This window comes from Bufo bufo, chromosome 6 (assembly GCF_905171765.1).
Source record: "Bufo bufo chromosome 6, aBufBuf1.1, whole genome shotgun sequence".
In the NCBI taxonomy this organism is placed as follows: domain Eukaryota; kingdom Metazoa; phylum Chordata; class Amphibia; order Anura; family Bufonidae; genus Bufo; species Bufo bufo.
In genome coordinates, this window is record NC_053394.1 from 281,975,738 (window position 1) to 282,047,826 (window position 72,089).

Here is a 72,089-nt window from a genome sequence, read left to right on the forward strand (position 1 = left end):
TGATCGGTCGCCCACACGTGTGTTCACCCACGCCAACCCCGCCGCGGTGACAAAATTTTTGATTTTTTTTTGATCACTGCACAATCACTTTACAAGCGCTGCGGCGATAAAAAAAAATCAGTTTTGATATTTTTTTATCAATCACAGCGGCCTCCGGTACTTCGCTAGCCTCCCATTTGTAAGACAGGCTTGCTTTTTTTCTTGGGTAGTCTCAGGGAATACCCCTAAATTTAGTAGTCCAAATGTCAAACAGGGGGTATTCTTCTGAAGAGGCCTACAGGCTTCTGACCCAGTCGGATGAGGAATGGGAACCCTCATCTGACGAATCTAGCGGGTCAGAATATGAACCTGTAGAATGCAGTGGCAGTCTGACCCAAAGTTCGGATGAGGAGGTTGAGGTCCCTGATAGCACCAGGCGTACCCCGCCCCTTGTTGCTAGACCACAGGTTGTGCAGGATCCGCTTCAAGGGCAGCAGAGTGGGGTTGGCGCTGTCGGATTACGTGGTGAGGCATACACCAGCAGCGCAGCCCTCCCTGGACCTAGTACCAGCACTGCCGTACAATATGGTGAAGTGGCGAGCACCAGAAGGGCAGTTGAAGCTGGTACGGTGGCACGTGCAATAGTTACCCCGTCGCAGCCACCGCACAGACAGGCCCGTAGAGCCCCTAGAGTCCCTGAGGTGCTGGCAAACCCTGATTGGCAGTGCCCAACTTCAGCCGCACCTGTAGTTCCCCCTTTCACCGCCCAGTCTGGAGTTCGGGTTGGGACAGCTCAGATCGGTTCGGCACTGGGATTTTTTGAGCTGTTCTTGACTGCGGAGCTCTTGGACTTAGTCGTGGCAGAAACAAATCGGTATGCCACTCAATTTATAGCCGCCAACCCGGGAAGCTATTATGCCCAGCCTTTCCGGTGGAAACCAGTCCAAGTTTCCGAATGAAAAATTTTTCTGGGCCTTCTCCTCAACATGGGTCTAACCAAAAAGCATGAATTGCGGTCATATTGGTCCACGAACCCAAATAATCACATGCCCATGTTCTCTACTGCTATGTCCAGGGCACGATTTGAGGCCATCCTGCGTTTCTGCACTTTAGCGACAACACCACCTCCCGTCCCAGAGGCCACCCAGCTTTTGACCGGCTCCACAAAATTCGGCCCCTCATAGACCACTTCAACAACAAATTTGCAGATTTGTATACCCCTGAGCAAAACATCTGCGTAGACGAGTCCCTTATACATTTTACCGGGCGCCTTGGTTTCAAACAATACATCCCAAGCCTGGTATGGGGTCAAATTGTATAAGCTCTGTGAAAGGGCCACAGGCTATACCCACAAATTTCGGATCTATGAGGGTAAAGATCAGACCCTGGAGCCGGTCGGTTGCCCTGACTACCTGGGGAGCAGTGGGAAGACAGTCTGGGACTTGGTGTCACCCTTATTTGGCAAGGGGTACCATCTTTATGTGGACAATTTTTACACAAGTGTGCCCCTTTTCAGGCATTTGTTCCTAGAACAGATTGGCTGCTGTGGCACCGTGCGACCTAGTCGCCGGGGCTTCCCCCAACGGCTCGTTACCACCCGTCTTGCAAGGGGGGAGAGGGTTGCCTTGTGTAACGAAGAACTGCTCGCGGTGAAATGGAGAGACAAGCGTGACGTTTACATGCTCTCCTCCATTCACGCAGACACGACAATACAAATTGAACGGGCAACCAGTGTCATTGAAAAGCCCCTCTCAGTCCACGACTATAATGCGCTCATGGGAGGGGTGGACTTCAATGACCAGATGTTGGCTCCTTATTTAGTTTCCCGACGCACCAGACGCTGGTATAAGAAGGTGTCTGTATATTTGATTCAATTGGCGATGTACAATAGTTTTGTTCTCTACAGTAAGGCTGGGAGAACAGGATCCTTCCTCAAATTTCAGGAAGAGATCATCGCGAACCTCCTGTATCCAGGAGGTTCCGTGGCCCCAACCACCAGCGTAGTGAGCCGTCTACACGAGCGACATTTCCCCAGTGTCGTTGCTGGTACCTCAACCCACCGTCACCCCAAAAAAGATGTTGTGTCTGTAGCAGGAGTGGAATAAGGCGTGACACCCGCTATTTCTGTCCTGACTGCCCTGACCACCCTGCCCTATGCTTAGGGGAGTGTTTCCGGAAGTACCACACACAGGTACACTTAGCATAGGGATTGCATCTCACAGGACAGGCACACAGGGCTATTAGGGCCCTTTCACTCACAGCTGCTGCAAACCTCTCCTTTCACCTGGGACAAAGTGCATAATGTACTTCGCCACATCTTTGGGCGATTTGCGCTTTGCACATTGTCCCATGGGGAAGGAGAGGTTTGTCCTATAAAGGTAAAAAAATAAAAAAAATCACCGGTCAGCAAAAAAGTTAACGTTCTGTTCAAAAAGTTAAATAAAGTTTATATGTTCCATTCAAATGTTATTATAAAGTTAATAAATTTATTGCGTTGCGGCCTGGTTTTTTCTTTGTTTTGTTTTTTTTACCTTCCAGGTGGACCAACCGATCGACTAGCTGCAGCACTGATGTGCATTCTGACAGAAGCATTGCGCTGCTTTCAGATTACACAAAAGTCGGTGTATGCGGCGCTGCAAGACGAGATTTCTCCTCTGCAGTAAAAGATACGTTTGCCGAGGCATATGAGCTGAGGGGGCGGCGGTGTTCATATGCTTTGGCAAACACTTTGTATATAAAAAAAAAATAATAATAATCCCGGCAATGATTTATTCATCCACATCGATTGATGTGAATGGAGAAATCGGGTTTGCCAGGGCATACGGGCTAAGTGGGTATGGATGTTGGGCGGAGCTCCTATGTCCTGGCAGACGCCTTTCCCCTCCTTTTTGTTTTTTGGCAGAGATTTTTTTCATCCACATTGATCGATGCGAATGAAGAAATCTGTGCCGTTCATTTTTTCTTTCAGCCCAGAGGCTGAACGGAAAAAAAAAAATCTCATTACCCGTATGCTCAATATAAGGAGAATAGCAGAAACTCCTAATGCTGGCCATACATGTAATGATTGTGAGACCCTCAAATGCCAGGGCAGTGCAAACACCCCACAAATGACCCCATTTTGGAAAGAAGACACCCCAAGGTATTCGCTGAGGGGCATATTGAGTCCATGAAAGATTGAAATTTTTGTCCCAAGTTAGCGGAAAGGGAGACTTTGTGAGAAAAAAAAATAAAAAAATCAATTTCCGCTAACTTGTGGCAAAAAAAAAAAAATTTCTATGCACTCGCCATGCCCCTCATTGAATACCTTGGGGTGTCTTCTTTCCAAAATGGGGTCACATGTGGGGTATTTATACTGCCCTGGCTTTTTAGGGGCCCTAAAGCGTGAGAAGAAGTCTGGAATCCAAATGTCTAAAAATGCCCTCCTAAAAAGGAATGTGGGCCCCTTTGCGCATCCAGGCTGCAAAAAAGTGTCACACATGTGGTATCGCTGTACTCAGAAGAAGTTGGTGAATGTGTTTTGGGGTGTCATTTTACATATACCCATGCTGGGTGAGATAAATATCTTGGTCAAATGCCAACTTTGTATAAAAAAAAAATGGGAAAAGTTGTCTTTTGCCGAGATATTTCTCTCACCCAGCATGGGTATATGTAAAAAGACACCCCAAAACACATTGCCCAACTTCTCCTAAGTACGGCGATACCAGATGTGTGACACTTTTTTGCAGCCTAGGTGGGCAAATGGGCCCACATTCCAAAGAGCACCTTTCGGATTTCACAGGGCATTTTTATTTACACATTTTGATTTCAAACTTCTTCTCACACATTAGGGCCCCTAAAAGGCCAGGGTAGTATAACTACCCCTCAAGTGACCCCATTTTGGAAAGAAGACACCCCAAGGTATTTCTTGATGGGCATAGTGAGTTCATGGAAGTTTTTATTTTTTGTCATAAGTTAGTGGAATATGAGACTTTGTAAGAAAAAAAAAAAAAAAAAAATCCTTATTTTCCGCTAACTTGTGACAAAAAAGAAAAAGTTCTATGAACTCACTATGCCCATCAGCGAATACCTTAGGGTGTCTACTTTCCGAAATGGGGTCATTTGTGGGGTTTTTCTACTGTCTGGGCATTGTAGAACCTCAGGAAACATGACAGGTGCTCAGAAAGTCAGAGCTGCTTCAAAAAGTGGAAATTCACATTTTTGTACCATAGTTTGTAAACGCTATAACTTTTACCCAAACCATTTTTTTTTTTTTTACCCAAACATTTTTTTTTATCAAAGACATGTAGAACAATAAATTTAGAGAAAAATTTATATATGGATGTCAGTTTTTAAAAAAAAAAATTACAACTGAAAGTGAAAAATGACATTTTTTTGCAAAAAAAAAAAACGGTAAATTTCGATTAATAACAAAAAAAGTAAAAATGTCAGCAGCAATGGAATACCACCAAATGAAAGCTCTATTAGTGAGAAAAAAAGGAGGTAAAATTCATTTGGGTGGTAAGTTGCATGACCGAGCAATAAACGGTGAAAGTAGTGTAGTGCAGAAGTGTAAAAAGTGGCCTGGTCATTAAGCTAGGGGGGCTGAGGTGGTTAAAATGGAAAATCTGCCCAAAAAAGTGAAATTTTGAAATTTCATCTCTATTTTCCTTTAATTCTTGTGGAACACCTAAAGGGTTAACAGAGTTTGTAAAATCAGTTTTGAGTAACTTCAGGGGTGTAGTTTCTACAATGGGGTCATTTATGGGGCGTTTCCACTATGTAGGCCCCACAAAGTGACTTCAGACCTGAACTGGTCCTTAAAAAGTGGGTTTGGGAAATTTTCTTAAAAATGTTAAGAATTGCTTCTGAAATTCTAAGCTTTCTAATGTCCTAAAAAAATAAAATGACATTTACAAAATGATGCCAACATAAAGTAAACATATGGGGAATGTTAAGTAATAAATATTTGATGAGGTATCTGTAGTGACCGACGTCACGCACAGGGAGGAAAACAGGGAAAGCCCTGCCCAAGGGAGAGGGAAAGGTGGTGACCCCTAACTCACCTTGCGGCTGGCACCTGACTGCCCTGACGTCCCTAGACGGGTTCCTCACCCGTGCGGCGATCACGTGCCTAAACCCTGGCTTTCCCTAATATGAGCCCTAGATAGTGAACGGGCCGGTGGGATCGCTAGTCCGCACCACTATCACTAAGAGGGAAACACCAGGGAGAGGACAGACAAAACAGACAAACACATACACCCAGGTGGGCGACCACAATAGACCAAAAAGGTCCAACAGGGATCCGGAGGGTAGCGTTCTGGACCAACTACCAGAGAACGCAGCAACACAGCTCCAGAAGGTCAGAATAGATGTCCAGGCAGGAAGCTCTATCTCTGGCAACCAGAGAAGTGTGAGAGAGGAATATAAGGAGGTCTGGGAGTGCTGGACAAGGAACAGCTGAGGAGAAGGAGCTACGGATCCCAGAGTGAGCCAAAAGGGTTTGCAAAGCAAACCCAGAAAGCTACCATAAGGAAAACAGCCCTATCTTAAATAGAGCGTGCAGCCAACCGCTGCGACTTCCTGACCCCGGGTATAACAGAGTCAGGCGTGGTTCTCGATACCCTCGTGACAGTACCCCCCTCTCTACGAGGGACCTCCGGACACTCAGGACCAGGTCTCTCAGGATGAGAGGCATGAAAAACCCGAACTAACCTGTCGGCGTTTACCTCAGACGCAGGAACCCACATTCTTTCCTCGGGACCGTAACCTCTCCAATGCACCAGATATTGAAGAGAGCGGCGGACCCGACGAGAATTAACAATTTTGGATATCTGAAATTCTAGATTACCATCCACGACAACAGGAGGGGGTAGCAGCGGTGATGGTTCTAGAGGTGGAACATATTTTTTGAGTAACGACTTATGAAAAACATTATGAATTTTAAAAGTCTGAGGTAACTCCAGGCGAAAAGCCACGGGGTTGATGATGGCTACAATTTTGTAAGGGCCAATAAACCTAGGACCCAGTTTCCAAGAGGGAACCTTCAATTTAATATTCCTAGTAGACAACCACACAGTCATTCACTCCTAGGTCCGGACCTGGCGACCGTCTCTTATCAGCCATGCATTTGTATTTACCTCCCATATTTTTCAAGTTAGCTTGCACCTTCTGCCATACCGATGAAAGAGATGATGAAAACCGTTCCTCTTCGGGAACCCCAGAAGACCCCCCTCTCTTTGAAAGTACAGAATTGGGGATGAAAACCATATGCACCAAGAAATGGTGACTTGCCAGTGGATTCCTGACGACGATTATTTATGGCAAACTCAGCTAACGGTAAATATGATGACCACAACTCTTGGTTTTCAGACACAAAACATCTTAGATATGTCTCAAGGTTTTGGTTGGTACGCTCAGTCTGTCCATTCGACTGAGGATGGAAAGCTGAGGAAAAAGACAAGTGTACCCCCAAACGGGAACAAAAAGCTTTCCAAAATTTAGAAATAAACTGGGTACTCCGATCCGAAACAACATCGGAGGGGACCCCGTGAAGCTTCACGATTTCACTGACGAATACCTGAGCAAGAGTCTTAGCATTAGGTAGTGCGGGTAACGCAATGAAGTGTACCATTTTGCTAAACCTGTCCACTACTACCAAAATAACTGTTTTACCCGCAGACAAAGGTAAGTCAGTGATAAAATCCATTGACAGATGTGTCCACGGTCTATTGGGAATGACGAGTGGTAATAGAGACCCTGCAGGACGTGTATGTGAAACTTTTGCGCGCGCACAGGTAGAACAAGAAGACACAAAATCCAATACATCCTGACGCAACCTTGGCCACCAAAAACGACGAGACAATAGCTCCAAGGTTGCTTTACTACCCGGGTGCCCAGCAAGTGCCGAATTATGATGTTCCTTTAATCATTCGAAACGCAGGTTCAACGGTACAAACAATTTCTCTGAGGGGCAAGAGACCGGGGCGTCCCCCTGGGCCTCTAACACCTTCCCCTCCAGAACAGAGTGTACCGCAGAAACAACCACTCCTCTTTGAAGAATGGGCACCGGATCACTCACATTACCCCCTCCAGGGAAACAACGAGATAGTGCATCAGCCTTGGTATTCTTTGCCCCAGGATGATAGGTAATCACAAAGTTAAACCTGGTAAAAAATAGCGACCACCTAGCTTGTCTAGGGGTGAGACGCTTAGCTGATTCGAGGTACAGAAGATTTTTGTGGTCCGTAATCACAGTGACGGGGTGGACTGCCCCCTCTAAAAAGTGACGCCATTCTTCAAACGCTAGTTTAATAGCTAATAGTTCCCTATTGCCAATATCGTAGTTCTTTTCTGCTGCAGATAGTTTTTTTAGAAAAGAAAGCACAAGGACGCCATTTGCCAGGAGACGGACCCTGAGACAGCACCGCCCCCACTCCCACCTCTGACGCATCGACTTCAACAATAAAAGGCTGAGAGACATCAGGTTGGACCAGTACAGGTGCTGAGGTAAACCTCTCTTTTAGAGAGGAAAAAGCAACTTTAGCGGCGTCAGACCATTTAGAAAAATCAGTCTCCTTCCTAGTCATGTCAGTAAGCGGTTTTACAATAAGTGAATAATTTTTAATGAATTTCCTATAGAAATTTGCGAAGACCAAGAACCGTTGTAGTGCTTTGAGGTTCTCAGGAAGATCCCAATCTAAAATTGCCTGGACCTTCCTAGGATCCATACGGAAACCTGAAGCAGATAAAAAATAACCCAGGAATTGTATCTCCTGAACGGCGAAGACACATTTTTCAATTTTAGCATATAATTCATTCGTCCGTAGGACCTGCAGTACTTGTCTGACATGCACCTCATGTGTTTTCAGATCAGACGAATAAATTAAAATATCATCTAGGTATATTACCACAAACCTGCCGATTAGATGACTAAAAATGTCATTAACGAAATGTTGAAAGACGGCAGGAGCATTGGTCAGACCGAAAGGCATAACTAGATTTTCATAATGCCTCTCAGGGGTGTTAAACGCTGTCTTCCACTCATCCCCCTCCTTAATACGAATCAGATTGTAGGCCCCCCTAAGATCAAGTTTGGAGAACCACCTAGCACCCGCAATCTGATTAAACAGGTCAGGAATGAGAGGAAGAGGGTATGGGTCTCGGATGGTTATCCGATTTAATTCGCGAAAATCTAAGCAAGGGCGCAGGCCCCCATCTTTCTTTTTAACGAAGAAAAACCCTGCAGCCACGGGTGAAGAAGAGGGTCTGATGTGTCCCTTAGCCAAGCTCTCGGAGATATAATCTTTCATGGCTTGTCTCTCTGGACCTGAAAGATTATATAACCTGGTCTTGGGTAATTTTGCGCCGGGAATAAGGTTAACCGGGCAATCATAAGGACGATGAGGTGGTAACTTCTGACAACCCTTTTCAGAAAAAACATTCTCAAAATCCGAAATAAATGTAGGTAGGGTAGTTATGGAGGCGACTAAGCAATTGCTATTTAAGCAAATTTCTCTGCACTGCTCACTCCACTCCAATATCTCCCTGGCCTGCCAATCCACTACTGGATTGTGCGCTACCAACCAGGGAAGACCCAGCACTACCGGAGTGGGAAGCCCCTCCAGAACATAACCTGAAAGCATCTCGTTATGGTGGTCCCCTACCCGAAGGTGTAAATTATGAACAATGTGGGTGAGGTTTCTCTGAGACAGGGGAGCAGAATCAATAGCGAATATGGGAATGGGTCTCTGTAAAGTACAGAGAGACAAACCCAAAGTGCGGGCAAAATGGGCATCTATCAAATTTACCCCTGCTCCACTGTCTAGAAAGAAAGAAATAGTCTCCGTCTTATCACCAAAAATAATAACCGCTGGCAACACAAATTGCGATGTACGTATGGAGGAAACGTATACCCACCCGACTGACATCCTCCACACAGCCTGGGGTTAGTAGTTTTTCCGACGGTCTTTTGTTTCTGAGGAAAGAAGGACAGACATTAATGAAATGACCCCTCTCCCCACAAAAAAAACAAACCCCACGCCTACAGCGAGCCTCAGGAGGACGGACCTGACGAGTAGTTCCTCCTAGCTGCACAGGCTCGTCTAAGTCCGTACAGACTAACTGCTGCTTGGGAGGGGTTACCAATTGCTCTGGTTTTTTCAACCTGTCCCTAAGGCGTCTCTCTATACGGATAGAAAGGGACATAACCGCATCAAGGGAAAAGGGGGTCTCATATAATGCAAGCGCATCCTTAACCCTTTCGGATAACCCAGAGCAGAACTGACCCCCGAGAGCCGGGTCATTCCATTGGGTATCCGTAGCCCACCTACAGAATTCAGAGCAATACTCCTCTACCGGCCGCTCTCCTTGTAAGAGTCTCCGTAATCTTGATTCAGCCAGTGCGACTCGGTCAGGGTCGTCATATATGAGACCCAAGGCCCCGAAAAACTCATCCACTGACCGAAGAGCCTGGGAATCAGTAGGTAAAGAGAACGCCCAGGACTGCGGATCCCCCTGCAGCAGGGAAATAACAACCCCCACCCGCTGATCTTCATTACCAGAGGAGTAAGGGCGCAGTTTAAAATATAACTTACAGGCCTCACGGAATGTCAAAAACTTGTCCCTTCCCCCAGAAAATGTCAGGAAGAGCAACCTTGGGTTCCGCAACAACCTGGTTACCAGTAGCAACCGCTGGGCTTGCAGTCAGTTGCAATCGCTGCTGTTGCTGGAGAACCGACGCCTTCAATCCTACCACCTCCAAAGACAGGCCATGAAATTGTTTGGACAGAGCAGCAATTTGAGCCATACTGGATTCTAAGTAGGTAAAAATTATTATTATTTTTTTACCTACACAAAATAAGGGCCAGAGATAATATAATGACCGACGTCACGCACAGGGAGGAAAACAGGGAAAGCCCTGCCCAAGGGAGAGGGAAAGGTGGTGACCCCTAACTCACCTTGCAGCTGGCACCTGACGTCCCTAGACGGGTTCCTCACCCGTGCGGCGATCACGTGCCTAAACCCTGGCTTTCCCTAATATGAGCCCTAGATAGTGAACGGGCCGGTGGGATCGCTAGTCCGCACCACTATCACTAAGAGGGAAACACCAGGGAGAGGACAGACAAAACAGACAAACACATACACCCAGGTGGGCGACCACAATAGACCAAAAAGGTCCAACAGGGATCCGGAGGGTAGCGTTCTGGACCAACTACCAGAGAACGCAGCAACACAGCTCCAGAAGGTCAGAATAGATGTCCAGGCAGGAAGCTCTATCTCTGGCAACCAGAGAAGTGTGAGAGAGGAATATAAGGAGGTCTGGGAGTGCTGGACAAGGAACAGCTGAGGAGAAGGAGCTACGGATCCCTGAGTGAGCCAAAAGGGTTTGCAAAGCAAACCCAGAAAGCTACCATAAGGAAAACAGCCCTATCTTAAATAGAGCGTGCAGCCAACCCCTGCGACTTCCTGACCCCGGGTATAACGGAGTCAGGCGTGGTTCTCGATACCCTCGTGACAGTATCACTTTCTGTTTTAAAAGCAGAGAAATAAAAAAAATTGCGAATTTTTCATAATTTTGGGTAAATTTGTCATTTTTTCATAAATAAAGGCGAAATATATTGACTCAAATTTATGGCTGTACAATGTGTCATCAGAAAACAATATTCAGAATGGCTTGGATAAGTAAAAGCGTTCCAAAGTTATTACCACATATAGTGACATGTCAGATTTGCAAAAATGGCCTGGGCAGAAAGGTGAAAACTGGCCCGGGGTAGAAAGGGTTAAAGCCAGTTGTTTAGCTAAAATCCCCTTTGTTTACATCAGTAAAAAGGCGTATTAGTGGTCACTAAGGGGTTACATTTCTCCAAAAACTCCTCAGTAGAGGAGCTGTCTATTGTCAGAGCGTGTGTTTAGTGTACGGTTATTAGAAGGCGTGGGGGGAATATCCTTATGTAGCTCAATTTCTTTCTCTATATTCAAGGGGGCAGGGGGAATCACCCCATGTAGCTCATTTTCTTTCTCTATATTACACATGGGAAGATTATCCCTGGAATTTGTTTAGATTTTTTTGGTCTGGCTAATAATGTTTTCTGAACCAATAGCAGTGTCTGTGATGTTTGGGATTGGGTCAGTATTGGTCACGTGATTATTAATATTCCCTATGTTTAGATTTTTTTGTGGGTTCATTAGTCTTATTAGGTTTTTGATTATTGTTTTTTTTATACTGATGACTTTCGTGGAGAGCTCTTAAGGAGGAGCATGGCCCCTAGACCACCAATTCCTGTTTCCTGTCCTAAGGATAGGACGGTCTTGTGGAGAGCAAAGGATTTTAGGCTGCAGGGCCCCTGTATTGTGGTGGAGAGGGGTTACCTGGTCCGGCGTAAGCCTCCTCTAGGAGCCGCTGGAGTAAGTCTGGTGGTGGCTTCTGGGGTCCTGGAATTTGTCACCAGCATACGGAGTGCCTGAGCTGCTGCCTGGGTTCCTACCCGTGCCGGGGATGCGGATGTCGGGATTAAGCGGTCAGTGAGAGGAATAAAAGAAAAGTTGGAACCTCTTTATCGGCGCTGTTAGCAGTACCAGGTAAGTATTGGTAAAAGCAGATAATTTATTTATGGTCAAAGTGTTTCAAGGCGAACAGCCCCCCTTCCTCAGGACTATTACATTTAAAAGAACACATGCTGCATTTTAAAAAAACAAAAACCTATTTTTGGCGCGCAGGCCATGAAAACGACACAACCCCTTTAAATCATATCGACTAGTTAAAGGAGGTAACCCACCTTAATTACACATAACTTACCTGGAGAAGAAAGTTTGTAATATACTTCACAACTCAAAGTTGCGTGGATCGGCTGCTTGAGAACCCCTTTCTGGTCCTCCCACTGCTGGTGTAAAGACTGCAGCAGGTAATCACTGTCCTCAGTGTTTGACCACCAAGGACAGCGATTGGCTGCAGTAGGTGGTCACGTGTCGTAAACAGGCAGGAGGACCGGCCTAGCCCCAAAAAGAACGGTGCTGGAGAAGGGGCAAGTACGACATCATTTATTTTAGGCCATTGGGAGGGCTTGTCCAAGATGAATAATTTCTGACAATCTCTTAAAAAGGTGGGTTTCTTGACCTGCTAGGGAAAAAAAAAAAAAGGCCCTGTAAAAGGCAGTTCCTTCAGATTTTACAGCAGCACACATCCTTTCAAATAGAGGACATTGAGGTTTACATCATGACTAGCGCCACATGCTGCAGTATTCTCTGTTTAGAATGGGGGCGCCATATTATCACACAGCCCAGCTGCATTGAACTACAGTGCCTTATTGTCACTTGTGCTAGCCTATGAAGGGGTCATGCACTTACATGTGGCCCCCTCCATAGATTAACACTAATGGTGATCATGAACTGACAACGTGCTAACCAAGCTTTTGTAGAGCAGTCTAAAAGTCACAGGATTATATCCTGGGTCAGCAACCACCGGCACTCCAGGGGTTGTGAAACTACGACCCCCAGCATGCAGTCAGCTTTTCTTGAAAACACCTATAAATATAAAGATCATGTAGATTGTAGGCCCCCTCTCCTTCTGTACCAGTCTGTAACTCGTCTTGTTCATGCTTAGTGCAGCGGTCTGTATTATGTATGTATACCGCTATGGAATGAATGGCATATGCTGAGAAATGTAGTACCCCATTATGACCATGCAGTGCTACTCTACTCTCCTGTCACTGCATCATTCCTGCCTGCACCAAACCACCGGGCCGTGGAATGGTGGATGCAGATACAGTTGAAGTTGAGACGCAGGATGCTATTTGGGACCGTCTTGCTGGATCTGGGACTCTTGGGAGGCACAGGTAACAGATTTAGTGACATTTACTTTATAGTACTGAGATTTTCTCAAGAGTTAAATCATATCATTAAAGGGGTTTTTCTGGGACCCAGTGGGCCCTGCAAACTTACCTTAAAGAGAACCCGTCGCATGAATTAAGGCAGCGCGTTATAGAGCAGGAGAAGCGGAGCAGATTGATATATAGATTCAGTAAAATTTTAATTTATTCATTTAAAGGGCTTCTGTCAGCCCACTAAACCTTTTTTTTGTCAGCCCAGACATATGAAGAATACGGGAGATTGTTGTCACATGTACCACATAGCCAGTATTTGCCAGATATTCCTGCAGCTCCTTTAATGTTGCTGTAGGCCTCCTGGTAGCCTCCCAGACCAGTTTTCTTCTCGTCTTTTTATCAATTTTGGAGGGACGTCCAGTTCTTGGTAATGTCACTGTTGTGCCATATTGTCTCCACATGATGATGACTGTCTTCACTGTGTTCCATGGTATATCTAATGCCTTGGAAATTCTTTTGTACCCTTCTCCTGACTGATACCTTTTAACAATGAGATCCCTCTGATGCTTTGGAAGCTCTCTGTGGACCATGGCTTTTGCTGAGGGATGCGACTACGAAAATTTCAGGAAAACGCCAACTAGAGCAGCTGAACTTTATTTTGGGTTAATCAGAGGCACTTTAACCGCTTGCCGCCACGCTAATGCCGAAAGGCGTCATTGCGGCGGCTCCCCCAGGCTACGCTAACGCCAATAGGCGTCATCTCGCGTGAGCCGAGATTTCCTGTGAACGCGCGCACACAGGCACGGAAGGTAAGAGAGTTGATCTCCAGCCTGCCAGCGGCGATCGTTCGCTGGCAGGCTGGAGATGTGTTTTTTTTAACCCCTAACAGGTATATTAGACGCTGTTTTGATAACAGCGTCTAATATACCTGCTACCTGGTCCTCTGGTGGTCCCCTTTGTTTGGATCGACCACCAGAGGACACAGGTAGCTCAGTAAAGTCCCACCAAGCACCACTACACCCCCCCCCCCCCCCCGTCACTTATTAACCCCTTATTAGCCCCTGATCACCCCATATAGACTCCCTGATCACCCCCCTGTCATTGATTACCCCCCTGTCATTGATCAACCCCCTGTAAAGCTCCATTCAGACGTCCGCATGATTTTTACGGATGCACTGATAGATGGATCGGATCCGCAAAACGCATCCGGACGTCTGAATGAAGCCTTACAGGGGCGTGATCAATGACTGTGGTGATCACCCCATATAGACTCCCTGATCACCCCCCTGTCATTGATTACCCCCCCTGTAAAGCTCCATTCAGACGTCCGCATGATTTTTACGGATGCACTGATAGATGGATCGGATCCGCAAAACGCATCCGGACGTCTGAATGAAGCCTTACAGGGGCGTGATCAATGACTGTGGTGATCACCCCATATAGACTCCCTGATCACCCCCCTGTCATTGATTACCCCCCTGTAAAGCTCCATTCAGACGTCCGCATGATTTTTACGGATGCACTGATAGATGGATCGGATCCGCAAAACGCATCCGGACGTCTGAATGAAGCCTTACAGGGGCGTGATCAATGACTGTGGTGATCACCCCATATAGACTCCCTGATCACCCCCCTGTCATTGATTACCCCCCTGTAAAGCTCCATTCAGACGTCCGCATGATTTTTACGGATGCACTGATAGATGGATCGGATCCGCAAAACGCATCCGGACGTCTGAATGAAGCCTTACACGGGCGTGATCAATGACTGTGGTTATCACCCCATATAGACTCCCTGATCACCCCCCTGTCATTGATCACCCCCGTCATTGATCAACCCCCCTGTCATTGATCAACCCCCCTGTCATTGATCAACCCCCCTGTCATTGATCAACCCCCCTGTCATTGATCACCCCCCTGTCATTGATCACCCCTCTGTAAGGCTCCATTCAGATATTTTTTTGGCCCAAGTTAGCGGAATTTTTTTTTTTTTTTCTTACAAAGTCTCATATTCCACTAACTTGTGTCAAAAAATAAAATCTCACATGAACTCACCATACCCCTCACGGAATCCAAATGCGTAAAATTTTTTAGACATTTATATTCCAGACTTCTTCTCACGCTTTAGGGCCCCTAGAATGCCAGGGCAGTATAAATACCCCACATGTGACCCCATTTCGGAAAGAAGACACCCCCAGGTATTCCGTGAGGGGCATATTGAGTCCATGAAAGATTGAAATTTTTGTCCCAAGTTAGCGGAACGGGAGACTTTGTGAGAAAAAAATAAAAAATATCAATTTCCGCTAACTTGTGCCAAAAAAAAAAAAATTTCTATGAACTCGCCATTGCTCTCATTGAATACCTTGGGGTGTCTTCTTTCCAAAATGGGGTCACATGTGGGGTATTTATACTGCCCTGGCATTCTAGGGGCCCCAAAGCGTGAGAAGAAGTCTGGTATCCAAATGTCTAAAAATGCCCTCCTAAAAGGAATTTGGGCACCTTTGCGCATCTAGGCTGCAAAAAAGTGTCACACATCTGGTATCGCCGTAGTCAGGAGAAGTTGGGGAATGTGTTTTGGGGTGTCATTTTACATATACCCATGCTGGGTGAGAGAAATATCTTGGCAAAAGACAACTTTGTATAAAAAAAATGGGAAAAGTTGTCTTTTGCCAAGATATTTCTCTCACCCAGCATGGGTATATGTAAAATGACACCCCAAAACACATTCCCCAACTTCTCCTGAATACGGCGATACCACATGTGTGACACTTTTTTGCAGCCTAGGTGGGCAAAGGGGCCCATATTCCAAAGAGCACCTTTAGGATTTCACAGGTCATTTACCTACTTACCACACATTAGGGCCCCTGGAAAATGCCAGGGCAGTATAACTACCCCACAAGTGACCCCATTTTGGAAAGAAGACACCCCAAGGTATTCCGTGAGGGGCATGGCGAGTTCCTAGAATTTTTTATTTTTTGTCAAAAGTTAGTGGAAAATGCTTATTTTTTTATTTTTTATTTTTTTTCATACAAAGTCTCATATTCCACTAACTTGTGACAAAAAATAAAAACTTCCATGAACTCACTATGCCCATCAGCGAATACCTTGGGGTCTCTTCTTTCCAAAATGGGGTCACTTGTGGGGTAGTCATACTGCCCTGGCATTCTAGGGGCCCAAATGTATGGTAAGGAGTTTGAAATCAAATTCTGTAAAAAATGACCTGTGAAATCCGAAAGGTGCTCTTTTGAATATGGGCCCCTTTGCCCACCTAGGCTGCAAAAAAGTGTCACACATCTGGTATCTCCGTACTCAGGAGAAGGTGGGGAATGTGTTTTGCGGTGTCATTTTATATATACCCATGCTGGGTGAGAGAAATATCTTGGCAAAAGACAACTTTTCCCATTTTTTTATACAAAGTTGTCATTTGACCAAGATATTTATCTCACCCAGCATGGGTATATGTAAAAAGACACCCCAAAACACATTCCTCAACTTCTCCTGAGTACGGGGATACCAGATGTGTGACACTTTTTTGCAGCCTAGGTGGGCAAAGGGGCCCACATTCCAAAGAGCACCTTTCGGATTTCACAGGTCATTTTTTACTGAATTTGATTTCAAACTCCTTACCACACATTTGGGCCCCTAGAATGCCAGGGCAGTATAACTACCCCACAAGTGACCCCATTTTGGAAAGAAGAGACCCCAAGGTATTCGCTGATGGGCATAGTGAGTTCATGGAAGTTTTTATTTTTTGTCACAAGTTAGTGGAATATGAGACTTTGTAAGAAAGAAAAAAAAAAATCATCATTTTCCGCTAACTTGTGACAAAAAATAAAAAGTTCTATGAACTCACTATGCCCATCAGCGAATACCTTAGGGTGTCTACTTTCAGAAATGGGGTCATTTGTGGGGTGTTTGTACTGTCTGGGCATTGTAGAACCTCAGGAAACATGACAGGTGCTCAGAAAGTCAGAGCTGCTTCAAAAAGCGGAAATTCACATTTTTGTACCATAGTTTGTAAACGCTATAACTTTTACCCAAACCATTTTTTTTTTACCCAAACATTTTTTTTTTATCAAAGACATGTAGAACTATAAATGTAGAGCAAAATTTCTATATGGATGTCGTTTTTTTTGCAAAATTTTACAACTGAAAGTGAAAAATGTCATTTTTTTGCAAAAAAATCGTTAAATTTCGATTAATAACAAAAAAAGTAAAAATGTCAGCAGCAATGAAATACCACCAAATGAAAGCTCTATTAGTGAGAAGAAAAGGAGGTAAAATTCATTTGGGTGGTAAGTTGCATGACCGAGCAATAAACGGTGAAAGTAGTGTAGGTCAGAAGTGTAAAAAGTGGCCTGGTCTTTCAGGGTGTTTAAGCACTGGGGGCTGAGGTGGTTAAAAAAAGCTTTTTATCAAATTCTACTGAACCAAAATGATTATTTTACTTATGTATGCAGAGCTCGCAGTGTAGGGATTATTAGTAAACAAAAAAAAAAAAAAACGGTTTAGTGGGCTGACAGAAGTCCTTTAAGGGGATTTGGTCATGACATTTTAGCCCTATAACCTAAACATATGGCCAGGTCCATACAAATAACATGAATCCGAAACTGTACTTATTAAATCTGCCTGTGGCTCTATTAGCACATAAAACAGGTTTTTATAACCGGTCAATCGCCTACCTAAGGAGCCCAAGGGGACGTCAGTTAATACAGGGTGCCCGGCCGCATGGTGCCCAACGCCTCCTTCCCAGTCATAATCGCCGCCTTCCTCACCGCCGCCAGATCTGGCCGGCCCTCTGCTAGATCCGGCGCCTGCACACTATGCTCAGCCTGATGCGCCGCGGACTCCTGGCAGCGGCTTCGTTGAGCGAAGAGCGCAAGCGCCCTTGTTTATCCCTGACAGTTTTTTACGGCACATCCAGAGGCTCTGCCGTTTCTGTAACTTTGTACATGAGCAGCTAAGGCTACTATCACATTCGCGTTTGGTGCGGATAAGTCATGGATCTGCACAAACTCTTCCGTTCAGATAATACAACCACATGCATCTGTTCAGAACGGATCCGTTTGTATTATCTGTAACATTGCCAAAACAGATCCGTCTTGAACACCATTGAAAGTCAATGGGGGACGGATCAGTTTTCTATTGTGCCAGTGAAAACGGATCCATCCCCATTGAATCACATTGTGTGTCAGGACGGATCTGTTTGCCTCAGCATAGTCAGGCGGACACCAAAACGCTGCAAGCAGCGTTTTTGTGTACCTTTACAGAGCAGAATGGAGACTGAACGGATCCTTATCCATTCAATACATTAGGGCAAAACTGATCCGTTTTGGACCGCTTGTGAGAGGGGGGGAATCAGACATTTAGGACAAATCCATAACACAACTAATCAGACTGTTCCCATACAGATCAACGAAAAGAACAATACCACAATATCATTTAATACAGAACTCTTTTAATATAGAGTAATTCAGACAAATTACAACATGGTTAGAAAATAAACAAAAAGAAAAAAAAAGAAAAAAAAAAAAAAAGAAAAAACTCAATTTCGGTCCAATTGTACATCACATAGTTCACGCTTTTGTATCGGTTTTATACAGGAAAAGAAAATAGTTGCTTTAAAGCTCCGATGCCATTTATGCACGATATGAAAACGGTCTCATTTACAGACTGAAGTATATAGCGCTATTTAAAATTGTTAAGAGCTACACCCCATTCCCCACAAAATAAACAGAAACCCAAAAGATTTAGACGCAGATTAAAATAGGATGCAATCCCGCCGTGTGCTGCCAAGTCCTTCACACGCGCAATACAGTTAACTAGCTCCCAGCAAGTGGCCAGAAGGTGGCGCTGCAGGAGACGAGGAAATTCTAATTTGGGAGTCACATTGCTGGTGAGTATCCTCCATATGGGTACGGAAAGATAGGATACAAAGTACAGGATCATCTCTTATTTCCTTTGATCGAGTCATATTTATTTAATACTACTCTGTGTACTTATTACATTTTATAGTCATATAATTTAAAGGACTCCTCCTACATTCAGAATACATCCGGGTGAGGCAACTCGCACTGTCCTTGTGGTTTATTCTGTATGGCTGGGTCCATGACCGCAACAGGCGGACCCAGAGAACGATTTTTGCCAGTTTAAAAGCCTAGTCACTTGCCGTGTTTGCAAGAAATGTTCCCTTTCGTGTCTATAGCCCTCACCTCCCTCTGCACCTTGGTTCTTACACAACCAAACGCTGGTCTAGCAGACAATTAGACAAGGGGCCAGGGATTAGGATAAGGATGAGAGTGGATGAGTAAGTGACGTTAGGAAATTAGAATAAAATTATTACTGTACAGACTTCCTTCAAGGTACGGAATACCGCGCTTGATACCCCAAAATAATAAGAAAAAAAAATTCTAGGAGTGGGAGCAGACATCTCAGGAGCCTCAGCGAGCCAGGCTGGTGATGTTACATGCATGTCAGTACAAGGGGAGGGGGACTCAAATTACAAACTGGCCATTGCATGAAATGGCTGTGGGAATGGGTTGAGGTATTTAGAATAGATATGATTCACAGGTCACCTAGAAATGCCAGCCCTGTGCCAATATATGCATTCTCCTCTGCCCTGTAACATCTCTCCAGTGTGGTCATTTAATGGATGCGTATGTGTCCAGTCTCCATAAATTAACCGAATGTCAGGAGGGAGAGCAAAAAAAAAAAAAAAAAAGGGGGGGGATAATCACGTCACAAATGAGTGGACTATTCGCCGTTCTATTAAGATTACAACCCTCACCATAATCCTATAATACAGACTCAATCTATCCTTTAGCTCAGGAACGTCAGAGCTCACAATCTCCTCAGAAACTAAAGGCTCCAACATAAGATGTCTTCTAACATTGAATCCTCGGAGATCTGATTGAGTGTAGTACTATATAACCTAATACTAAATGATCAGCCATAGTCACACTCCAAGTACCTCTCCTTACAGAATATATAAATGTATGGCCACCCAATGGCATTACAGTTTAGACAAGGGATAGTCCATCTACCTGCTGCCGATTATAAAGCCTGTCGGTGTCACAAACAAGGGGGTGGAAAGAGATGCGCTGGCTGATTATGTGGAGGGTAGTGTTTTATTCAGAGGGGGATTAATACTGCTAAGCATGTATAAGGCACAGTGTGAGATTGCTGCTCCCACTCGCACAGGCGTGCAGACAGACACACGACACAGATGTGCGCGGAGATGACATGCCCGCCTGGGAGGCAGCAGAGGCATTGGCCAAGCCCTGCCAAGATGCTGAACAGGATGGGAGTTAGGCGGAAGAGGGGGCGGAGGGAGGGATGGTGTTCACTCAGGGTGGGATCACTTCTGGTTCTTCAGCTGATTGGACAGCCAGTCCAAGCCTTCATACAGACCATCCCCACTGGTTGCACAGGTTGCTTGAATGTACCAATTCCTCTGACGTAGAGCGTGGAGGCCCAATTTGTCTGTGATTTCTGCTGCATTCATTGCATTTGGGAGGTCCTACAAATACAAGAATTCGGTTAAGCTAGTCACACGACTGTCACTTCACTGCGGTTCCGTGTATAGTGAATTGCTTCAACAGCAATTTAGCAAAAATACTTCTGGGGTTGTGAGTGAGCTCTCCTTAACGGAATAGTGAAAGGGAACCTGACACCTCGTTTAGGTGTTTAAAACTGCCCGCAGGACCTTTATCTGGCTACGGTGGTCCAGAAGGGACTCTAGATTCCTTTGAGTAACTTGTAAATCCGCATAAAACGCACTTATTATTTTTCTCGTTGTTTGTAAATTCACTTCTTTAAGTTGAGGAGGCTGGCACAAACCTCCTGGAAGTCAGGCTTTCCCCGCTGTAGCTTGATTGACTTTCGCCAGGCCAGGGAACATCCATTCCGCGCAGAGTCTGTTCACCTTCAGTGCATGTGCAGTGAAGAGCTGAAACCAGGGGGCATGTGCCGGAAGTAAATGGAGTCTGTGCAGGATCTCATGAGAGTAGTGGATGACGTGCCCTGGTCTGGAGAACATCAAATTAAACTGCAGTGGAAGATGTGTGGGTGGGGAAACCCTGACTTTCAGGAGGTTTGTGCCAGCTTCCTTGACATCTACAAGTTAATTTACATAGAGCAAGAACAAAAAAGCATTTTGTGCGGATTTACAAGTTACTCAAAGGAAACAAGAATCAATTCTGGACCACCATAACAACAAGATGATGGTACGGTGGGCAGTTTCAAACACAAACGAGATGTCATGTTCCCTTTAAAGGAGTTATCGGGGGTTAAAGAAGGACTCAGACAAACCCTGTAAATGGTCTAAAATAACTAAAGAATCAATACTTGCTTCTTTACTCCCAGCAATGCGCTACGCTCCTCCCCACTGCTATCTTCATGGCTGCAGTGGTCATGTTCTACGCATGCATGGTCTCAGCAGTACATGGGACATCACTGCTGAGGCCAGTGACTGGCTGCAGTGATGACCCGTGTGCGTGGAACGTCACCGCTTCACCCAGGAAAATAAAACAGCAGCAGGGAGGACCGGAGTGCAGTGCAGGAAGAAGCAGCGGAGAATGGGGGTAAGTACTTATTCTTTTGTTATTACAGATCAATTGCAGGGGCTGCTTGAGTTTTTTATTTAACTCCGACAACCCCTTTAACAAAGTAGAAATCGCATAAGAACTTCCTCCACTAATCGTCATGTTTCCCGAGATCCTAATCTGCATCAAATTACTAGTAGAGCTTAGAAATATACAGTATATGTATTTGTATGTAGATTACCTGTTTGTTAGCAAATACTAGTAGCACTGCATCCCGCAGCTCGTCCTCTGCCAGCATCCTTGTCAATTCCTCCCTTGCTTCATTGACTCGCTCTCTGTCATTACTGTCAACCACAAAGATGAGTCCTGTGTATAAGAGAAGAGTCCAAATGACCAACAATTTTTAAGTGGAAGATTTTTAATCAATTTATAGTGCCAACACCCAAAATTCAGCATCCCCATTGTACTCTCGGTCTATTTGCTTTAGAAACCATGGGGCTCTTGTCCATGAGGGCTACAGAAACTTCTGTTGGAACAGCACCACCGCTTGAAAAACACTACTGATCCAAATATCAGGTGGTGTCAAAATATTTTTAGAGCTGCTACCTATGCCGCTGCGATGCTCTCCGCCGGGGACTCCAAGATGGCGCACGGCTCGGGATGTGTAAAAGCTCAAGTTCTTGCGAATCTCGCGAGAACTTGAGCTCCTTCTCCATGGCTAAGAGCGGGGCGCTCTGATTGGATGCACTCGCAGCCAAGGAGAAGATAACCGTGCCCAGGACAAATTCAAGTCCCCGCCTAGTTAAACCAAATCGCCTCATTAGCATATGAGGTGCCAAAACAAACGGGGACCACAACTGACGAAGGGGAGGGGTCCTTTAAAAAAGAAAAAAAAAAAAAAAAAGAAAGGAAAGACATCACTGGGGGCCGCACTCTGTAAGGTAATATAACCATTTCAATACATGTATCCTGGTGAAAGGTCCTCTTTAAGTGAGGCCATGCACACGGCAAATAAGTCCTGGGCGGCCCAGACAGGCCACCAGTAGAGGGGATCGCTTGATCCACCAACAAGCATGAGCAGCTCCCACAGATTCATTATCCACCATCCACACACAGACAGCAACTTCATTACACACCCCTGTCCGGACCATTTCCAGGCAGTTAGCAGAAGGAAGTTTGGTGTCATGACGGCCATTAAGTGTCCTGCCGTCTACTTCATTTGCAGCAGTGTCATAAATGGGAAACATGGACTACTATGGACTGAAACCAAACACAGGAAGGCTGCACCACACATGCTCAACCTACCACAACCAGCCCGTGGACAGGTGTGGTGCTGACAAAATACATACCCTGAGTGTTCTGGAAGTAATGGCGCCACAATGGTCTGATTTTGTCCTGGCCACCAACATCCCAAACAGTGAAGCTGATGTTCTTGTATTCTACAGTCTCCACATTAAAACCTGAAAAGAGATAGAAGTGTTAGGAGTGAGCCTCTTACATCTACAGCTTAGGCTAGTTTCACACTAGTGCTTTTGTATCCGGCAGGGGACAGCATGCCTTATCTCTCTGTATTTCCAGAAGCTACCGTGTTGCCGTTCGGCCCCGTTAACTATAATGGCAATTGGTGGAGATTGGTTGGCGCTGGATCTTGGCCGATCCCCATTATAGTTAATGGGGCAAATGGGTATCGGGTAGCGCCTGGCAATGTCAGATCCAGACACCTTCGGCCGGGTGCTCCCTACTGGAACAGCCTGCCAGAGATGTCTAATGCTAGTGTGAAACTAGCCTAAAAGGAATTTTTCAAGGACTTTTTTCCTTTAAGTCAGTCACAAAAGGATTAAAAATTAACCACACTCATCGACCCCCTGCTGCCATTCTAACACTGGTTGAGTCTCTGCTGCTCTTCCTGTTCGGCTGGACACACTGGAAATACCAGTTAAAGCCCACTCAGCTAATCAATGGCAGAGGCGGCTCACTGTTCCTTCCAGTGAATGGCTGAGCAAGCCTTAGAGCAGCGGAGAGTGGACCAACATCAGAGCAGGGAATAGGCAAGGTTGATTATGGTCTAAAAATTAAACACTGTCTTTTTTCTTCACATTTATTTCCCCCATAATGCTGAAGAGAAGACGTGTGTACCTATTGTAGGAATAGTAGTCACAATCTCGCCCAGCTTCAGCTTATAAAGGATTGTAGTTTTTCCGGCGGCATCCAGGCCCACCATAAGAATTCTCATCTCTTTCTTGCCAAATAGGCCTTTAAAAAGGTTTGCAAACATGTTCCCCATTGTAGTGTTTGTGTGTTTGTCCTCTTCACCTGGTAAAGATAAGATTGGAAAATTAGAGCATGAATTAGCAAAAATAAGAAAACTTTGCATAGAACTGTTCATTGGAGGGGATTTAAAGCCCAATTGTGCCCAGTTTCTTATGCCAGTGTGCCATTTCACTTTAAAGGGAACCTGTCATCAACTTTATGCTGCCCATACTAACAGCAGAATAAAGTAGCGATATGTGAGTGCATGTGGCGACAGGTCTGTCATTTATAAGTTATAAGTAAGTGGTTGACGAGAACCAACATCATAATCCTTACAGACTGGACCTGGAGAAGAGTCACGGCCACCTGAGAAGAGTCCTGGTTATTCATGAATTCCTGCTCTCCTGTCCACCTGCTGATGACTGACCGGCTTCTACCTAGTTTTCTCCCTTTCTCTCTAGGAGAGAACTGCCAATCATCAGCAGCAGGTGGTGGAGAGCAGGAGATTAGGAATAACCATGACTCTTCTCAGGTAGATGTGACTCTTCTCAAGGCCTGGGCCTCAATGATTATGATGCTGGTTCTCAGCAACCACTTACTTTTCGCTCATCAGTAACACATCGCTGACCTCAGCATTTCTGTCACTATTTTATGCTGCCCTCACTGAGGCTAGCATAAAGTTGATGACGGGTTCCCTTTAATGTGGCCTCCGTGCATTTACCTGTATTTAGATCTGCTCACATCACATTCAAAGCCTGCGTTGGCACGATAAGTCAAAATGTGAGGTGCACTATATGCGGATGACATGCTTATATACATAGGGGGTGTGGAGGGATCAGTGGGCCCAATAAGGTCCCTTGTACACGATTTTGGAGATCGGTCTGGCCTTCGCATAAACTGGGATAAATCTATTTTATTTCCGCTTGATCAGATTCCGCTGCCGAGTACTAGGTCTGAAAAAATGAATGCACGGTGTAAACTTCCAATGACAGAAGCAATCTCTTTAAAAGGATACTTATGCCAAAACTAATGTATTGCATAACTCCCTCGTATGGATCCCGCAACAGATCTTTATTAAAAATACAAGATTTATTCAGAAGCTTGATCTGGCGTAAAAAAAGGGCTAGGATAAAGTTGGACACTCTGCAGAGGGGGACAAATTCAGGAGGTCCATCTATTCCCAAACCCTGGCTCTACTTCTTCGCTTCCCAGTTACAACAATTGAGGGGACGGGTCCCTGGGGACAATGCGTCAGCACACATTATAGAACACGAGTTCCCTATAACCTTACTGGAACAAGGTGGTCTCACTGTTCAGGTTGCCGGACTCCCTACACAACCTAATATGTAAGGTGTGGCGCAAGTGTCGAGATCTGCGGTCCGTAACAGGCTTCACCCAGGTTACTCCTTTATGGAGGAATCCCCAGCTGCCCGAAATATTCCGCTTGGAAGGGTTCTCCTCGTGGGAAAAGAAAGGTGTTCTTATATCAACTGCAGAAGAATGTCGCGTTTAAATCTTTTGAACAAATTATGGATGAGTTTGCCCTTCCGCATACTGCCTTCTTTCAATTTCTACAACTAAGACACGCATTTCAGGCGCAAGCAAAATCTACATCAGTTTCCTGTGTAATAGCCCCTCCGATGCAGCAGACTCTCACTCGGCACTCTTCGAGAGGGCTAATCTCGCTAAGGGCTCATGCACACGACCCTTGTTTTGCGGTCAGTTTTTAACAGATCCGTTGTTCAGTATCTGAGGTTTTTTTTCCCCTCCAATTTAAGTCCTCTTCCATTCCGTTATTGCACAAAACATATCCATATGGTTTCCGTATTTGATCTGTTTTTTTTGCGGATCGTTTGCAGAAACAGGAACTTATTAATCACCAAACACATGAGCAATATGGGCTGGGCATATCATTTCTACAGTATGGATCCGCAAAATACGGATGTGTTCCGTGTGCATTCTGTTTTATGTTGCGGACGCACTGACTTGAATGGGGCCTTGGACCGTGATTTGCAGACAATAATAGGACATGCACTACTTTTTTGCAGAACGGCCATGCGGACAAATGGAAACGGAATGCACACAGTAACTTCTGTATTTTCTACAGCCCCATTGAAGTGAATGGTTCCGCCTACGGCCCGCAAACAAAACGGAACGGAAGCGGAAATAAAATACATTCGTGTGCATGAGCCCTAATATATAGGAATCTTTTTGTGAAGTCTGTGGGAGACTAATCTCTGCAGGTTAGACCAAAATGGGAGAAGGATGTTGGCCCTATATCGGTGGATCAATGGAGTGCAGTATTGGCACCGACGCCTCAGCTGTCAGTGAAGGCCAGCGTATGTCTCAACCATTACTCGTTCACCACGTATACCGGACCCCATCCTGTTTAAAATTGGGGTTAGAGCAGACGCCTTCTGCCCAAGATGTGGGGTGGGCCCTGCATCTCTAGTGCACATGGGAATGCGCGTACTACAAAGTATCAAGGACGCTTATCATGTAGGGGGTTCTGCCTGGTCCTACGGCATGGGGATATTAGACATTACGGACCATTGTACGCGCTTGAGTGTACAGCGCCTACTTTTTCAGGCCCGGAAACTAATTGCTAAGCACTGGCTTCGCTGACGACCCCCCACTTTAGCCGAGTTTCTGAAAAGAATGGAGGGTATATTTCGACTAGAAAAGGGGGTCTATGTCAAAAGGCAGTGTATCACCAAGTTTACAAAAATATGGGACAAGCGAGTTTCTTCGAGGATTGGCGTGTCTTCCTCACGGCCTGCCTCTAATCCCCTGGCGATGGAGGAGGGGGACACCAAGTGGTGCAGTTAGATAGCAAATCTTTATGTTCAGATCCAATGTAGGGAACAATAGATTTGGGGAGAATGACGTAGAGGGAGAAATGGGAGCCATGTTTGAATTTGGAGACAGACGGGTCCAGACCACACTCATAGATAGACATGATATCTTCTTAGACGTTTGATACCCTTGCAGGGGTTCAGAGTAACCATCTCTTCGCTAGTGGGGGAAGGGGTTCCGTTTTTTGGTACACAGCTGACAACTACGTATAAGGGAGCATTCACACGACCGTGTTGGTTTTGCGGTCCACAAATCAGTGTGTTCCGTATGTCTTCAATTATCTTTCAGTTTCGTAAATCCGTATAATACGGACGTGGTGCTTCCGTGTGTCATCCATTTTTAACTGTCCGCAAAAAACTGAAATGGAACTGAAATTCGGTTTCCTAGAATGTTTTCAGTCCAGGGGTCCACAAAAAACGGATGACATATGGATGCATTTCCGTGTGCTATCCGTTTTTTTACGGACCCAATGACTTTCTATGGGGCCACGGACCGCAATTTGCAGCCAAGTATAGGACATGTTCTAAATTAAAAGGAACGGACAGCACACGGATGACAATGAAAGGCATTCCGCAATTTTTGCGGAACCATAGAAATGAATGGGTCCTTGCATTGTCCGCAAAAATTGCGGAACGGACACGGAAGAAAAACACGGACGTGTGAATGCTCCCTAATGGTGTGAAAACTTGGAGTATTATCCGAGATATCTGTGTCCCTTATGGTTATGTATTTTTGCTGTATGGATGGACCACTGACCCAATCAAGTTGAATGGATCTGCAGCCGCCACAGCGCAGGCCACACGGACTGTGCCTGTGCACTGGGGACTGCAATTTGCAGAAGACCCAATATGGATGTTCATTACTTTTACCCCTGGAAAAGATTCAGAATTTAAAATACGCAAATAATAATTCTCCTTTCTGCAAATAGATCCAGCCTTTGCTCTGCTGCCAAGTGCCTGTGTCCTTCACTGTCCATTAATAGGCAAGAAGATTCAGTAGACGTGGGAACAGTCGTCATGGCAACTTTAGACATCTGACAGTGTACCTCGCTGACAGGAGGGGGTGCAATATAAAGCTGGTGTACAGTGGAGACACACAATTACACGAATACGAGGGGCCGGACAGGATGGTCCATGTCTTCTACCACATTCACCTGCAGACTATTTGCGCAGGCAGTTTATTTCATGCTCGGAGGTAATATTTAACTCAATGCCAAATGAATCCCAGGAAAGCAGCAGCTAATTTGCCTAGAAATATGCTAATGGCTTCTAACTACTGGGTGACTTCCATCTGAGGTTTATTGCTCTGCCGCTGGCTACAGGGAAGGTACACACTGCTATAGTACCTTAAAATAAATATTTTGTTTGTCATTTTACCACATCGAGTGGGGCTGCCCGAGTTGGACAACTCCTTTAGTCCATATGCAGCATGCAGATTTGGCAGTGGAAAATGTCCGCCACATCTGAACTTAGACTAAGGGCTCATTCAGATGACAGTATGTGTTTTATGGTCCGCAATTTACGGATCCGCATAACACGGATGACGGCCATGTGCGTTACGCATTTTGTGGAACTGGTCTGCCCTATGATAGAGATGTCTATTCCTGTCCGCAATTGCGGGGCCGTAGAACAGAAGCACAGATGTGGACAGCACCCAGTGTGCTTTCGGCATATTTTGCAGCCCCATTGAAATGAATGGGTAAGTTCTGCAATTTTGCGGACATGTAAATACGGCTGTGTGAATGAGCCCTAAACAGGACAATGAGACTCCACTATAGTTCCTTGTATGCTGGGCAAACATGGGCCCTCAAGAATGACCATCTCCAGGTTAAAGGGACCTTTAGAAGAGGAGGCTGCTAGGGGCATGAGGCCCAATGATCCGTAACGCACAGAGCAGTGCTGTGCGGCGACTGCCATTAGCACAGACAGCACACTGAAGGCGAAGACAGAATGGTACGGATCAGAACCAGGGTCAACGGTGTCATGTAAGCTATACGCATTCACACCGCTGTACGTTACATCACACAGTGATGACTAGGGGTTGGAGGAGGCCGCCTGGAGTTAAAGAGGTTCTCCAACTAAATTCATCTTCAGACACTGATGCGGTAGGATATTGTGGTGTGCCTGCTGCTAAGCGGCTTTCCTCCTCTCTGCTGTCAGCACGCGGCCAATCCAGCTTGGAGACAAACTGCTGACTCATGTCTGACAACCAGTCACGTTGTCACGCAGCACCTTCCTAGCAACCATCCTGTGTCCTTAAAGGCAGCCGTGCAGCTGACCTGGGCAGGGGAGGCTTGCTCTGAAGAGAATATTGCCATTTCAGACATAATAGCCGTGGATGCCAGAGGACCCCAATCCATCCAGTATGGTGGCCCAAATCAGACCTGTGGATAGGGGAGAAGTTGTTTTTATGGGAGATCTGATACAGACTTTCTGCATCCATTACAGTCAAACTAACCAGACTACTACAAGAACGTCGGCCAGCCTGTAGGTATCGGCTCATCAGTCTATTGATGAAGGCAAGTTCATCACCTCGGACGTCCCCTGCATTCACACGGCTACTGGAACTGGTCACGCAGATTTACGGGTGAAAGAGCCGTCGCCTGGCTAAGCCCCACAGGCACTTCATTTAAGAAAGAATCAGCGAAGCGCTACCCTCAGATGAGACACTGCTCTTGCCCACACACTTCTGCCGTCACCAGAAAATAAATGGAAAAAACTGCCTATAAAACACATTAATCAATGATTCAGCTAAGAGGGGGCAGGAGGCAATGATGAAGATGTACGACATGTGGGAGCATTTCTATACCATGCAGGTATCATAAACCGATGACATTCAGACGGTACATGAGGTCCTAACAGTGCTGCACCACCACTACTGAAAACCCCTCCTGCAAACTCTAAAAAGGGACACTTCGGGCAGAAAGGGTACTTTTTTTAAAAAATTTTTATTAAAAATATTCATAGAAAACTTTTTCCCCCCAGAATTTGCGCCTGTTTTCAGTTTCATTTAAGCAGTATTGTACCATGAAAAATTAACTACAAAAATTATTGTCCTTCTGAAGCCGTCAGCTGCCGCGCCTACAAGGGGTGCTAAGGTAACCTCTTGTCAGTTTACAGCGGCTGAGAGGGGAAGATGGTATCTGTTCATAGAATAGTAGTTCAGTAGAACTGAGGTAACACTGACAGCTGTATCTAGGCATAGATAAAGATGTCCACAGAAGAAAAGTGCACTTATCAGTGTGATGCTCTAAATTGAGCCACCCATCCCCCTTCGGCCACAAGAAGCTATATGCAGAAAATCATCCACTGGGTTTTTGTATAAAAATAAAAATGTATGGACGCGTCCCTTCACAGGGGTTGTACAGGATTACAAAGCTTTCAAAAACAGCGCCTCTCCTGCCCATGGCTTGTGTGTGGTATTGCAACTCAGCTCCATTTACCTTAATGAAATGGGACTGCAATACCAGACAACCTGTGGAGGAGCGTGGAGCCAGTCCTGGAGGATTACAGACATGTTTTTCTGGCTGTACAACCCTTTCCTGGTATGGCTACACAGAGATTGTGGGTGCCACACATGTCTCACGCCCAAATATCACAGTGTAGCAGTGCAACCATAGAAATGAATGGGGTCGCAGTGTGACTCACACGTTTGCTACAACAGCGAACCCTGAATATAAAAAAAAAAAAAAAAAAACACAAACACACACTGCTGGATTTTTGGGCGATTCCGAGGTCATTGCTAATGTGCGAGTCACACTGCAACCCCATTCATTTCTATGGCTGCCTTGCTAACGCTGTGATACTTGGGTGCATAATATTAAATAATAGTAAAGGGGTTGTCTGGCCTTGGAGACCACAACCACTTTGATCCGGACCTGTGCTCCTGCACATAAAAAAAAATTAATAAAAAAGGAAGACTCGTCTGTCCGTGGTCCCAAGGACCAGGAAGCGTCTGGCTGCCAAGACCACTGTATCCAGTCACAACATCAGCAGTTAACAGACCTCTGCCCCTGAACATTAAAACAAGGAAGACTTACAGCCATGGTCCTGCTCCATTCCCGGATGCTTATTGTGCCCGCAGGACTAGGAAGTGGATGGGTCCCAGTGCCGCTCCAGGTACATACAGGCCTCAGCGGCTTGAAAGTTACTGCTGTGACGGATAAAATACAATTTCTTTATTGTAATCCTTTAAAATTCCATAGGCTGACCGGGATATGTTGCGCAACCTCTTCCGGTTTTATTGGATTTTATCCGTGGCCTGCGTGCTGGATTTTTGCTCTTTTACAATTGCTTCACTGGTCCAGGGTCTCCTTGCACGGCTGTGGAGTGGGTGAGCTGCTGTGACTGCGGACGCCACGGTAATGGGACCCAGACAATTCCTGGTCCCGTGCGGACCACAAGCAGCAGCAGGACCATTGACAGGAGAGTTTTTTTTTTTTTATGATCACAGGCTTCAGGATCACAGGTCGGGACCAAAAGGGTTCTCGTCTCCAAGGCTAGACAACCCTTTTAATTCAGGGAGCCATCCGAACAATCATTCACTGAGCCTAAAACTAACATACTATAGTAATCCACATAAAGCAAGGTCTTACAGAATCAGCTACTGTACCAAGTATAAAAGAAAAAAATCTCTTAATGAATATGCCTCCTGACATCTGGAGCTGATGGACACTACCTCAAGTTGTCTCTTACTGTGCCCAGCTGTGTACGTCTTTGTAAACAGCACAGGCAGCTTTTGACACACTGGGGGGGTTCCTTTAACTTAAAGGGAACCTCTGTAAAGATTTCCAAACGGCTGCACAAATGTGTTTCCAGCATAGCCACAAGTAACGTGCATAATGGACAATAAGGTCAGATCTTTATGCCCCCTTTATGCACATTTACAGCAAAAATTGATGAACTTTACCCATTCTGGTGTTTCAAACGTATACAAAGTTAGAACGTATAACCCCTCAGTTAAAGGGGTTCTCCGGGAATTAAGAAAATGAAAATACTTAAAAGGGGTTCTGTAGTTTTAACTGATGATCTATCTTCTGGATAGATCATCAGCATCTGATCGGCGGGGGTCCGACACCCAGGACCCCCGCTGATCAGCTGTTTGAGATGGCAGCGTCGCGGCCTTCTCACTGTTTACTGCAGGCCCAGTGACGTCATGACTAGTATCAGCTAGCCTGGGCGCGGCTAAGCTCTGTTCACTTGACTGGAGCTTAATCCCGCCCAGGCCAGTTGATACTAGTCGTGACATCAGTGGGCCAGCGGTAAACAGTGAGAAGGCCGCGGCGCTGCTGGAGCACCGCTGCCATCTCAGACAGCTGATCGGCGGGGGCCCTGGGTGTTGGACCCTTGCTGATCAGTTGAAACAAACTGTAGAACCCCTTTAAATATTACTTTATTATAAATATATTCTCAATTACCTTTCATTATTTATAATGGCCCGTTTTTTTCTGGGGAGCATCCATCAGGGGAAACAAAATGGCCGCCGTCCTATTAGTTCACACAAAACCTGTCCTGATCACACAGGAGGACAAGTTACTTTACAACACTGGGGTAAAGAGCTCCTCTCTACTTGTTAGGGACTATGATCCTGAATAGAGATAAGAACTTTAGCTGAATCGGAGACATGAAGTACAGAGAGGACGGACAGGACAGACTGTGGTAATGGAGACTGCATACAAATGCTGCTGCTCATTATCCCCACTTCACCTCCTCTCGTGTCTCCTCATCTTCTCCATTCCCACAGAGATTCCCCTGTATTCAGGATTATGATTCCTGACAAGCAGAGAGGAGGATGAGGCAGCACTATGGCTCATTGTGGTGAAGGAACTTGTCCTCCTGTGTGATTAGGACAGGTTTTGTGTGTACTGATAGGACAGCGACCATTTTATTTTTTCTTCTGATTGCTCCCTAGACAAAATGAGCCATTATAACTAATGAAAAGGTATTTGTGAATATATTATAAAATAATATTTAAGTATTTTCATTATTTTAAAGGGATTCTGTCATGACATTTTAGGCCTATAACCTAAACATATGGCCAGGTCCGTCCAAATAGCATGAATCCGAAACTGTACTTATTAAATGTGCCTGTGGCTCTATTAGCACATAAAACAGGTATTTATAACCTGCCATTCACCTACCTAAGGTGCCCAAGGGGACGTCGCTTCATACAGGGTGCCCGGCTGCAGCCATCTCCGTCTGGTGCCCAGCGCCGCCTTCCTCACCTCAGCCCCGCCTCCGCAATCGTCCGGTCCCTCAGGTTATGCCTAGTGCGCACGCGCGGGATCTGGCAGAGGGACCGGACGATTGCGGGGGCCGCACTGAGGTGAGGAAGGCGACACTATAGACAGGGAGGGCGGCGATTTCTAGTGGGAAGGCAGCGCTGGGCACCAGACGGAGATGGCTGCAGCCGGGCACCCTGTATGAAGCGACGTCCCCTCGGGCACCTTAGGTAGGTGATTGACAGGTTATAAAAACCTGTTTTATGTGCTAATAGAACCACAGGCACATTTAATAAGTACAGTTTCGGATTTATGCTATTTGGACAGACCTGGCCATACGTTTAGGTTATAGGCCTAAAATGTCATGACAGAATACCTTTAATTCCTGGAGAACCCCTTTAAGACCGATTCAGGCGGGTTATTCTCAGTCACTGTGCACAATAGGCCGCGCAAAGACCTTACGAGTCAATTCACACAGGCATTCGACATGGACCTGGAGACCAGAGACATTTGTCTGAGGCCGCCACCAGGAGTGCCTCCTACAAAGGCCTCACTGTGCAGTAAAAAAATAAAATAATAATAATCATGTGCCCTGCGGACATAACGCAGGCAATCTGAATACAACCTAAATTACGTCCCCACTAATTGCAGTACACAGAGATATCCATCATGAGGACTTCCTGATAAAAGGATCCAATGTATGCCACTTCCCACAGGTTTAGGGTTCGTTCAGACACATGATGTTCACGTTCGGGTGCAAAATGGACATCACTCAGACTGAACGCTGACCCATTAAAGTCAATGGGTCCATATGGACAATCAGTATGTGCAGAGAAAACCACAACCTGCACCCAGATCTGATTTCCCTCCCAAAACTCACTCATTTAAATGAATGGGTCTGCGAGAAACATGACTGTGTGCGGTCTGTTTAAAAACTCATCTGTTGGAACACAGACGAGAGATCGCTCGCCTGGAACCGCCCGTAATAATTTTACAGAAAAGAAAAAAAAAATGTATCGCACCATACACCGGCCAGATGGACGCTGAAGGTGCATGCGTTTGGTCTTAGTTAGGTAAATGGAGACCTATGGATGCACCAGACACATATGTCGAGAGCATTTCAGGCTCATAAAACCAGGACGTAAGATTCATCAGCAATATCAGATGCCACAAAGTGGTTATTTCCCTCTAAGGACCCTGCCACAATCATGCAGGGCACAGAGAACAATAAAAGCCAGGTTCAGATTGTCCTGCGAGGCTGGCAGGGCCTGCTCTCACCATAGCCCTTCCTGAATCTCATTTCCTGGAATGCACCACACGTGATCAGCAACTGATGAGAGCACATGACCGAGACGTCAGGCAGGAGCACGGACCCATCAGAGAGGCAGAATGTAGGCACCAGGACTGGTGGAGCAGTGCAATTACACCTTCCTCGCTCATTCAAGTGAACAGGAGAGCAAGGTGTAATAACACTGCGCCACGCTACGATCTAGACAGCGAGCGCCCAAGCGCCTGAAGACCTTCAAACAGCTGATCTGATATTGATGACCTATCTAAGCACTGCACAACCCCTGCCCTTTCTACGCTTAGGAGTCCAGAGGGCGGTCCTCGCTCTATACCGTGCTGCCTGCAGACTGCATTGTATTTTTCAAAGGGACAAGTCAGCGTCAACGTGTACATGTAGAAAGAGGATAGGAACATTCCTCAGTTACATACTGGAATATTAGGGGGACCTCACACTAACTGATAGCACCAATTTCATGGCCATGAAGCTTTGCGCCTGGACAATAATGACAGCATTTGTTGGTCTATGGCACATATGACAAATGAATGGTTCCTCATACAGCAAAAACAGAACGGACACGGAAAGAAGATACGTTCGTGTGCATAAGGCCTTACACAGGACTGCTGGTAACATTACTACATTATCTGTACTCAGTGTTCTCACTGTGCTATCTGCGGTGTTACACAGGACTGCACTGCAGACTCTGGTGCTGGATTTCTGGAAGCCGGCCCTTTGAAGGAAACCATAATGCTGACGTGGCCCTCCATGAAAAGGAGTTTGACACCCCTGGCCTATGTGGTCCACCTATTCTTTCTACTACATTGGCAAAACTGTAGGTTTGACCTTGAAACAGGAAAGTTCTGCTTGATAGACATATATAGGAGCATATAAAAATGACCACCCATTGACACAAGTGAATGGTATCAATGAAGGTGTCCCACTTTATTACAATTTGATGGCAACTCCACCCAATGAGGTCAAGAGTACAACTGGGTTATATCCCCTCCAACACTGAAGCCTTATAGTTGAACGCACACCTAAGATGGCTGACAAAATGTGTTCAGTAAACTATGCATATGACCCCCTACTGGGCTCTGGGCATGCCCTGTTTGAACAAACGATTGGACATGTTGAATTCCAATATTGCCCAATCATTCTTCCCTCATGGATACCTGCCGACAAGAGGTAGTTGGGAGACCGCGAGACACACTGGCCAGCCACTCCACATGACATGAATGTAACGTGTATAGGGTCTGTAAGCATGGAGGAGTGGACACAACCTGCCCGCTGAAATGTAAAAGGAGTGACAAGGAGGCGAGCAGTCACCATGAAATCCTGCCTAAGGCGACTTTCACATATGCGTTCATGCTGTACGGTTTTGAGAACCGGCATGGGATCTCAAAACCGCAGCAAAACTCTTCCGTTCGAAAAGTACAACCGACAGCATCCGTTCAGAACAGATCCAGTTGTATTACATCAGAAACTAAAAACCTGATCTAGCACTACTGACTTGGATTTTGGTGTTGGAGCCGGCTGGTTCAGTTTTCCAAGCCGCACACAAAACCGCTGCTTGCAGCAATTTTGTGGCCGGCATGGGAACCCAACAAACCGGAACAGAATGCATACTGGCGCACACCGTTCCGGTTTGTTCAGTTCTGTCCCCATTGACAATGAATGGGGACAAACCGAAGCGTTGTGCTGCGGTTTTGAAAGCCTGTGCCGGATCTCAAAATCGGACAGCACAACGCAAGTGTGATAGTAGCCTTACTTGACCGCTTCTGTGAAGATGACCTCAGGGTTAAATGCAAACAGCAAAAATGTGGGTTATCCTAGACACTTTCAATACAAGACTGGTAATACCTGACCAGATAATCAATAGCCTCTGAATGCTAACTATGTTAGCTAACACTTAACTTAAAGGGAGTCTGTCACCACAATTTGACATTATAGACCGCTTACATAGCGCTGTAGAAGAACTGTAGATGATTCAAATGGTACCTTTGTTGTGTTCTTGTGAAGTTCACCCGAGGCAAAAACAGACTTTTATTCGTATGTAAATGAGGGCTCGCAAGTGCCCAGGGGCTCTGCTTCTTTTGCTCATATCCCCGCCCTTCTCTTCCCTTGCGTCCTCCTTCTCTCCCAGTGAGATCCTGCACTCTCCTTCGCTGGGCCGGGGAATGCACACTGCGATGCCCATTGTGGGCACGGCATCACTGTAGCTACTGCGCCTCTGGTCCGCCTCCTTGCCGCTGGTTTCGTGCGGTTGGCTGGCGCATGCGCGTGTAGCTACAATAATGCAGTGCCCACAATGGGCATCGCAGTGCGCATACGCCGGCCCAGCGAGGGAGAGCGCAGGATCTCCCTGGGAGAGAAGGAGGACGCAAGAAAAGAGAAGGGCGGGCAGAGGCTGGGATATGAGCAAAAGAGGCACAGCAGCCCGGGCTCCAACGACGTGAACGCCGCCCCTGGGCACTTGCGAGCCCTCATTTACATACGAATAAAAGTCGGTTTTTTCCTCGGGTGAACTTCACAAGAACTACAGTTATGCTACAGCGCTATGTAAGCGCTCTATAAAGTCAAATTGTGGTGACAGACTCCCTTTAAGCACTCAAGTCCAAAGTCTGGTAGAACACGTGGAGATTATGCAGTGTGCGGTTTCACATTTTATTGGAGGACATTTGTGATTATAGCTTCTGAAGTAGTGTGAGAAAAGTCAATGGTCTCCACAGCAAGGGAGCAACTGAAGCCCCATGAGGGCTAAAAAACGCTGGCCATGGTCCAGATGGGTATATATTGCTGCCCCAAATAGAAAGTAGACTTTAGATGCACCTAATCGCATATGGCACCAACATACATGTGAACCTGTTCTGGAAGATCTGTCTCCTAATAAAATGGACACTTAAAAGATCTAAGCATACAGTATGATTAGACTCCAATCTATTGCAATCAGATTGACAGCATTTAGGGTACTTTCAGTCTAGCGTTATTCTTTTCCGGTATTGAGTTCCGTCCTAGGGGCTCAATACCGGAAAAGAACTGATCAGTTTCATCCCCATGCATTCTGAATGGAGATCAATCCGTTCAGGATGCATCAGTTCAGTCACTCGTATGGTATTTGCCGGACCCTCACTACGCAAGTGTGAAAGTGGCCTTATCTATTTCACTCGAAGCAAGGCAAGACAATCCTGACATTAATGATGGACGTCATGAAGGTGCCAATGATAAACAGAAATGCCAGTCGTCATGCCTGTAGTACTATAGCACATTTATCAGAGGGGCCCAAAAGCCCATAAACCCCGTTATGATATATGGACATTACAGAGTGGAATAAGCTACTCTTATTCTGAAGGACATCAGACAGATGAATGACCACCATGTTCTATTACCTTTGGCCTGTCAGATATGCCCGATTGGCCTCAGCTTCCCATGGCAGAATCTGCTATTTTCCAGGGGTGACAGGAGCAAGGCTAGGGTGGGCCAATGAAGTACCCCTGGGACTAACACTTTCTGCTGAGCTTCCTTTACTTTTCCATATATCCAAGTAATGGTGGTGGTGGTAACACTGAGGTCACCTGAGCAGTAATGTTCATCTATTTCAGTCATGCTAATCTAAAACATCAGACACTCCTTATATCAGGGGGGAGGGGAGGTAATACTATTATGGGCTGTGGGCAGCTTTACCTGACAGCCCCACCAAGCATCTCGTCTCCATCTAAACGTTGTAGACGGACTGGACAGGTCAGTGTAGACATCAGGAGACCACTCCAGGAACCGGGTGAATTCATTTTTTTTTTAAAGATAGGCAATAACACCTTCCACAGACACTAACAGAAAGAAAACCCCAACCACCGTAGACATAGTGGAGAGGCGTCAAAACCATTGCCATGGTAAAGTGGACTAGTCCCACATGCCAACCAATCAGGTTGCGGTTACATTTTACCAAAAATGGAGGTGTAATCTCCGCTCTTTCGTTGAACGAGTTCTAATAAATCTCCCCCATTAGCTACTTCACTGGAATTTGTCCAGCCCAGTTTATGATGGGGTAGGCAGTAACTGTGGGACTGTCTGACCGACACTTGTGTCCAAATGGGGCTGCATGCAGAAGACATTCCATCTTGGAACTAGACCTTTCCATCCCCCCCCCCCCCAATTATATATATCTTTACTGGACAGTATGGTGAAGATAAAAACTGGCAACCAATCAGACTCCACCATTCATTTTCCAGAGGAGCGCTGAAAAATGAAAAGGTGGCATCAGATTGGTTGCTATGGGCTAGTTTTCCTTTGCGGCAGTTTTGATAGATCTCCACCGGCATATCACCATATTACTCCGGCCTCGATTACACAAATAGCTTTTCATTTAGTCACCTCAGACATGCAAGATGATGACCAGTGCAGGCACATTTCCCAGTAACCACCCTGCCTCTGGCATTTTGGAAGGCTCTGCCTCCACTGGTCATACATACGATGGCTATGTTGAAGCTCAAATCTAGGTGACTCGTGGGTCCTACGACATGGAGGCCACCAGTGCAGTGGTCAGCTGCAATCTTTGCATGCTTAGACAACCAAGAAAGAATTCCCTGGAATCAATGGGCGATTGCGCAACGGTTTTGGGTGTCCACTGACCTCCATGGGTTGGGAGGGGGGAGTCAAGTCACTTAAAAGGGAACCTGTCACCGGGATTTGATGTATAGAGCTGGTTGCTAGATGGCCGCTAGCACATCCGCAATACTTAGCCCCCATAGCTCTGTGTGCTCTTTGTGGATAAAAAACTATTTGATCCATATGCAAATTAACCTGAGATGTGTCCTGTACGTGAGATGAGTCCAGCATCGCCCCGCATCCTCAGAATCTCCTCCTTGCTCCCCGACATCAGAAAGCCAGAGCGCCGTGATCTTGAGATGCACGAGCTAGCGCATGCGCAGTGTCATCATAGTGTTCCTTCTCTGTGCTGGCATCAGCCTCAGGGAAGGAACTGCGCATGCGCTAGCTCGCACATCACGAGATTACGGTGCTCTAGCTTTATGACGTCGGGGAGCAAGGAGGAGATTCTGAGGATGCGGGGCGGTGCTGAGCTCCTTCACGCTGGACTCATTTCAGGTTAATTTGCATATGGATCAAATAGGTTTTTTTTACACAATAAAAGCACACAGAGCTATGGGGACTGGGTATTGCGGATGTGCTAGCGGCCATCTAGCAACCCATGTCCTCAGCTCTATACACAAAATCCTGGTGACAGGTTCTCTTTAAAATAATTGGACAACCCTAAGGATCAACCTGCAATAAGTACTTACATGGCAGATCCAGCGCTGTCACCCCGGTCTTCCCCATCTCAGCCGCACAGTGATGTCACATCACTAGACGGCTGCAGCCGCAGATTGGTTGCAGAGGTGACGTGATGTCACTGGTGCAGGTGAGTGAACCAGGATTTGTCAGGTAAGTACTTACCGGTTCTTTATAGCAGATTGACCCTGTGGGTTGTCCGGTTTGCCGCTGAAACAAGACAGCCCCTTTAAATGCCATCTCGCGACATCAAACAGGGCGAGCTACCATACAGTGACAGCCCAGGGAAGGCGTCACCGGTCACATATCTAATGTGCCTATTCATGCCCCTGGGAGAGAAGCTTTCCAATGGTCAGAAGAGAAATGTATTATGTATTGGTCACCATAGCACCTAAAGGAGAATTCAGCCTATGAAACCCCACATTAATAATGCAGTATTACATGAGATCCGCATTATGCTGAGCAATGGAGGGACTGAGCCCCCGCAACATGCGTGCACCCCACCACCTACAAACCATTCACTAACCCACACATTCATCCGGAATAGCGAAAACCTCCCTCTTACCAGAGCTTCTCCTTCACCGACTTCCTGCTCTCGCCACCGATCGGTCACACGAAATGGCGGCGATTGCTGACGTCACCGAAGGAAGAAGTGCCGGAACTACTCCAGACTACGCATGCTCAACCGCCAGCCAATCCCCACACGGTAATGTCGACGTCCCATGCTCCGTACGGACCGCGTGACGTCAGGAGGACACGTGACACGCGAAGCCTTACTCCCAAACTGACCAGGCGCCTCACCCTAAACACCATGGTTATAGTTAGATATTACTAGCTTTACATTGCATTACTAATCTTTATTACCACAGCGCACGGTATGTAGATATTAATCAGAGGCTACTTCCCGCTTCGAAGCCTCGTGATTCTCATGTCACGTGAGCCCAGTGACGTCACGAAGTCCTTACGGCGCACTACCACAAATTCTGATTCATAGGCTGTAGGCGTGCTGCAATCACGTGCAAACTACGGAACTAATTAGAAGCTCCCTGCGTCATTGCTCACGAAGCTAAAGTGCGGCCATCTTACTAACGTTATTAACACTTCTTTACGACAACCCGTTCAGGAACCGAGGATTGTTAGGTTATCCCTGCTCGAGCTCTCAGTCAGAACAGCAGCTCGGCTCTTCTAGTTATCGTCGTATATCACTTAGGTATTAAGACAGAGTTGTTAGCAACTGACAAGGAATACAACGTAAGGTGTGGTACAGTTTCCATGGCTACGGCTCTTCATTCTTACCAGAGGGTGTAGTAAAATGGTCACTGTCGTTTGAACCAATCAGGATTGGCACGTCATTGTTCCGGTTACACCCACCTTGGCTGGCCACCAATTGGGAACTGATTCGTTTGACACGCTGTGTGGGCGTGGCTTCTGGTTATGGGCTATATAAACTTGGGAATTGTGACTTGCTATATTTAACTTGCACACTCATGTGGTGAGGTGGTGTGTAAGGCTAGTAGTGTTGCTTCACAGGGTGTGTAGGGCCTTGTAGTGCCTTCATACACAACTCTTGCTGACCCTATCAATTTTTCAGAGATAGTTGGAAATTTCTACGCTATTTTTCAATTTGCATCATGGCTGCCGCTGCTGGAAAACAGTGTGCACATGTGAACACAGCCTAGAAGTTTGTATGGTTTCCACTGGGTACTCCAGTTTCGGCCCACAGTCCAAAGACATACTGATAGGGAACTTAAAGGGGTTATCCAAGACTATAAAATGCGCCCCCCCCCCCCCCCCCATCTGTTGGGCCCCTCACAATGAATATACTTGTTCCCGCACCGCCACTGCAGCTTCTCCCTGTACGTGGATGAAAACATCCAGTGTCTGGGGGGGTGGGGGCCTCCCTTCACTAGCGTCACCCGTGGTCCCAGGTGTCAGACCCCCCCATTAATCATATACTGATAACCTTTCCAGATTATAGGTCATCAGTATTTAAAGGGTTATCCAATCCCTATAACAATGGTGGCGAACCTATGGCACGGGTGCCAGAGGCGGCACTCAGAGCCCTCTCTGTGGGCACCTGCACCCTGAAAAAGTCTATGGTTTACGAATATGCCTTAGACTTTTCCTGCCATTCATCAGCGCAGGGCGCACTATGAACAGCACAGGCAGCGCACTGAATGTAGGCAGGCTATTATAGCCAAATGATAAAGTACATGGAAGATATACGATATTGGACTGTAGTATTCAGATTAAATTGCGGTGTTGGCACTTTGTCATTAAATAAGTGGGTTTTCGGTTGCCGTTTGGGCACTCTATCTCTAAAAGGTTCACCATCCCTGCCCTATAATGACCCCAGAATCCCCGGGCCCCTCCTCTACAGCATAGTTACCTGCTACCCGCGTCCCTCCCGATCCTGCAAGGCTGCTGCATCTCCCAGTTGCGCAGATCAAAACATCCGGCAACGGGGGAGCAGCCAAAAGCAGGCCGTGACAGTGACCAGCCTCCCCAGCGTCACCCAGAGACTGGTAGGTGCCACACACGCAGAGTTAGGCCTCTTGCACATGACCGTATGGTTTTGCACGGATCCGTTTTTTTGTTTCAGTAGTGTTTCCGTTCCGCTTCTGTTTTTCCATTTGGTTTCCGTTTGTGATCCATTTTTTTGAGGAACGGAAACAAGCATACAATAACGTTTAAACAATAAGTACATTAAAACATTGGGCTGGGCATAACATTTTCAATAGATGGTTCTGCAAAAAGGGAAGACATACGGATGCATTCCTTTTTTTTGCGGAACCATTGACTTGAATGGAGCCACGGATCGTTATTTGTGGGCAATAATAGGACAAGTTCTATCTTTCAGCAGAACGGAAAAGGAATGCATACGGAGTACATTCAGTGTTTTTGCGGAACCATTGAAATGAATGCCAAAACAGAAAACGAACATCCAGCTCAATTTCGCAAAGGTTCAACGGTACTTTATTAGCGTGGTTAAAAATGAAACATCCAGTCCAACCAGTCTTAGTCTACGCGTTTTGGGGCTATCAGGTATATAAGCCCTTACTCATGACATGCTGAAGACACAACTGAGCGCAGCATATAAAGTGGGTCAACACCTGTGCCCCAAATTGGGCTGTCATGTGGCCCAAATAAGACGCTGCCAAAATCACATGCATCAACTCTTCTGTTTAAAAGTTATATAATTAATTAGCTAAAAACACAAATTTTCGACACAAAAGAAATTCTAGAGTGGGAAAATATATATCGCATAGCATTATTGCTGCAATATCAGATCCAATCTTTTGTTAAGTCCCTTAGGCTGGTGGCTGGCCAACTGAAAAATCCGGAAGGATTCCCTATTGAGAAATTTCCTCTTGTGATCACCTCCCCTGACCGGAACTTTAACCCTCTCAATTCCCTGTACTTGCATGCCAGACGTGTCTCCACCATGGGCTACCGCAAAGTGCACCCTGGCCGCAGACACATTGCGGCTCCCATGGTGCGGCACGTCCGAAATGTGTTTACGTATCCTTACCTTAATAGCATTAGTGGTGCAGCCAACATACCGCAAGTGGCAAATCTTACAGCTAATCAGATATACAGCATATGTTGTATTACAATTAAGGTATGACCTTATTATAAAATCATTACCATTCGCGGTAGATCTAAATGATTTAGCCAGTATGATCGCAACATATGCATTTACCATGTCCGCATCTATAGCTGCCTTTCGTTGTTAGCCAATTAGGCTGCAACATTTTCTTGTCCTGATAGAAGCTAGGGCTAACATAAGTCGCAGCAGTAGGGGCTCTACGAGCCGCAAGATTGGATCTGATATTGCAGCAATAATGCTATGCGATATAGTGATATCGATTTTCCCACTGTAGAATTTCTTTTATGTCGAATATTGGTGTTTTTAGCTAATTAATTATATAACAGAAGAGTTAATGCATGTGATTGGCAGCGTCTTATTTGGGTCACATGACAGCCCAATGTGGGGCACAGGTGTTGACCCACTTTATATGCTGCGCACAGTTGTGTCTTCAGCATGTCATGAGTAAGAGCTTATATACCTGACAGCCCGAAACGCGTAGACTAAGACTGGTTGGACTGGATGTTTAATTTTTAACCGCGCTAATAAAGTACCGTTTGAACCTTTGCGAAATCGAACTGGATGTTCGTTTTCTGTTTTGGATTTCAAGTTATCCGCACCCAAGTGCGGTCTATCTTCCGTGCTCAGAGCAGAGAAGGAGCAGGTGAGAGCCGTGTTATCAACTTGTTTCTCTTGGCTTTACATTGAAATGAATAGTTCCGCCTACGGACCGCAAACAGAATCCGCAAAAATGGAATGTGTGCAAGAGGCCTTAGACCTTGGGGTGGGGGCATTGACGTGGCCTTTTTTTATCAAGACATGCACCCATATTCACAAACTACCTCCCTTGTCATGCGGCGTGCCACCCCTTTCATACATCATCCTGCCCCCTCTTGTAGACCTCAATGCACTTTGGGGGCTGAGCTGTGTCTAATGATGCTGTATCCCTGCACCACATACAGTCAAAGTATGTGGAGGGCTGCTTTTCGGGAGAAAGCAGCCCTCCACGCAGTGCCCAGGACATTTGCCACTGCTTCCAGGACTGCGGGAAGTTTCTCCTTTTCCCGTGAAAATTGCCTAGTGTGACAGATAACTGCACCATTTGGTCATATAATTAGGGTTCGAACTGCTAAACTTTTTGGTGGGTCATTTATCAAAACGTTAGGAAATGAAACATGGAATCTGATTGGTTGCTATAGACAACTAAGCCGGTTTTCCTTTGCACCCCCTTTGTCTTATCGTAAAAGATAATAATCTGCAATAGCATATAGGGTTTCTTTTCCATGTTTCTATATAATTTAAGGCATTCAGATTGTCCTAATATGAGTCCCTGACCCTGTATATAGCATGGCTCTCCATGATGAGTTCCAGGACGGCACGCATAGTGTGATTGTGGGTGACGTGTTCTTGCGATATTTCGCGGTGCCCGACTGTGGGGGTGGACCAGAGCTTCCGGTGTGCGTTCCACGGCCTGGAGATGTCATGTTCTCGGGGTACTTTGTGACGTTCTTGCTGTGGAACGCATACCGGAAGTCCGGTGTGCGTTCCATGGCTGAACACGATTCGGGGAGGACTCGTCTAGTTCTGGGACAATTATGATGCCAGTGCTCATTATGGGGGTTATGTTTATCTCCCTCGTCATTAATCCTTGGTTTTTGGCCTTGTGTTATATAATTAGAAGATCTATGGTGTATTAAAACTTTAAAAAGGAAGTGACATCATGCGTTCCACAGTGGAACGCAAACTAGGGAATCAAATAAGACACACATGGCTCAAGGTACAGCCTCTTATTTTCACCTGATTTTAATTTATAGATCAACAGAATATAAATAGGTTAGGAGCTTGTGATATGTTATCCCCTGAGGAAGCTTGGTAGTGAAACGTATGTCGGGGTCGGGGGCACATTGGTCTGTATTTACAATCACTATGGGCTATGGGTTGTCCTTGTAATACATGGTTTCACTTGCGGTTTATTTATATGGCTGCCTTTTATTTCTTATTATCTGGTGATATTCGTTACTCATATTAACCTTCTGTTTTGCACTATATTTATCTATATATACCTATGTGATTTGATGATAGGTTTGGGCGCCTGATTTGGATGTATTAAGCCCATGTGATATATGAAGCTATTTATTACAGGACCATTGTATCCTCCTTTTTCTGTATATGTATGCCGCTTTTGTGACTGATTTTTATCATTTATATCATTGATGTGTACCAATAAAGATGTTGTTTTTTAGTGGTGTGTTTTTGACTATTGGTGTATATATTATCGCAAAACATGACTAATGGCCGGCTTGTTTTGGGCCCTAAGAGTGCTAATTTTTATCTTTAATATTTTTATAATTTTCTTGTTTTTAGTAATGTGACTTTTCTTTTTAGTGTTACTGTACTAGGGTGTACTTTTACAAAAAAAAAATGCTGCATCCTCTTCATTGTCTTCAGATCCACTGATGGTAAGGCTCGGAGTGACCTTATTCTCTTTGCATATGCCATGGCCAGGAGGAAAATAACCTTTAACACATAATCAAGTACGTCATATGTGTACGTCATATGTGTTAAGGGCTTGTATGGAGCTGGCTCACAAGCTGAGCTTGCTCCTTGACCCATAACACCGTCATAAATGTACTGCTTTATACGTCTGCCGGCCTCTGCACCGGGCCTGCTCCATACACGGCGGGTGCCGGCTGTATCATGCAGCCTGCACAGGCCCGCACTAACAGGAAGCAGTGATCTCACCATTCCTGGGAGTTAAGGCAGAGAGAGGCGGTTCCCTCTGCCCTCCAATCAGAGCCCCAGCAGTAAAAACGCGGGGCTACGATCGGTTGCCATGGCTGAAGCGATACAGGCCTGCCATGGCGTTCTCCATGCTGAGCTATGCGCGAGGCATTGCTCAGTATGGAGAGTGTAAAAATCCTATTCACCTTATCCCCTTAAGGAACTCGGCTGTACATGTACAGCGGAGGTCCGGTCCCCAAACATGACGCCCGCTTGCACGTGCAGCGGGCACCATTTCCACCATGATTCTGCTATTTTAAATAGCAGAGACCCGCAGCACATGTATGTGATCAGCCATAAGACTAATCGCATAAATTTTCCCTTTCAGATGCCGTGGTCAAATGTGACCATGGCATCTGCGTAGTGCGGAAGCGGAAGTCGTGAGATCGGGGAACCTGTTAGGCTGGGTTCACACCTGAGCGTATTCTGTAGGCGCTTTTTACGGGCGTTTACATACGCGCGAGGAAACAAGCAAACGCCCATTTAGGCGCGTTCCCGCTAAGTCTATGTGCGGGAACGCGCGACAATACACCCCAAAGAAGCTCCTGTACTTCTTGGGGTGTAGGGCGTTTTACAGCGCGTTCGAACGCGCTGTAAAACGCTCAGGTGAGAACCATGCCCATAGGGAATCATTGGTTTTTGCCTGTTGAGCGTTTTACAGTACGTAGGAACGCGCTGTAAAACGCTCAGGTGTGAACCCAGCCTTACACTGCTCTAATAGGCTTCAGAGCCTAATAGATGACTTTACCAATACAGGCCACTAGGTGGCAGCATTGTATTGGTATAGTGCAAATGAAGTCTTCAATGATGGCAATATAGCGATCAATGAAGCCAATGGGCAATCTAATGATTGCCAGTTATTGTCACCCAAGGTGACAAAAAAAGTAAAAAAAAATAAAGTTTTTACAAATATAAAAACTACGGTACTGCGCCTGCGCGAGATTTCTGGCGGCCGACAGGAAGAAGAACAGGGCAGGTAGAAGATGACGTGGCGAGGGGGCGGAACAGTTTGCCGGGGCTGTGGGAGCTTATTTCAGGATCAGGAGGCGTTCTTGGGCTTCAAATTAAGGCGGGCTGGGCACTGCAGGGGGGCGTCACTGGGCTCCAGAGAGGGAAAAAAACGCCACCTTGGAGTTTCATTAGCATAGCAGAAAAATATCTTTTTTTATCAAAATGACAAAACTAAATAAAGTAAGAAGAAGACTGCAGGAAATAAGGTACTTTATTGAACATGGCAATGTTGAAAGCTTAAAATGCTAAAAGCAGGTGACAGATTCCCTTTAAAGGGTTAACAGATCTCTATTAGGGCTTACTCACACGCCGTTGTTTGGCCGTTCCCATTGCACGGGCACCATCTGTGCGGCTGCCGCGACAGATCCAGACCCATTCAACTTGAATGGGTCCGTGATCCGTCCGCACCGCAAAAAAATAGAACATGTTCTATTTTTTGCGGTGCGGAGGTACAGACAGAAACCCCATGAAAGCACTCCGTAGTGCCTCCATGATGTTCCGTACCAACCTTCCAGATAGCTGACTCATTCAAGTGAATTGAATTTGAGCCCCTGGGGCCTTGGTGTCGCCATAATTGTACTAACTCACAAGGTTGTCATGTCATTTTTAGAGCACAATAAATACCATAAACATAAAACCTCCAAAAAATGGTGGAATTGAATTTATTTTATTTTTTTATTTTACCCCACAAATATATATTTTTTCCAAAACCTGCTATAGTAAATTAAATGGTGCCATTAAAATAATTCTACTGGTCTCGCAAAAAATAAGCCTTCATTAGGCCATGTGAATAGAAAATTAGGAGAATTATGGCTCTTGGATGGTAGAAATGAAACAAAAACAATGTGCAAAAATGAAACTTGGCCCATTCCTTAAATGGGTTGTCTCACTTCAGCACTGTGAAACTACAACTCCCAGCATGCACACTTACTCGGCTGTTTATGTAACTCCCATAGAAGTGAAAATAGGATTTGGCAGCTTTAGTTTCAGATCAGCTGAAGTGCCAGATGTTGCTGATCCCTGATGTACAGAAAGTTAATAGAAGGCACTTACTAATGTATTCTAATGTAATGTAACTGTCCATATTGCCTCCTTTGCTGGCTTGATTCATTTTTCCATCACACTATACACTGCTTTCTATAAGGGGTTACGACCACCCTGACAATGATAGGCTACTTTCACACCTGCGTTCAGGTGTCCGCTCGAGCGCTCCGTTGAAGGAGCTCACGAGCGGCCCTGAACGCAGCCGCCCGGCCGCAATGCATTCTCAATGGAGGCGGATCCACTGAGAATGCATCCGCCTGCCAGCGCTCAGCCTCCGCTCCGCTCAGTGAGCGGACACCTGAACGCTGCTTGCAGCGTTCGGGTGTCCGCCTGGCCGTGCGGAGGCGAGCGGATCCGTCCAGACTTACAATGTAAGTCAATGGGGACGGATCCGCTTGAAGATGACACCAAATGGCTCAATCTTCAAGCGGATCCGTTCCCCATTGACTTACAATGTAAAGTCTGAACGGATCCGCTCAGGCTACTTTCATACTTAGAAAATTTTCTAAGTTTTAATGCAGACGGATCCGTTCTGAACGTCTGCATTATCGGAGCGGATCCGTCTGATGAAACATCAGACGGATCCGCTCCGAACGCTAGTGTGAAAGTAGCCATACATGGTTTTCAAACATTTTAATACTCCTGGAAAGTGTGGCTTGCATTTATATTCAGTCCCCCTGAGTCAATACTTTGTAGGAACACCTTTCGTTGCAATTACAGCTGCAAGTCTTTGGGGGTCTCTACCAGCTTTGCACATCTAGAAGCTGAAATTTTTCCCCATTTTCCTTTGCAAAAAAGTTCAAGTTCAGTCAGATTGGATGGAGAGCATCTGTGAACAGCAATTTTCAAGTCTTGCCACAGATTCCCAATGGGATTTAGGTCTGGATTTTGATTGGGCCATTCTAACACAAGAATATGCTTTGATCTAAACCAGGGATGCCCAACCTATAGCCCTCCAGCTGTTGTAAAACTACAACTCCCATCATGCCTTGCTGTAGGCTGTCTGGGCATGCTGGAAGTTGTAGTTTTGTAACAGCTAGCGGACCGCAGGTTGGGCATCCCTGATCTAAACCATTCCATTGTAGCTCTGGCTGTATGTTTAGTGCCGTCCCCTCGCTGAAAGGTGAACCTCCGCCCCAGTCTCAAGTCTTTTGCAGCCTCTACCAGGTTATCCTCCAGGATTGCCCTGGATTTAGCTCCATCCATCTTTCTATCAACTCTGACCAGCTTCCCTGTCCCAACTGAAGAAAATCCCCACAGCATGATGCTGCCACTATGTTTCATGGTGGGGATGGTATGTTCAGAGTGATGAGCAGTGTTCGTTTTCTGTCACACATAACGATTTGCATTTAAGCCAAAAAGTTCAACTTTGGTCTCATCTGACCAGAGCACCTTCTTCAACGTTTGCTGTGTCTTCCACATGGTTTGTGGCAAACTGCAAATGAGACTTCTCATGGTTTGCTTTCAAAAATGGCTTTCTTGTAGCCTCTCCTCCCTAAAGGCCAGATTTGTGGAGTACACGACTAATAGTTGTCCTGTGGACAGATTCTCCCATCTGAGCTGTGGATCTCTGCAGCAATTCCAGAGTGACCATGGCCCTCTTGGCTGCTTCTCTAATTAGTGCTGTCCTTGGCTCGGCTATCAGTTTAGGTGGACACCCATGTGTTGGCTTGGTAGGTTTGCAGTTGTGCCATAATCCTTACATTTTCGGATGATGGATTGAACAGTGCTCCATGAGCTGTTCACAGCTTGGGATATTATTTTATAACCTAACACTGCTCCACAATTTTATCCCTGACCTGTCTGGTGTGTTCCTTGGTTTTCATGATGCTGTTTGACAACTAATGGTTTTGAATAGCATGTATCATTTTCTTTTCACTTCATACATACTTGCTACTTTGCGGTGGTCTATCACATAAAATCCCAGTAAAATACCTTTAAGTTTGTGGGTATAACATGAAAAAATGTGGAAAAGTTCAAGGGGTATGAAGGTATATGTATATTTATACCATACAGAGAACGTGGTAAATAAATTCCACATAATAATGTTAAAATTCCTGTTAATCTTTCCCCCTAAAAATAAAAACATCCCACAAACTCAAAAAACTATTTTAAATTTTATGACTGCTGGAACACAGAGTGGGAAAATGTTTCTGGTCCTTAAAGGGGTTATCTCATCATGGACAATGGGGGCATATCGCTAGGATATTATTATTCCCCTATTGAACACTAGGGGGTTCATTGCTCTATTACAATACAAGGATGCAGCACTAAAGCAGTATAAATGCCAGGGCTTCGCCTGCGTCTGTAAAATTACATCTTTAGGCTTTGATTGGTATACTACTACTAATTGTAATATGAATTAGTTTAGTAGCTTCCAGCATGCTTTTCAATGTTTTTAGGATGCAGGTAGTGTATTTTTTTTTAACTCGTTTTATTGAAAAAGAGTAACAAGGCACTTTCATGGTACAGACATATACACACAAAGTATTCTTATACAGCATACAGTAACATGCAAATTGACTATTTCTGATATAAGTACAGTAAAATATAGTACAACGGATTCAGTTGCGTTAAATTCACTACACATGAAATGCATACACCCGTAATGATAAGTTAAGCTATTGGAATCATGATAAGCGTGTAATATTTATTACTGTAACGTTTCAAGAATCTATAGAGACCGCAGAGCCGGACGAGGTAGTTAGGTTAGATTCACACCATAAACCCCACACTTTCTGAAATTTCTCAGGACATTTTCTATTCACATATAGTACTTTTTCAAAAGGTATGATCTGGTTTACTAGCTTTTTCCAGATACCTATTGTAGGGTATTCCTCTGCCATCCACTTAAGGGCAATCACTTAAGGGCAATCACTTTGCGGGCCATAAACAGGGATTCACTCAGGAGTATTTTATTATAGTGAGTCCACCCATCATTATCTAAAATACCCAACAGACATACCTTGGGACATAAAGGTATAGGGCCCATACCTAAAGATGATAAAATTTCAAGTACATCACGCCAGTATGATCTGATATGGTTACATTCCCACATCATATGCCAGAAGTCAGCATTATTATGAGTGCATCTAAGACAATTAGGCTGGGACATTCTCCCCATCTTATGCAGCCTGGTAGGAGTCAAATAACTACAGTGCAACATAAACAATTGGATGAGTCTGTTATTAACCGAGGGGGACACATGAATTACTGCCTCCAGCGCATCCGTCCAATCCTCTGCAGAAAGATGGGGAATGTTCCCTTTCCATCTAGTCTCAGCCAGTATGGGCTGTGAGGACATCCGTAAACCCAACAGGTAAGTATAAAGAGCTGATATTATGCCCCTAGGTCCCTGCGATTTTATGACTCCAATTAAAGGATAGGAAATGACTCTGTTCCGATCCTTAAATTGTTCCTGCAAGGCGTGCCTGATCTGCAGATATCTAAAAAATTGGGTACGTTCCAATCCAAATTTCTCTTGAATTTGGGAGAAGGAACAGATAATGCCGTCCTTATATAAGTCTCGCAGCGCAGTAATCCCTAAAGATAACCAAATGTGAGTACCCTCTATGGACTGCAAGTGCGGGAATAATGGATTATCCCATAAGGATATATCATCTGGCCAGTCCTGGTATTGACGCAATTTGGTGTCTCTTGAAACCTGTTGTGCCAACTTATGGATCTGTAACAGTTTCCCAGATATAGACTCAGCTCCTTCCAGCACTGGCCATAGATTGGACAATTCCAAATATTGTTGTAGATAATATTCCATATTCATAAGGGGTTTCCCATTTACCCAGTTAGCCAAAAATCTCAGCTGGCCTGCAAGAAAGTACAAATTGAAGTCTGGTAGCGTTGCACCACCCTGTAATTTAGAGCGCTGCAGAGTGTTTACGGCGAGTTTATGTCTAGCCCTGCCCCAAATGAACTGAACCATTAATGAGTGAAGGCGGTCAAAAAAACTCAGAGGTATTGGAGTACAGGCATGTTCCAATAAGTATAACCCCTTGAGTAAGAGGATCATCTTTATCAAATTGATTCTTCCCATGATAGATATAGGCAGTGTTCTCCAAATTTTGAATTTGCCCAAAAAAATAGATTCTAATGGGGCAATATTTTTGGTATAGGCCTCTCTTGGCTCTCTAGTAATATAAATCCCCAAGTATTTAAAATGGTCTACTATCTTAAGATTAAGATAGACATTGGGCCAGTCAGAGCTCCATAGTGGCATTAGTGCTGACTTGGACCAATTGATATGTAGCCCGGAAAATTTCCCAAACAATTCTATAACAGTGATCGCCCGCGTTAGAGAGATATCCATTCTATTGATGAACAGTATGAGATCATCTGCATACAGGCCTACTCTGTCTTCCCTACCGCCCATCTCGACTCCTGAGTATATTTGATCTTGGCGAATACGAATGGCCAGGTGTTCAATGGCAATTGCAAACAAGAGGGGGGAGAGGGGACATCCCTGCCTCGTACCTCTCTGCAAATTAAAGTAAGCTGAAGTCGTACCATTTACCAGGATGTTGGCTCTAGGGCTTTTATATAGTATCCGGATCCATTGCATAAATCTAGGCCCAAAGCCGAACTTTCCCATGACTTTCATCAAATACGGCCACTCCAGTGAGTCAAAGGCTTTAGCTGTGTCTAGTGAGGCCAGGGCCCAATGTCTGTCATGTTGGGTTCCAATTTGGGCTATGACTTGAGTCCTACGAATATTATTAGAGGTCGAGCGTCCAGGCATAAACCCAGTTTGGTCACTGTGTATAATGCTAGTAATTATCTTGTTCAACCTATTGGCGAAGATCTTTGCCAGAATCTTGTAATCTAGGTTTAACAAAGATATCGGCTGATAGGATGCACAGTCTAAAGGGTCCTTATCCGGCTTCAGAAGTACAACTATGGTTGCTTCATAAAGGGAGTCTGGTAGTTTGCCCGTCCGCCAGGCCTCCTGAAACATCACTTTAAGTTGAGGTACTAGTATATCTACATATTTGGAGTATATCTCTAAGGGTAGGCCATCTGGGCCAGGGGCTTTCCCATTTGCCAGATCGCTTATAGCCTCCTGTATCTCTTCTATGGTTATATCTTCCTCTAACCTATTGCTGTCCTCCATTGATAAAGTTGGATGCTCTATTTCATTTAGATAGTGCTCAAGTTCTAGTTTCGAGTGTTCCGCTCTTGTATGATATAAGTTCTGATAGAAGTCAGCGAAGTTTGATAAAATATCTGATACAGAATCCCTAATCTCGCCGTTTGGGGCCCGTATTCTCAGAACTGGTGGAGCTGATGAATTCTTATGGACAATATGCGCCAATACTCGCCCTGCCTTATCTCCCACCTCAAAAGCCTGTTGTTTGTAAAAGAATAATTTATGATTGCTTTTTTCATGTAGGTGAACTAGATACATCCTGCCTTTCTGCATCCAATCCTGTCGATTTGTTTCAGAGGGATCTAGCACAAACCTTGCCTCAGCCTCCCTAACACTTGTATTGAGAGAGTCCTCTTTCTTCCTAGTGTCTCTCTTAATAAAGGATATGGATGATTTAAGACATCCCCTAAGATAAGCCTTCAACGTATCCCATAATAGCAGGGGGTTCGTATCTGCGTCATGTACTTCTAAAAACATTTGCAATTGGTCAGGGATCCTATCCTGTTCTTTCAGGAGGGTGAGCCAGAATGGGTGTATTCTCGTCCTAACATTAGACCTACTGTCCTGCGTGTCATTGAACCTCGCTATCAATGGCGCATGATCAGAAACACTCTGGGGGCCATGTGAGATCTCCGACAGTTCCAGGCACACATCAGGGGTACCAAGCATATAGTCAATTCTAGACATTGCACCTGAAGAGGGAGTAAAACAGGAGTACTCTATGGAGTCTGGGTGTTTTTCCCTCCATAAGTCCAGCCATCCCATCTCCTCGATCCAGGCCGCTATTAAGCTGGGTGGGCTAGGAGTCGGGGGTGCAGGATTAGCGTGGAAACGATCTATCCGCGGGTTCATGACCATGTTTAGATCCCCTACGCATAACAACCTAGCATGTGGGTATTGGGCTGCAAAAGTGGCTGCGGTTTGAAGGATTGACATATTTGCAGGAGGGGGACAGTAAATGTTTATAATCACAAACGGGATATTATTCACATGTGCATGTACAAAAATATACCTGCCGTCTGTTTCAGTCTCAACTGCGTGTGGTTCCCATCTAATGGAGCGGTTAATTACTAGCGACACTCCCTTAGAGTGAGAAGTACCAAACGAATGACCAGACCATTGTACCCAGGGCTTCTGTAATCTAGCTGCCGTTTCGGCTGTGAGATGAGTCTCTTGCAAGCTAATTATGTGTGGGTTATATCTACGGACATGTGCAAAGACAGATATTCTTTTACCCGGATCCCCCAATCCCCTCACATTCCATGACATTAACACTATGGCAGCCATTTTATCAATATCAGTGATCTATGCATAAGGCTATTCTCTTTCTGGATTCTCCAGTGTCTGTATCTCCTCATCACTCCTAATACACATATGCTGCTGCCCATATACATTGTTATACCATACAGTGCCAAAACATAATACAAACATTTAAATCTGAACCAACTATGCCGTGGATTAGCATTATTATATACAGTATAATGCCAAAAATCAGGCAATAATTTCTCTGTGGCTGAGTAGTCAGGGACCAGCATATTACTAGATGTAAAAAGAATATGCCGGTATCCGACCAGCTCCCTCTGCACGATATAAGTCGTTCCTGCAGCTAACTTTCTGTATGCATTGTAAACAGCAAAACTCACGCTGAAAGCATAGTTTCAAACCGGTGTCCGGTGCAGATTTTAAAGCTGCATTAACATTATCAACAATGCGGCCTGACCAATAAGGTCCTGGACAAAAATAAAACTGGATTGCTGACTCATTAATATACTTCAAGGAGGTGGCGGTAATCTCTGCGATTTTCTTGCGGCCCATTCATCCGCTTCTTTGGGATCTGTGAAAAAATGTGATCTCTCTCCGTCCACCACTCTCAGCCTGGCAGGGTAGGCCATGGAATACGGTAAGTTCATGTCCCTGAGTCTCTTTTTGACGGCCACAAAAGTCACCCGTTTCTTCTGGAGCTCGGCGGAGAAATCATACCTTGGCGTTTTCATGCATGACGGTTTGCAACTTCCTTGCTTGAGTGAGGATTATGTCGCGGTCCTTCCAATTTAACATGCGAGCTAGGAGCGGTCTGGGTGGTGCCCCTGGAGGTGGTGGTCGAGCCGGGACCCTGTGGGCCCGCTCCACTGCATATGCCATAGAGAAAGACGCCTCAGGAAAAGTTGACCTGAACCAGGCCTCAAGAAATGCTGCAGGATCGCGTCCCTCTGTTCTCTCAGGTAGGCCCAGAATGCGCACGTTATTTCTCCTGGCCCTGTTCTCCAAGTCATCGCATTTCTGCTGCCATAAGGAGACGGAACCTTCCAGGGCCTGTATTTTAGCAGGTATGGGGCGAGTGAGGTCTTCCAGCTCAGAGATCCTCTCCTCTGTCCCCCGCACTCTTTCTCTGAGTTGCTGAACATCGTGCCTGAGGAGGCCCACATCCACACGTACCTCCTCTATCTTTGTGGTGAGGGAAGTTTGGCAAACTAATATCGCCGACATCAGCTGCTCATGTGCCTCTTTCGGAGAGAGTTCAGCCGCCTCAGGTTCCTCAGTAGCTGCTTGCTGTGCCGCCTGGCCGCGGGTATGCTGCGTACGAGGTGTGCCGGCTGCCGCAGCGCCATTTTGATTTTCTTGGCGCGCGAATTCTTTCAGCCGGTCTGCAGCAGCTTGGGCTTTACTGGATCCTATCTCCGGTTGCTGTGAAGGATCAATCTGCTGTATACCTTTAGATCGGTTTAATAGGCTGCAATGGCACTCAGGATTGCTCAGGATTATAGTTGGGAGCCGGAGCTCAGATCAGGTGCGACCGTTCATGCCGGCTGCTAGCCACGCCCCTCGCAGGTAGTGTATTTAGGACAGCTATCATGCTAGAGGGCCTGGCTCTTGAAGGGGTTGTCCGGGATTGGAGACATGGGTTTACACGTACAATGGTCCCCTAAATATTACATTCATGCCTGTCCTTCCCTTACCAGACATTTCTGATGGCCCTTTTTCACTTCACAAATTTTCAGCCGGAAGTGAAGTTTCTAACACCGTCAGTGACGTACCAGGTCCCTTTCTGCATAGCGAAGCCTCTCCTTCCGCTTCGCAAGGAGCCCGGTGACGTCACAGTCAGCCTCTAATTATTCAAAGTGCATGGAGGGGCAGTAGCTAGGCGGCAACAGACCGCGCTAAGCCACGCCCCTCTTGTCCGGTGACGTCACGGGGCAGGGCGCATTCTTAGCAAGGAAGGAGGAGTTTAGGGGTGTGACTAAGGCGGAGGTATAGTTGCGACAGGTGGTGGCATATGAATTAGGGGGGTGGCTGCACGGAGGAGCAGGCACACACTCGAAACAACGCGATGCTGCGCTGGGACCCAGAAAGCATTGAGGCAGGAAGTTACCGCACACAAACAGAGAGGTAAACAATCAGTGGGGGACTGTAGGAGCCCTGCTGAAGTGTAAAAACAGCTAAAAACATCTGGGGGGACCTTCAAACCGCTATTAATAGTGATTTAACTGGTTTTTAAAAAAAAATCTTGATCCCGGACAACCCCTTTAAGTTGAACCTTCGGGTCCACTTAACAGAAAGTGGAGAATTCCTTACACAGCAATTACCTAATACATTTCAATTACTAGAAGCACTGTCAGTAGCTGCAGGAGGGATATGGACCGTTGTCCTCCCAGCAGATTTGTCATGGCTAAGGTTCATATCAGCAGTCTTCTTGTTTCCTCATCTCAGGGACAGGACTCATCTCAGGTTAATTTGCATATGTATCAAATCGTTTTTTTTCCACACAATAAAAGCACACAGAGCTATGGGTGCTGGGTATTGCAGATGTGCTAGCGGCGATCTAGCAACCCATGTCCTCAGCTCTATACACAAAATCCCGGTGACAGGTTCCCTTTAAGTCAATGGGTCCTGTCGAAATTGCGTTTTTCCCAATTCCACCCTTTTTGATTTTTTTTTTCTAGTTTCCCACTACATAGTATGTAATATTAAGGGGTTTCCAAAGATATTTTTACTGATGACCTATCCTCAGTGCGGGATATACGCAGTCCAGGGACTGGAACATAGACACGCAGGAGCCAGCGCTGAGTACTGGAGTGGCGGAGAACAGGTAAGTATGAATCTTATGTTTATGGAGGCAGGCTGTGAGCATTAGGCTACTTTCACACTAGCGTTAATATTTTCTGGTATTGAGATCCGTCATAGGGTCTCAATACCGGAAAAAAACTTTTCTGTTTTGTCCCCATTCATTGTCAATGGGGACAAAGCGTAACTGAACAGAACGGAATGCTCCAAAATGCATTCTATTCCGCATGCTGCGGTTTGATTTCCGTCCCGGGATGCGGAGCAAGACGGATGCGTCATGACCCACAATGCAAGTCAATTGGGACGGATCCGTTTTCACTGACACAATAGAAAACGGATCCGTCCTCCATTGACTTTCAATGGAGTTCATGAGGGATCCGTCCTTGCTATGTTAAAGATAACACAAACGTATGCATGCGGTTGTATTATCAGTAACGGAAGCGTTTTTGCTAGTGTGAAAGTAGCCTTAGATAAAAACTCATTATTCCCAGAGAACCCATTTAGGGGCTAAACACCAGGGGGCGCCATTATCATGAAGTAAAGAGAATATCTCACAATTGAACATGTTGTTAACAGTAAATTACAAAAGTAACCAATCTTTCCCTTGCGTCCTAACCAGTGGCACAGATGGGGTAGTCCACCCCCCCCCCCCCCCCCCCCGTGGACTGGTAGGACAGGTGAAAATTTTATTGACAATTAAATAATTGACTAGACCCTCCCACCTCATAAAGAGGGGGATCACCCCCAGTCCCCTTGTGTGTTTTTTTTGGTTTGGACTGGTGGAGACCCCCCTCAACACTTACCCTTTGGGGTTAACTTTGCATGGGTCTTTTAGCCATCTCTGGTGGCTGTTTCTTCTTCCTATGGTTGGGCGCAGGGTAATCTGTTGCAACTCGGGGCGGAGAGGATTCTTGTGACCTATCGGTCCCCTCTGTTGCTCAAGTTTCGCGAGCCCGTAGTGGGAAGAGGGGCTCCCGCATGTACGCATGCCGCTGGTCCTCTCTAAGTAGACGCTCCTAGCGAGCACTGGGAGCTAGGAGTCGGCGGCCCCACGTGTTTCCTGTGGGCGCCACCATTTTGGGAGTGACGTCTCCGGCGTGTGACATCACTTCCTTTTTTCTTTAGGGGAAGTGTTCCCCGCCTATATAATGTATTATTTTCGCCACTTGTGGCCAACTAAGCTACTATAGGCTCCCTTTCGTTTTTTTTGCCTATTTTCTCTCTTTCGAAGCCATTTTATTATTATATTTAGAGCTACCTCCGCCCCTTTTTGGGGCGGAGCCTATTTTTTCGGCGCCAATGTTGCTATTTTAATCCTGCACCAGTGGTCATTCGGCCTCCTGGAGCGCAGGTGTATGGTTTTCCTTACTCTGCTTATCTTGAGATATTGGCTAAAACCAAACGGTTTTGCTTTGATCAGCTAGTGCTGTTCCTCTGCTAATGACCCTTGCGGTTTTGCTTGAAGCAGTTTCTTGTTTTTTCTGGGTAAAAGCCTATTTGCTTGGATTTCCTTTCCTCCTTCTAGACTGAACAGTTAATTCTGTTTGTTTCTTGCAGCCATGTCGTCTACAGGGGACGGTGATTGGGACCGTGGCAGGAAGAATTCTGGCAAGAGACACCATCTTCAATGCCACGACTGTCAAATTGTCTTGGAGGACAATTATTTATTTTCTCGATGTCCGCCCTGTAAAGCTAAGCTTCTTCCCCAGCAAGAACATACGGTTCATGATGTAGTTGACTGGGTGAAGAGCTAAATGGAGTCCAACATGAATCAGGTAAACTCCTCTATAAAGGAGCTGAAGCAGGCTCTTATATCTAAGCGCCAAAGACCTTCCTCTCCTCATCGGGTCATGGAGGTATCGGGGGCTCAGGATGCTAGAGAGGGATCTATCTCCTCTTCTTCCGAAGATGAGGATGGGTTTTCCTACTTCTTCCCTCCTGAGAAAGCCCAGCGGCTGCTGAGATCCATCCGGTCGGGGGACCAGAATGTTGATCAGGGTGAAGCCTCAATGTCCGCCTCTAAAGGGCCCAGGGCCTTTAAAGTGGACGATTCCCTCCCGTCATTAATGAACACTGAGTGGAAGAAACCAGAAAAAGGTCCCGTGCTGACCAAAAGATTTAAGTCTGTCTTCCCGTTAAGAGAAGATCAATTGTACTCTTGGGGGCCAGTACCAAAAGGTGGATATGGCCATTTCCAGGCTTTCCAAGAGGACCATAGTACTATCGGACGACGTATCAAGTCTCCAGGATCCCATGGACCGCAAGGCTGATTGCGCCTTTAGGCGTACTTCTTCCTCTGCATCGGCTTCTGCCTCGGTCTAAATAGCGTCCTCGGAAGTGGCGAACTTTCTCAAGACCAGGTTTGCCCAAGTTCAGTCTGACTTGGACCAGGGGGTCTCTAGGGATGACATCTTGGCCTCTTGTAAGACGGCTGGTCTGGCCATTGATTTTTTTGTGTGACGCTGCTCCACAACAACTAAAATTGGCTTCCAAGACATGGCGCTCTCAGCCGCGGGCAGGCGTCTGCTCTGGCTAAAACCCTGAAAGGCTGATACAACTTCCAAGCATAATCTCTGTGCCATGGCATATGAACCCGTCAAACTTTTTAGGACAGAGCTTGACCATATAATGGAGAGATTGTCGGATAAGAAGGGCAAGTCCCTTTCATGGTCGGGGCAAAAGGTATGGGTCTAGGTCTGGACCTTAGCCCAAAGCCCAGAGAGATTGGAGCTCCCGTAGACGGGAGAAATCCTCCAGAACTCCCTGCTCCCCATATTCCAGTAGGCGGTCGCCTACAACACTTTCTAGAATCTTGGCAGATCCACATCCAAGACCCTTGGGTGCTTCGTATTATATCTCTGGGATACCTGGTAGACTTGAACAGTCCCCCTTCTGACAAATTTGTTATAACAAGACTGTTTCCATCCAGCAAACAGAAGATTCTAGAAGACTATATCCTGGAGTATCTTCGTAAAGGGGCCTTAGAGGAGGTGCCCCTTCAGGATCAGGGAGCAGGTATCCCCCAGTTTTCCTGGTACCCAAGGTGACCGGAGACTGGAGGAGGATTATAGATCTGAGATATTTCAATCAGTTCATCAAACGCAAGCATTTCCGGATGGAAACTATCCAGTCAGTATCCAATCTTCTATTGCCAGGAGATTTCCAGGCAACCTTGGATCTCAAAAGTTATCTTTTGTAACTGCTTTTAATGGAGAAAAAATAAAATTAAATAGATTTTACCAATACCGGTGGCTGGAAATCGCTTATATTTATCAAGGATGCTTGCCTCCATATTCCCATCCATCCAGAAGATTCTTAAGGATCGCGGTGCACGTCAGGGGAGTCCTAAAACATTTTCAATTTGTGGCCCTCCCGTTTGGAATTTCTTCGGCTCCACACACATTTAACAAAGTGGTGGTTTCCGTGGTGGCAGCTCTAAGACTTCAGGGTCTGAGCATCATTCCATACCTGGACGACTGGCTCTTCAGAGCTTCTTCCCAAGCGATCCTGTCCCAACACATTCAGCGGGCTGTAGCCTTCCTCCACCAGCTAGGATGGATAATCAACTGGGACAAGTCCCATCTCCTGCCAGCTACCTCAGTGAAGTTTCTGGGGTTCGTGGTGGAAATGACTATTCATCTTACTCCGGAAAGAAGGCTACCTGTTCAAGAGACAGCCTGCTCTCTCTTAGTACCTCGGAAAGTAACCATTCGTACTTTGATGACAATGTTGGGACTAATGTCATCAACCGCAGAGGCGGTTCCTTGGGCATTATGGCATCTACATCCGCTACAATAGGAGGTACTAGCCAAGTGTAATTACAGTCCGGTGGGACTAAATTGTTTGCACTCCCTGTCTTACCATGCCCGATCCTCCCTAAGATGGTGGACCCATCTAGAGGACGGCAAGTCCCTGATCCAACCCTCTTGGATCATACTTACCACAGATGCATCCCTAGTAGGCTGGGGAGCACATCTTCTGGACAAGACAGTTCAAGGAACCTGGACATCTCAGGAGAAGTTATTGTCATCGAATCTCCTAGAAATCAGGGTGATCAAACTAGCCCTTGTTCATTTCGCTCCCTGCATTCGGTGAAAGTACAGTCAGACAGCATGACCGCTGTAATGTACATCAACAAGCAGGGAGGCACGAAGTCACAAAGTCTCCTGAGAGAGATAGGTGTGATATTGGATTGGGCAGCCATGTCGTCTACAGGGGACGGTGATTGGGACCGTGGCAGGAAGAATTCTGGCAAGAGACACCATCTTCAATGCCACGACTGTCAAATTGTCTTGGAGGACAATTATTTATTTTCTCGATGTCCGCCCTGTAAAGCTAAGCTTCTTCCCCAGCAAGAACATACGGTTCATGATGTAGTTGACTGGGTGAAGAGCTAAATGGAGTCCAACATGAATCAGGTAAACTCCTCTATAAAGGAGCTGAAGCAGGCTCTTATATCTAAGCGCCAAAGACCTTCCTCTCCTCATCGGGTCATGGAGGTATCGGGGGCTCAGGATGCTAGAGAGGGATCTATCTCCTCTTCTTCCGAAGATGAGGATGGGTTTTCCTACTTCTTCCCTCCTGAGAAAGCCCAGCGGCTGCTGAGATCCATCCGGTCGGGGGACCAGAATGTTGATCAGGGTGAAGCCTCAATGTCCGCCTCTAAAGGGCCCAGGGCCTTTAAAGTGGACGATTCCCTCCCGTCATTAATGAACACTGAGTGGAAGAAACCAGAAAAAGGTCCCGTGCTGACCAAAAGATTTAAGTCTGTCTTCCCGTTAAGAGAAGATCAATTGTACTCTTGGGGGCCAGTACCAAAAGGTGGATATGGCCATTTCCAGGCTTTCCAAGAGGACCATAGTACTATCGGACGACGTATCAAGTCTCCAGGATCCCATGGACCGCAAGGCTGATTGCGCCTTTAGGCGTACTTCTTCCTCTGCATCGGCTTCTGCCTCGGTCTAAATAGCGTCCTCGGAAGTGGCGAACTTTCTCAAGACCAGGTTTGCCCAAGTTCAGTCTGACTTGGACCAGGGGGTCTCTAGGGATGACATCTTGGCCTCTTGTAAGACGGCTGGTCTGGCCATTGATTTTTTTGTGTGACGCTGCTCCACAACAACTAAAATTGGCTTCCAAGACATGGCGCTCTCAGCCGCGGGCAGGCGTCTGCTCTGGCTAAAACCCTGAAAGGCTGATACAACTTCCAAGCATAATCTCTGTGCCATGGCATATGAACCCGTCAAACTTTTTAGGACAGAGCTTGACCATATAATGGAGAGATTGTCGGATAAGAAGGGCAAGTCCCTTTCATGGTCGGGGCAAAAGGTATGGGTCTAGGTCTGGACCTTAGCCCAAAGCCCAGAGAGATTGGAGCTCCCGTAGACGGGAGAAATCCTCCAGAACTCCCTGCTCCCCATATTCCAGTAGGCGGTCGCCTACAACACTTTCTAGAATCTTGGCAGATCCACATCCAAGACCCTTGGGTGCTTCGTATTATATCTCTGGGATACCTGGTAGACTTGAACAGTCCCCCTTCTGACAAATTTGTTATAACAAGACTGTTTCCATCCAGCAAACAGAAGATTCTAGAAGACTATATCCTGGAGTATCTTCGTAAAGGGGCCTTAGAGGAGGTGCCCCTTCAGGATCAGGGAGCAGGTATCCCCCAGTTTTCCTGGTACCCAAGGTGACCGGAGACTGGAGGAGGATTATAGATCTGAGATATTTCAATCAGTTCATCAAACGCAAGCATTTCCGGATGGAAACTATCCAGTCAGTATCCAATCTTCTATTGCCAGGAGATTTCCAGGCAACCTTGGATCTCAAAAGTTATCTTTTGTAACTGCTTTTAATGGAGAAAAAATAAAATTAAATAGATTTTACCAATACCGGTGGCTGGAAATCGCTTATATTTATCAAGGATGCTTGCCTCCATATTCCCATCCATCCAGAAGATTCTTAAGGATCGCGGTGCACGTCAGGGGAGTCCTAAAACATTTTCAATTTGTGGCCCTCCCGTTTGGAATTTCTTCGGCTCCACACACATTTAACAAAGTGGTGGTTTCCGTGGTGGCAGCTCTAAGACTTCAGGGTCTGAGCATCATTCCATACCTGGACGACTGGCTCTTCAGAGCTTCTTCCCAAGCGATCCTGTCCCAACACATTCAGCGGGCTGTAGCCTTCCTCCACCAGCTAGGATGGATAATCAACTGGGACAAGTCCCATCTCCTGCCAGCTACCTCAGTGAAGTTTCTGGGGTTCGTGGTGGAAATGACTATTCATCTTACTCCGGAAAGAAGGCTACCTGTTCAAGAGACAGCCTGCTCTCTCTTAGTACCTCGGAAAGTAACCATTCGTACTTTGATGACAATGTTGGGACTAATGTCATCAACCGCAGAGGCGGTTCCTTGGGCATTATGGCATCTACGTCCGCTACAATAGGAGGTACTAGCCAAGTGTAATTACAGTCCGGTGGGACTAAATTGTTTGCACTCCCTGTCTTACCATGCCCGATCCTCCCTAAGATGGTGGACCCATCTAGAGGACGGCAAGTCCCTGATCCAACCCTCTTGGATCATACTTACCACAGATGCATCCCTAGTAGGCTGGGGAGCACATCTTCTGGACAAGACAGTTCAAGGAACCTGGACATCTCAGGAGAAGTTATTGTCATCGAATCTCCTAGAAATCAGGGTGATCAAACTAGCCCTTGTTCATTTCGCTCCCTGCATTCGGTGAAAGTACAGTCAGACAGCATGACCGCTGTAATGTACATCAACAAGCAGGGAGGCACGAAGTCACAAAGTCTCCTGAGAGAGATAGGTGTGATATTGGATTGGGCAGCCATGTCGTCTACAGGGGACGGTGATTGGGACCGTGGCAGGAAGAATTCTGGCAAGAGACACCATCTTCAATGCCACGACTGTCAAATTGTCTTGGAGGACAATTATTTATTTTCTCGATGTCCGCCCTGTAAAGCTAAGCTTCTTCCCCAGCAAGAACATACGGTTCATGATGTAGTTGACTGGGTGAAGAGCTAAATGGAGTCCAACATGAATCAGGTAAACTCCTCTATAAAGGAGCTGAAGCAGGCTCTTATATCTAAGCGCCAAAGACCTTCCTCTCCTCATCGGGTCATGGAGGTATCGGGGGCTCAGGATGCTAGAGAGGGATCTATCTCCTCTTCTTCCGAAGATGAGGATGGGTTTTCCTACTTCTTCCCTCCTGAGAAAGCCCAGCGGCTGCTGAGATCCATCCGGTCGGGGGACCAGAATGTTGATCAGGGTGAAGCCTCAATGTCCGCCTCTAAAGGGCCCAGGGCCTTTAAAGTGGACGATTCCCTCCCGTCATTAATGAACACTGAGTGGAAGAAACCAGAAAAAGGTCCCGTGCTGACCAAAAGATTTAAGTCTGTCTTCCCGTTAAGAGAAGATCAATTGTACTCTTGGGGGCCAGTACCAAAAGGTGGATATGGCCATTTCCAGGCTTTCCAAGAGGACCATAGTACTATCGGACGACGTATCAAGTCTCCAGGATCCCATGGACCGCAAGGCTGATTGCGCCTTTAGGCGTACTTCTTCCTCTGCATCGGCTTCTGCCTCGGTCTAAATAGCGTCCTCGGAAGTGGCGAACTTTCTCAAGACCAGGTTTGCCCAAGTTCAGTCTGACTTGGACCAGGGGGTCTCTAGGGATGACATCTTGGCCTCTTGTAAGACGGCTGGTCTGGCCATTGATTTTTTTGTGTGACGCTGCTCCACAACAACTAAAATTGGCTTCCAAGACATGGCGCTCTCAGCCGCGGGCAGGCGTCTGCTCTGGCTAAAACCCTGAAAGGCTGATACAACTTCCAAGCATAATCTCTGTGCCATGGCATATGAACCCGTCAAACTTTTTAGGACAGAGCTTGACCATATAATGGAGAGATTGTCGGATAAGAAGGGCAAGTCCCTTTCATGGTCGGGGCAAAAGGTATGGGTCTAGGTCTGGACCTTAGCCCAAAGCCCAGAGAGATTGGAGCTCCCGTAGACGGGAGAAATCCTCCAGAACTCCCTGCTCCCCATATTCCAGTAGGCGGTCGCCTACAACACTTTCTAGAATCTTGGCAGATCCACATCCAAGACCCTTGGGTGCTTCGTATTATATCTCTGGGATACCTGGTAGACTTGAACAGTCCCCCTTCTGACAAATTTGTTATAACAAGACTGTTTCCATCCAGCAAACAGAAGATTCTAGAAGACTATATCCTGGAGTATCTTCGTAAAGGGGCCTTAGAGGAGGTGCCCCTTCAGGATCAGGGAGCAGGTATCCCCCAGTTTTCCTGGTACCCAAGGTGACCGGAGACTGGAGGAGGATTATAGATCTGAGATATTTCAATCAGTTCATCAAACGCAAGCATTTCCGGATGGAAACTATCCAGTCAGTATCCAATCTTCTATTGCCAGGAGATTTCCAGGCAACCTTGGATCTCAAAAGTTATCTTTTGTAACTGCTTTTAATGGAGAAAAAATAAAATTAAATAGATTTTACCAATACCGGTGGCTGGAAATCTCTTATATTTATCAAGGATGCTTGCCTCCATATTCCCATCCATCCAGAAGATTCTTAAGGATCGCGGTGCACGTCAGGGGAGTCCTAAAACATTTTCAATTTGTGGCCCTCCCGTTTGGAATTTCTTCGGCTCCACACACATTTAACAAAGTGGTGGTTTCCGTGGTGGCAGCTCTAAGACTTCAGGGTCTGAGCATCATTCCATACCTGGACGACTGGCTCTTCAGAGCTTCTTCCCAAGCGATCCTGTCCCAACACATTCAGCGGGCTGTAGCCTTCCTCCACCAGCTAGGATGGATAATCAACTGGGACAAGTCCCATCTCCTGCCAGCTACCTCAGTGAAGTTTCTGGGGTTCGTGGTGGAAATGACTATTCATCTTACTCCGGAAAGAAGGCTACCTGTTCAAGAGACAGCCTGCTCTCTCTTAGTACCTCGGAAAGTAACCATTCGTACTTTGATGACAATGTTGGGACTAATGTCATCAACCGCAGAGGCGGTTCCTTGGGCATTATGGCATCTACGTCCGCTACAATAGGAGGTACTAGCCAAGTGTAATTACAGTCCGGTGGGACTAAATTGTTTGCACTCCCTGTCTTACCATGCCCGATCCTCCCTAAGATGGTGGACCCATCTAGAGGACGGCAAGTCCCTGATCCAACCCTCTTGGATCATACTTACCACAGATGCATCCCTAGTAGGCTGGGGAGCACATCTTCTGGACAAGACAGTTCAAGGAACCTGGACATCTCAGGAGAAGTTATTGTCATCGAATCTCCTAGAAATCAGGGTGATCAAACTAGCCCTTGTTCATTTCGCTCCCTGCATTCGGTGAAAGTACAGTCAGACAGCATGACCGCTGTAATGTACATCAACAAGCAGGGAGGCACGAAGTCACAAAGTCTCCTGAGAGAGATAGGTGTGATATTGGATTGGGCAGAATTGAACCTCACCCATTTATCAGCCGTCCACATTCGTGGAGTCCACAATATGATTGCAGATCGCCTGAGGTCTTCCAACCGGAGAAGGTCTCTCCATCCAGACATCTTCAAGGAGATAACGCTCAGGTGGGGCATGCCAGAGATCGATCTCATGGCAACGAGGTTCAACACCAAGGTGGAGAGGTACTGCTCCCTTTACAGGGAGGACAACCCAGTGGCAATAGATGCACTGTCAATCCCATGGAGGTTCGGGCTGGCCTATATCTTCCCTCTAATTTCCTTGATTCCGAGGGTATTGATGAAAATCAGGCAGGACCAAGCATCAGTCATCGCCATCATTCCATACTGGCCAAAAAGAGCTTGATTTACCCAACTCACTCAAATGAGTCGGGGTTAATTTTGGAGGCTTCCCCCAGAGGGAGTACTGGTGTCGGGGGACACTCAGATCTCCTCAAATCTTCAAATGTTCAACCTGACAGCCTGGAGGTTGATCAGTCCCTTCCAAGAATAGAAGGGCTATCAGGGTCTGTCTTGAGAACCCTACAGCACTCCAGATCTGAGACTACTAACAGATCTTATTCAAGAATTTGGAAGATTTTTTCTAATTGGTGTTCCAGTTGTCAACTGTCATCCACAGACGCTTCCATGCCTACCATCCTACAGTTACTGCAGGATGGTCTGGACAAGGGGTTGTCACCGTCTACCCTCAGAGTGCAAACTTCTGCTATCTCGGCCTGTCTCAACAGGTCCGGTTCTCAAGAACCCCTTATCAAGAGGTTCCTGAAGGGAGCTTCAAGGTTAAAGCCTACAGTAAACAGACCTATCCCGGTATGGGATTTAACGGTCGTGCTCAGGGGGTTATCATTCCCCCCCTTTGAGCCTTTAAAGGAGGTGGAGTTCAAATTTCTTGCCTGGAAAATTACTTTTTTATTGGCTATCACTTCTGCAATGCGAGTTGGGGCACTCCAAGCTTTTTCTGCTTTTGAGCCGTACACCAAGTTCCTGCAAGACTGGGTGCTGCTCAAGTTCTTGCCTACCTTTATCCCAAAGGTGCCTTCATTCAGCAACATCAACCAGGTAATTTCTCGTCCAGTTTTGGCTCCACTTCCCTCCTCAGAAGAAAGAGGGCTCCATACCCTCGATGTTTCGAGATGTCTCAGGATTTACCTGGAGCGGTCCAAGGTATTTAGGAAAGATGAAAATCTCCTTATCCTTTTTTCCAGTACCCACAAGGGTAGGAAAGCCTCTAAGCCATCCATCAGTCGATGGTTTAAAGGGCTTCTGTCACCCCACTAAACTCTTTTTTTTTTTGTGTACTTATAATCCCTATCCTGCCATATTGCCATACATTATGTTATTAATCATTTTCGTTCAGTAGATTTAGCAAAAAACTTACTTTTATGATAGGCTAATTACATTTCTAATAGCAAGTAGGGCGTCTACTTGCTGGTAGCAGCCGCAGAAAACCGCCCCCTCCTTCTGTTGATTGACAGGGCCAGCCGCGATCTCCTCCTCCGGCCAGCCCTGTCAGCATTTCAAAAATCGCGCACCTGTGTTGATTCAGCGCAGGCGCTCTGAGATAAGGAGGCTCGCCTCCTCAGCACTCCCTCAGTGCGCCTGCGCCGATGACGTCACCGAAAGAGAAGGCGCAGGCGCACTGAGGGAGTGCTGAGGAGGCGAGCCTCCTTATCTCAGAGCGCCTGCGCTGAATCAACACAGGCGCGCGATTTTTGAAATGCTGACAGGGCTGGCCGGAGGAGGAGATCGCGGCTGGCCCTGTCAATCAACAGAAGGAGGGGGCGGTTTTCTGCGGCTGCTACCAGCAAGTAGACGCCCTACTTGCTGGTAGAAAGGTAATTAGCATATCATAAAAGTACGTTTTTTGCTAAATCTACTGAACGAAAATTATTAATAACATAATGTATGGCAATATGGCAGGATAGGGATTATAAGTACACAAAAAAAAAAAAAAAGAGTTTAGTGGGGTGACAGAAGCCCTTTAAAGAGGCAATTCAGGAGTCTTGTGTCTCAGGGTTCTTAACCACCTGAGTTTGTAAAGGCCCACTCTACTCGAGCGGTAGAATGGGCCTCTAAAGAAGCTCGATTCCACTGGATGTCATCTGGAAATCAGCTTCCTGGAGTTCTAACTCCACTTTTATCTCACACTACAGAGTGGATTCTAGGATAGATAGCTATTCCTCATTTGGCCGGACAGTGTATTCCTCCGCCAGGCATGAGGGCCCTCCCTTGGGGGTTTCTACTTGCTAATCCCCATCTGTGCCACTGGTTAGGATGTAAGGGAATCGTTAATTTCTAACGATAATTTGTTTTCCCTTAGTCCTAACAGTGGCACACAAATATTCCCCTTAGATATTGGTTGTTAAATTGTTATACATTATTGTTGCTTATTTCTACTTGTAACTACACAAGGGGACTGGGGGTGATCCCCCTCTTTATTAGAGGTGGGAGGGTCTAGTCAATTATTTAATTATTTAAGTGTCAATAAAATTTCCACCTGTCTTACCAGTTCACGGGGGGTGGAATACCCCATCTGTTCCACTGTTAGGACTAAGGGAAAACATATTATCGTTAGAAATTAACGATTTCTTCCGAATTAGATGGAAATACCATTTAATGGTGGCACAACCCCCATTAACGATGCTTTCATAAATAGGCTTTGGTTGGCGTTTTTCTGCACTTTTGCACCAGCGATTTTTAGGGTTTTTTTCAGTAAAAACACCAGCTCCAGATGTCAGCTGAAGGTCTATGGGAAATATGAAATGCAGGACACACAAGTGTTTATTTGCTACTGGCGTTTTTGATAATTAGGTGGTGTTTTTGTCTTTCTGGCTTTTTTTTTATTTTTTAAAGCGCATGCTGCAGCTCTGGCCGTTTGTACAGAAATTTTCACACCCCCTCACTATAGGAGAAAAACTCCATGAAGAAAACACTAGTGGAAAGACACACTGTTTGCAAAAAAAATGCCCAAATAAAATGCAGAGAGGTGGCAAAAAAAAAACAAACTCTTGACTTTTTTAACTGGTATAAAAATCTGCGTGTTTAAGGACCATTAGGGTTCATTCAGACAGCCGTAACATGTCTGCAAAAATGCAGATCCGTTTTTGGTTTTTTTGCGGACATGCTGAACTGATTGCATTCCGTATTTTTGCGGACCCATTTTGCAGACTTCAATGGGGCCACATCCTGATTTTCATTGACAAGTATAGGACATATTTTTTTTGTGTTGTAGAGCAGTGGAATGGAAGAAAAGGGCCCCATAGACGCGATAGGGTCTGCATCTAATCCACAAAATTGCGGATCAGATGCGGAAAGCAACATACGGTTGGCCATCTGGATGAGCCCTTATACCTCATTTACACGTCAGTGTTTGGTCTAGGGCTGCAGTAAACGATTATTTTAGAAATAGAGTATTCCATCGATTATTTTTTACGATTAATCGAGTAATCTAATAAGAAAACATGAATAGACTGTTTTCCTTTATAAAAACTCAGACTCCCTGCCATCAGTCCCCAACACCCTTCGTTCCCCCCTGTGCTATCAGCCCAAGTGCATCAGTTCCCCCCAGTGCCATCAGCTCCGTTCCCCCAGTGCCTTCAGCTCTTCCTCACCCCAGTGCCACCAGCTTGCCCCCCAGTGCCACCAGTTTGCCCCCCAGTGCCAACTGCGACCAGCTTGCCCCCCAGTGCCACCAGCTTGCCCCAGGTGCCACCAGCCACCAGCTTGCCCCCAGGTGCCACCAACTGCCCCCCAGTGCCACCAGCTTGCGCCACCAACTGCCCCCCAGTGCCACCATCTCCCCCTCCTAGCCATGTCCCCAGCGACAGTACTTACCTTTCCTGTAGGGGCGCCACTCCACAGCTCCTCCATCTTCTTCTCTGCGCGCTGCACTGATGTCCTGACGTCACACTGCGTCGGGTCATAGTGTGCGCTTACGTACACTATGATCTGACGATGTGTCAGGAGGAAAGTGCCGCGGTAATTAATAGCAAGCGCTTCACTCCTGCTCCGTGGTCACATGACACAAACAAATCCTCGATGCAATCGTTTCAGCCCTAGTTTGGTCAGTGATTGTGAGTCAAAACCAGGTGTGGCTTTGAACACAGAACATGTGCAGATCTTTCCATTATACCTTATGTCCGTGGAGGCTCCAGTCCTGGTTTTGGCTCCCAATCACTGATGGAAATCACTGACCAAACACTGACGTGTGAATGTGGCTTTAGTTTTGCTTGAATATGCACTGATCGGTAGCACAGAGTCGTGGAACTAGTGCTGCTCATCAGCCAAGACTAGAGCAAAAATAAGAATATCTCAACAATATAGATGACATTTTACCAGGCAGATGGATAACTGAAAGGTCCTCTGACTCTACTTTGACCAATATTACTGCAAACATTTGCAACCATGTACTGCTTAATGTTGGCAGATACATAGAGAAGAAAAAGTTGTTGGTAATTATCATGGTCAATTAAAAAACTATTCCCAGGGTGGAGATTTATAAAATGCTTAACAGGAAACCAGTCCCACCTTGGGGACATTTACTAATTGCAGTGTGGGAGTCCCATGACTCCCATTTGCCGATTCAAAGTGGCAGTCAGCAGCCTTTACCACTGAAAATAAAGGAGAGGTCCCTGTTGTAAATGTAGCCTGCTCTATTAAAAGGGTTATCCGGTTACACAAAAAAATAAAAAATAACCACCACCAGAATGCAACCTTACTGCATTATATAAGTCAGACGAAGTTATCGGGATAGGGAATCGACACAGCGGAAAATGTCATGTGACCGTGATAGAGTGCAGGAAAATGGGGCATTACAGATATTCACTATTAGTAAGTGATAACTTCTTGTTTCCTGTTACTTGATACAGAAAATTGTAAAACCAGAATACCCCTTTAACCTGTTGGGGACACAGGGCGTACAGGTACGCCCTGATGTCCCGGTGCTTAAGGACACAGGGCGTACCTGTACGCCCTGTGTATTCCCAATCACCACTGCACGGTGGGCAGTGATCGGAATAGAGTGCCTGCTGAAATGTATTCAGACCTGTGGTTTGCTGCGTTTCTGGGTTATTTGGGTCTCTGGTGACCCGATAACCCGGAATAGGATGGTGATCGGTGGTGTGATAATACACCACCAATCACCATCCTTAGATCCTGAGAGGTGATGGTGACATCACCTCTCAGGATCGCTTTCGATTGGCTGCTCCTCCTCCACACTGCGTCCTGAAGCGTGGAGAGAGGAGCCTCGTAGAGCCCAGCACCCCTTATCTGTGCCCAGCACCCCCCATCTGAGCCACCACAGGTACCTAGGGACAGGTTTAGGGACAGCTTAGATTAGGCAGGGAGATTAGGGAGAGTTTAGGGAAAAAAATTTTTTATTTCTTTTCAGCATCACCATGATCGGGTGATTTCAGCTGTGTGACCCTAGACCCCCCCCATGGGTGCTGCAGCCTGCCCCCCGCCCCCCACACATTTTTTGGGGCGCAAGCACTTATTTATTTATTTTTTTTGCGTGCGCTGACTGTGGCCGGCACTCTTAGCGTCCGGCAACTGTTAGCGCATCGCCAACACCACACCGCTGATCAGCTTCGGACCGCCGTTTTTTTGGGCCTTTTTTATTTTTATTTATTTTTTCTGTTAGGTTTAGGGTAAATACGCGAACACCCATGCCCCCACACACACGCACACTAAAAAAAAGTTTTCCACACACTCCCCTATGGCCCG

The 72,089-nt window shown here is 46.1% G+C and overlaps 1 protein-coding gene across 1 annotated transcript; it reads right to left on the minus strand.

Moving 5' to 3' along the window:
* Window positions 1-18,211: 18,211 nt before the first annotated feature.
* LOC121005969 (ADP-ribosylation factor 1-like) lies at window positions 18,212-39,921 on the minus strand. The gene is made up of 5 exons (XM_040438836.1): window positions 39,778-39,921; window positions 23,455-23,631; window positions 22,668-22,778; window positions 21,560-21,684; window positions 18,212-20,294 (listed from the first exon to the last, which is right to left on the minus strand). Exons 2-5 carry the CDS (start codon window positions 23,600-23,602, stop codon window positions 20,133-20,135), a joined length of 546 nt encoding a protein of 181 aa, XP_040294770.1. The 5' UTR covers window positions 23,603-23,631; window positions 39,778-39,921; the 3' UTR covers window positions 18,212-20,132.
* Between the last annotated feature and the right edge of the window lie 32,168 nt (window positions 39,922-72,089).

What these genes read in the sequence shown, in the direction of transcription:
- LOC121005969 (XM_040438836.1), bottom strand. Translation starts at nt 23,602, where the DNA reads ATGGGGAACATGTTTGCAAACCTTTTTAAAGGCCTATTTGGCAAGAAA. An exon ending in TTACTTCCAGAACACTCAGG is followed by an intron (nt 21,685 to 22,667) that starts GTATGTATTTTG and finishes TCTTATACACAG; the next exon opens with GACTCATCTTTGTGGTTGAC. An exon ending in TAGTATTTGCTAACAAACAG is followed by an intron (nt 20,295 to 21,559) that starts GTAATCTACATA and finishes TTGTATTTGTAG; the next exon opens with GACCTCCCAAATGCAATGAA.